A 68634-nucleotide genomic window follows, 5' to 3' on the forward strand; every position below is an offset into this window, starting at 1 on the left:
AGTGCCTTTAGATATTAATGCTAACTTATACAATAAGTTGATAGTAACATAAACTGGTTAGAGAATACTTTATCTCTAGACTGACAATTTTCATATAAAGAATCCAGGACTTATGAACGCTTTAAACTGACGTTTTTTTTTTGTTTTTTTTTTTTTTTTTGTTTTTTTTCGTTTTAAAGGAGACATGTTTTAATATTTGCGGATCTACCTGTCATTAATATCAACATTTTAGAAACAAGTGAATTAATGGTACATGTACCGCTATCAAACTTGCTGTGATTGATACATGACTCCTTACATACACATATCGCCGTTCCATCATTTGTGTCATATGACCACCTTTATTCGATATGTTTACTTGGCTAATTAGACTAATCTTAGAAAAAAATGAAACTATGAAAATTAATTTCTGATATCATGTAATACAACGCTTATTGAACGGTCCTTCGGAAGTTTGGCAGTCGTTTTGACTATTAACCGGCATGCCATTACATAAATATATTATTATATATTTTCATATAAACGTTTCAATCATGTATTTTTACTGTTGGTATGAAGCTGTATATTTGTATATTATTTACAGAATCCCTTGAATGCTATAGTTGTTCAAATGTTGTCAATTTGGATAGTTGTAATACAACAAAAGCATGTGGACCGGGTCAGGTAACTACCACAAGAGATAGTTCTGTATATACATTCGTATGTAGTGGGTTTGTATTGTTTTGCGGTAATTGGTCTAAAAAGAATCAGACTTTCATTTTACTTTTTTTTACGTTCGATTTTCCCCAGCTACTTTTCTGAAACAATTTTACATTTATCACTTTATACATATAAGGAGTATAATTTTGCATTTATCACTTTATACATATATAGAGTATAATGATGTATTTATCACTTTTTATTCTATACCTATTTTATCTATCCAATCGCGAACGTTCATTTGCAACACGTGACCGTACAATATATTAAGGTATATGGATGCACGTGCGTACAAAAGTCCTGTATTTTCTGTATCAGGACGCACGCGCGTACAAAATTTCCTGTATTTTCTGTATTTGGACGCACGCGCGTACAAAAAATCCTGTATTTTCTGTATTTGAACGGTTCAACAGTCCCATGTTAAACATACGATAAAGCCCGAAACTCGTGAAAATGTTCCGAATGTAAATCGGATGAAGTAGGCGCTCTATGCACAGAGTTTGATTATGCGTCTTGAAATTTGGATTTTATTTGAGTTTTTTTGTTTACAACACACAAAAACGATTCAAGGAATAACAACGCTATCTGGTTTAGATATTAAAACGTTCGTTAATAATCAAAAACTAAAAATTACAGTAAAAAGGATCATCAGATGTTGGAATATTTGAAAAGTCGATAAAAGAAGCCGTTCCTGACGAAACCTAGAAATTGCTATCAGCCCTAACTGTCTGAATAGCTACCTCAGCAGTTTTTATTTAACGGTCAAGAAACAAAATGGAGGTGATTATGAATGGCAGCGGACGGGCGGTCAGCATCCAAAACATGTCTGCTCTATAATTCAGTTTTCGTCGGATCTTCACCAAACTTGCTGACAATGTTTTTGGGCATTACATCTCGGCCAGTTTCGATAACCAGCCAAATTGTACCAGGCACTCTTTGATTATAGTCCTTGAATTACTCGAAAAACGGGGAATTTAGCCTTGTCCGCTCTTTTAAGTCGAACAGTTTTCATCCGATCTTCACCAAACTTGCTGACAATGTTTGTGGGCATAATATCTCAGCCAAGTATTATTACCACCCAAATCGCCATATGGCTGTTGTAGGGAGGTTGCACCATATACTTATTTTAATGATGATACGCAGAAAAAACAACATTCAATGAATTACGTATATTACGTATGAAGTGAAATAAATATAGAATAAAGAATAAAAAAGTTATTTAAGGTCTAACATTGTTCTGTATAATATATATTTGCACTCATACCAAGCTGGGAAAAACTAGAAAAGACAGGAATACAATATTAAGTGAAACATTTTTAATTGAAACTATTATTATAGTAAGATAAAATAGATATAGAATAAAAAGGTTATTTAACATTGTACTGTACAATACGAGATATATTTGGACTCGTACCCAGCTGAGAGAACCATATTGAACTCGCCTAGCGGCTCGTCCAATATGGTTTTCTCAGCTGGGTACTCGTCCAAATATATCTCCGTATTGTACAGAACAATGTTAAATAACCTAATAATATATTATATATAGAGTATAATTTTGCATTTACCACTTTATACATATATAGAGTATAATTTTGCATTTATCACTTTATATATATACATAAAGAGTATAATTTTGCATTTATCACTTTATACATATATAGAGTATAATTCTACATTTATCTCTCCTTATATATATATATAATTTTGCATGTATCACTTTATACATATATAGCGTATATGACGGACATTATGATATTTTTGTTTGACACATTTTTCAGTCGTGTTACCACAATGCATCATCAACTGAACACAGTCTTGGATGTGTTGAAAATAAGGTAATGCTAAGTCATAAAGGTATGTTTGAAGTGATTTTCCGAATGGATGCATCCAGGTGCATTGCTACAAATAAGGGATAAGGGATAAGGGATAGAATAAAAAGCAGAATATGTTTAATTGGAGAATAAACATGTCTGATAATTCAGGTCATTTCAAAAGCCCTAATTTAAGGTTTTATCCGTTTGTCATATGTATGTCATTATTACGAGTAATAACGAAATCTGCTGAAACTGTTAAACCCGGTTTGTATTGATCTTGGAATTGTAAATTACAATATGCTAGAAGATGTCAAGGAATTCAGCTTTTGATGCGTTTTTTTTTTTTTTCTTGTTCCTTTTTATTTTCAGAACGTAACTAATTGTTCAACACTAATATTTTCTTGTTTTAATGTAGTTTTAATCCAGATTTATTGAAGGAAGTTTATAACATTCGTCAAAGTTTTTACATTATTACAGTTTTGTAGTTTGGATTCTTGACATGTCTTTTAAATATGGCATACGTTATAAATGATGAATACAGGCATACGGTGAGATTTGTTTATCGTTCTGGAAATATGTCTTCCGTCTTACCCAAAAAGCAAGAAATAAAAAAATGTCTTTGCTTAATATCAAACCCAATATATGTTGACTTTGGATTTTACTTTTTCCATTTTACTTTTGTAGGTCTTTTGATAAGTTTGATGATTTTGTTTAGATTATATTTCGATGTAAATGAGATATGAAACCAAAATTTGTAGTCCTGTTTTGCGCCATATAAGCTATACTGTGTTGGTGCGCCATAAAACCCAAATAAATAAACAAATTCGTTTAGATTATAAAGCTAAGCATTTTTTGGCAATGTGGTTGGTGTATTGTGGTGATAAGGTTATATAACATTCTGTATATCTGTAATAATTTTTCTAGGGTTTAACGTCGCATCGACACAATTATAGGTCATATGGCGAATTTCAAGTTTTAATGGTGGAGGATCACCCCTGTTGCCCCTCCGTACATTATTTCATTACGAATGGGCACCCGGGAGAACCACTGACCTTCTGTAAGCCGGCTGGATGGCTTCCTCACATGGAGAATTCAACGTCCCGAGTGAAGCCTGAACTCACGTCAGTAATGAGCTAGTGATTTGAAGTCAGCGACCTTAACTACTAGGCCTACAAATTTGTTGCTTTTCTTTTCGCTTTCCTCCGTCGGCCCTCCTGAGGCGGTGCCCGACTGTTGCTTTTTTATCGTGCTTCTGAGTGTGCGTATATGTATCTGTGCGTGTTTGTCATAGGCGGTGCCCCACAGTGATGTTACCAGGAGTAAGTTATCGTGCACACCACAATTTTGTCCGCCGGCCGTTTTTATGCGGTGCCCGTCTGTTGATTTTTCCCCGCGTAGGAGTGTGTGTATATGTATCTATGCTTGTTTGTCATGGGAGGTGTCCCACAGTGATGTTTTTTCTTGCTTGTCTGATTGTTTATCTGTATATGTTAGTTGTATGTGTGTGTGTGATTGTCTTTTGCACGTGCCACTGCGAAAAAAGAGTTAATATACGGGAGTGTACGGTATCCCGTATATTACCCGTATACGGGAAGAAATACGGGAAAACTAAAATACGGGCGTGTACGGGGCTTGTATATTTAAAAGTCCGTATACTAATAAAATACGGATTTCCGTATACTATGAAATACGGAATTCTTAGTATACGATACCCCGTATATTATTGAAATACGGGAAATTCTAAAAAGGGTTATTCTGATCGTATACAACACCGTATATTCCCGTATATGTCTGGTGTACGGGAATATATAAATCCGTATATTACGAAAATACGGGACGTATATTTCCCGTATATGTTTCATATACAACCCCGTATATTTCCCGTATATTCTGGATATACGGGATATGTATAGTTTGTATATTTCGAAAATACAGGGATTACATTTCCCGTATATTCTTCGTATACAACTCCGTATATTTCCCGTATATGCCGGAAATACGGGATTTAAATAATTTGTATATTTCGAAAATACGGGACGTATATGTCCCGTATATGCTTGGTATACAACTCCGTATTATTCCCGTATATGCCAGAAATACGGGATTTAAATAATTTGTATATTTTGAAAATACGGGACTTATATTTCCCGTATATTCTTTGTATACAACTCCGTATATTTCCCGTATATTCTGGATATACGGGATATGTATAGTTTGTATATTTCGAAAATACAGGGATTAAATTTCCCGTATATTCTTCGTATACAATTCCGTATATTTTCTGTATATGCCGGAAATACGGGATTTAAATAATTTGTATATTTCGAAAATACGGGACGTATATGTCCCGTATATGCTTGGTATACAACTCCGTATATGTCCCGTATATGCCGGAAATACGGGATTTAAATAATTTATACATTTAAAAAATACGGGATGCAATCAATATGTGTAGTGAAAATTATATTCTCCGGCCATTTCAAAGGTCAAACGTTTTGCATGTTTTCGAACTTGTACTTTGCCGTATGAAAATCAACGACATTGATTAATTCATCCTTCCTTCCATGTTTCGAACTTTCTACAATGTACAATATATATTCCTTCGTGTTTTCATAATTTCTACATTCAGTGTATACAGACAAAGAATCCAGTCCCGATATTCACTAAATTTTTCATTCATAATCTTTATTAGACTGAAAACGTTTGTCACGGGGTACCGAAGGTAAACTGCGTTAATTATAAAGCTTTATTTAAACGGGTCGTACAAATTCCTCCGTGGTGTGCTGGTGAAGATGTTTAGGGGCTTTATATTGCCTAGGCGATCCGGGTTCGATTCCCAACTCATAAATATCTTTTGCTTTGTTTAACATTCTTTTAATAAAAAAGTGTGCAAAGAATAGCTTGTTCTAATGTTCATAATATGACCAATTTTCATTTTAAAAGAAAGATCATATTAGCTAAAATCTGGTGTCAAGGCCCTTTAATATTGATAGAAGAAGATGGATTTCTTGTAGTAAACTCATTCAAATGGAAAATCAAGGCATGGAATAATTCATTTTTGTTCTTGTGCGTCCAAAATTGAAAAATAAACATTCGCGGACCATCGCAAATATAAAATCAAAGACCTCAAATAATTCATCCTTTCTTCTTGTATCTTGCATGTATTTCTTCTTCTTCTTTTTCAATACAAGCAATTAGGATTGATTAAGCTATCAATTTCTTTCCTCGTCGATACTAATGAAAAATCATTATGAATGATAAGCCATGCAATCAATATATGTAGTGATTATATTATCCGGCAATTTCAAAGGTCAAACGTTTTGCATGTTTTTGAATGAATGAATGAATGAATGAATAGATGTATAGCACTAATATCTCACGAACTGATAAAAACATTCGCGGGCTAAAAACAGGTATAAAATCTAAGACATGAATAAATCCATCATTTCTTCTTGCGCGTTTCCGAATTACATTCAATCTAAATATCCGACTGAGAAAAAAATTCATTCATCCTTATTTATTTGTAGTGATAAACACATTCGTGTATCATCGCCGTTGTAAAAATTAAATGCATGCATCAATTACTCTTTCTGCTGCACATTTCCAACGCTCATGTATACAATGCAAATAATTACTAGTATAGAAAAAAATAATCAACTAATCCATCCCTGTTTTATTCAGTAATAATATAAGACCTTACGTAGAATATAACACCAAAGACGTGTGTTGATACTTTACTTATGAAATTGATTCCTCCGTGCAATATTTTATCACGAGCTGGCACCTGGGTAGCCCCACCGGCCTTCCGTAAGCCAGCTTGATGGCTTCCTCACATGGAGAATTCAACACCCCGAATGAGGCTCAGACCCATATCGGTGAGGGGCAAGTTGTTTGAAGTCAGCGATCTAAACCACTCGGCCACCGAGGCCCCATTCAGCTAGGTCGGACCCTTAAACCAACGTGTAGATAACATGGCATTTTGATTATTAAGAAAGCACATAATTAACCGTAGTCATCCAGTTTAGTTCAATTCAGAGAGCTATAACATGTATTTTATACTTCTTTGTTTAATTTTAGCTGTTACTTATGAACTATTAAGTGAAATGTGTGTTCGTATTTTAAAAATAATTCCGCGGAAGCTTCTGTGTATACTACGGTTGCATAGCGGGGACATAGGAAACATTTTATTTATCACGTGCGTACGTGTTAGCTACCACGTGCGAACGTGTTAGCTAACACAAGCGAACGTGATAGCTATCAGGTGCGAACATGTCCCCTCTATGCTACCGTAGTATACACTGTTCCAAGTTATTTCTCGTGGTTGTAGTTTCCGTTGGTAGTGACCTGGCACTCATGAATATTTCGTATATTTCCGTAAATTGATTTTCAGTGTTCGATCACAAATAGCAATATAAATATTACATATATAACTCTTAATTGATATACTGTTGCACGTGCAGGTAACTGAGTGGACAAGCGGTGTTGCTGCCAATATCAGGGTCGTGGGTTCGAATCCTACCTCTGACCATACCTTTTCCCCCAAATTTTATATGCAAACTTACCAATACCACTTATTTGATCAAACGTATCGTGATATTTATGGTCTATTTACTAAAAGTTATCATATTTACTCGTTGTAACAAAGTAGAATAATTTGTTTAAAGTATTTTAGATAAAAAGGCATGTTACCCGTCATAAGCGTACTAGAATATAAATACTACAAGAGAAAACACTATTTTAAAAAAAAAAACATGATACATAAATTTATGTAAAAATAAAACAGGTATCGTTAACATTATATTATATTTTTAAAAAATGATACCCGTGGTAACGTGCCTGGAAATCAAACCCACCGTGACATTGGTTAGCTGTAAAATATGGTTATTTTCAGGATACAAATATTAGGTAAATTAACGAAAACGCCCGAAAATATTTGCAAAGATTAATGAGTGCCAGGTCAATACTTACGGACATATTAAGAAAATAAATACAATCGTCTAAAATAGACTTCATCAAAATGCTATATAAGTTTGCACTCATTCATCGATCTCTTCGTAAATAAATTGTACATATAGGTTCTGCGGCACAGTTTTACTGCAACATTAATTGATACTAATTGTATGCATATTAATTAATTTTATGAGATAATCGGCATGGCCTAATTTAACCCTCTGCCGTTTAATGGAATCGGCCAATCAGCGCGCATTCATCTAGCCCGAGGCGATAACATCTGGTCGAAGTGACCGCACGCACTAATCTGTATATTGCAAAAATGTCTTGTCATTAGCGTTATTCTGCAGAGGAAGACGAAGGCTCGGGTAAGTATTTATTTGATTTAATTTTTGATTAACTGAATTAGACAGGGTTTTTTTCTCAATATGAATTCTTTTTGTAACAAGGCAGATCATGAAATACTTAAATTCATGACGTTGTTTATTTCATAATCATATTTGTTGACTTCCTGATGAAGACTTAATAAATAGTCGAAAGGTTGTATGAAAATGGAGTTAGCCTTGTAATTCTCCCGTTCTCTGTTGTTTTTTTAATCAATCGGGAATACGAGTTGCTGCGATTTAAAGGAAAATATTTAATGTACAATTATGTAGGTGAAATAATACACTTCAAACGAAATACTCTTTTAATTGCTAGCGTCAGTAAAAATTGTCTATTTACTAAATTATTAAATTATATAATTATAATATGAAAGGAAATTCAGAATAGCCGTTAAGTAGTTTCATTCATTCGTGAAATCTTTCGTTCATTCAGTCATTCAAGCACAATTAATTCAACAATTATTTCATTCATTCATTCTTTCATTCATTAGTAGACAAAAATTCCAGTCACCAAAAGCTAATGTTGCAAGTGTTTGAAATAAAAGAAAATATCGTGCAAAAATATTTCATGAATACCATTGTGGTTAAACGAGAAAAAAAGTTGTAAAGAAAAAAATATATTTCGCAGAAGCAAAGTAGCCACGGCTAACTTCTTTACGAATTAGGCGGCACGTACATTCATTCATTCGATCAAAACTGGAATCTCATGAAAGCATTCATGAAGTTAGTATTAACGATCTTTTATCTTTAGAAAATGGGTAATCTAACTGACAAAATAATGCTTTTCTAGACTAAAATGTAAGCGGTTGTGATGCGTATTATTGTTTCATAGTATCATATCAAAAAAGGTTGGTTATAATAAAATTTCAGAATTTTTGAAAGTTTTATTATCTTTCAATATGGAAAAAATATACACCTACTCTAGATCTTTTGTTTGCCTAGGGTTTATATATTTTGAAACAACTGTAAGAACATTAAAAATCTCGCCGGAAGGTCGATTTGTGCATGTAAACGTGTTTTTACTCTAACCAGACCTGTTCACGTGCACAGATAGACCTGCGCGCGTGCATATTCAATCATTCTGAAAACAAAAAAGTCATTTGTTAGAAAAAAATCGAGTATGTCTGTAATTTCGATCTTAAAACATATCATGAAATATTTAGAAATCGTTAGATATTATACATCTAACACTTAAGTTTACTTTCTTGTAAATATATGAAACATGATATTAAACATATGAGCCGCGCCATGAGAAAACCAACATAGCGGCTTTGCGACCTGCATGGATCCGAATGCGCAGGCTGGTCAGGATCCATGTTGTTCGCTAACAGTTTCTCTAATTGCAATAAGGTTTGAAGGCGAACAACAAAGATCCTGGATGCGCGGGCTGGTCTGGATCCAGGCTGGCCGCAAACGCACTATGTTGGTTTTCCCATGGCCCCGCTCATATATTATTATATATATGTACACAATATAAGTAATTGCGTAGCTAAGTCTTTTATTTCAAATGTACACCACCTACCGATTTTCAACGGACTATTACGAAATTTTCATAATTTACATATGTATTTCCGAAAGATTGGTATATTTTCAGTTTTCTGTTATTACCTATTTTGCAGCCATGACCACAAACGTCTTTTTTTTTAGCGGAGCGCAAAATGACGTACTTTAAAAGTTTTCTAAGCAGCGTTTTTATATACAACAAAAATACAGCAAAAATACAGCAAAAAATCTTTTATTTTCTAGCTTGTGTTAAAATTTTCTCTCCAATGATATAAAATTTGTCAAGTGAAATAACTGTAAAAATCATAAAAACTAAATTCCCGAGAAAAAATACGATACAAAGACAGAATAAGGTGATGCATAAATACAACGTAAAAACCATAAAAATACCTATAAGTGTATTAACATATTTTATGACCCACCTTGAAACAACACTGATCCCTAGGCAATGTTGTAATACACAATGAAATTTAAAGTGTGATTAAATATTTGGCACAGTTAGATTATTTTATGTTAATTGTAACTGTGTGCAATCTTGGAGGGAAAAAAAGGTAACGCAATTTTCAAACTAAAAATTAAAAGAATACCAAATACAGGCATTAAAGGCAAAGTTCGACATTTTTTTTAAATCTCTGGAAATTAATGCTATATTTCTTAATTTCTGACAGACTATATGTTACAGAAAATGAGAATTAATTGTTTTAACTACTTTTTATGATGAAAATTGAAAAGCGTTTGTAAATTTAACGCGCATTGAACATCAAACCCTCCTCAGCGTTAATGGTAACGACAGCGGAAAACTTCTTTATTGCCGCGGCAGTCCGGGTTCGATTCCTGACGCTGTCATCCTTTATTTTCTCTTGATATGGTATTTTTAAATAGTTGAGAAACAAAAATTCCTATTCTGTTGTTCGTAATATGACCAAACTTCAATTTGAAAGATAGCCTTTATGATCTGATAGTATCGAATACTAGTATTCGGTAACACTTATACGAAATAATGTAAATTATATTGATTGATATCTTTTAATATTTCATTTAGGTTAATCTATAAGATTGGATACATATGTCTAACAATTATACTTGTTTTCTATTTCATACTTGAATACAGGACTGCTGAATAAAAGCATTTTAACATGAAGAGATAAGACGTTTTTGGTGAATCATTTTACTTGTCTAAAATAAATCTTAGTGAGAATATTATACTGAGCGCAAGACTGGAAATTCTTGAAAACTCTCCAGATCATTTAATAAAAAAAAAAATAGTGGCAAATATATCGTACAGAATTTGCTAATTTACCACGTTTTTAAGAAATGTTTGAAATAAAATGAATCGCGTAATGGCGGACAGGTTATAGAACACTAATATAGCATAATAACGACGAACAGGTTATGTGACTCTATTTTTTGCTACAATAAATGGCTGCGAATGTTTGTGTTTAAGCTAGCTTTCGTTTAAATAGTGGATGTATTTTTTACAATTAGTAGAAATAGAATGGGAAAGTGTTATTTAGATCACATCGCTGCACTTAATATGCTTTTGTAGAATCTCTCTTGAAAATATCTTCCCTACTTTTGTCGTGACTTTGTCAGTTTGAAGACAATTCTTCAAAATGAGGTGGCTGCGTGTGTCGGCACTATGAACACCAAGCATTATATATAAAATATAATGTTGGGGATAGATTTTAACGTAATATAACTATTAAACGCAAATGAAACACTTTAAATAAGTTGACTGTATATCTAGTTTCTTTGCGCGAAATGAGCACTTAAATGATGTCATCCCTGCCCACACGTCATTTCATTTTTCATATTTTTCACATCATTTATAACGTTAAAATATACCATTCTCTGTATCTGAAAACTACAAGAGTCCATTTATATAACCTTTAATGCGTGCAAATTCTATTTCAGGTTGACACAAGAGATTTTTCAATTAACTCCAACTGGACGACGATTTGTTTTCAAGATAGAGAATACGCTTATGTGAGAAGTTTGGTCAGTAGATGCTGACAGACAGCCCGGATGAGCCATCGTACTCAGTGACATTCGCACCTCAACAGACAAAAGCTTACATTTATTGAGATCATGAAACTGAAGATTTCCATGGGGTGCATCATTTGTAACCTGCTTACATATTGAATTCCAACACAGAATGCATCATGCATCTTTTCAAAGCGCTAAATTTGAATACATCTTCAGACATTATAAAGGATGTACTGCTCTTTTAGCAGACGGCAAATCGAAAAGCCTATAGTGGGAATCAACATTCACTGGAATAACGAAACAATTATAAACAGTAATAAAGAAGTGTTACTATACTGATTTGTTGCGTTAACGGTGTTTTTTTTTCAATTAGAAACGAACATCTAAAAATGCATAATGTTATTGATTGCTATAAGATTCCTTCACTGGTTGTAGGTGCAGATGGGAATTTCCGGCTTCGAGGGTAACTGTTCAGCCGAGAGCCGGATATTCCCATCTGCACCTATAACCAGTGACAGAATCTTTTTCTTGCATACCGACATGAAGAAATAATAATAATAACAATAAAATCAATCGAATGGCTTCTTTATAGAACTATTTCTTATAGCAGCGTAATTAAACAAAGCGTGGGAAAGCAACGTCCGTAAACAGGAAAGATGTCATGACGTTTCATAGACAAATAACAATGTTTAGTTCCGATTTTGTTTTATCAGTTGCAGCGTAACGTTATGAAATTTTGATAAAATAACGTCCTTTGAATCGAGAAATATATTATCAGGAACCAAGAGGAACTGTCAAGGTATTAGATTTTTATTTCGTTTTTGAAAGAAAATATAACTACATGAATCATCTCCATATATGTAGTTCGTAATACGTCATTTAAAGCACGAGAGTCATCTTACACCCCGGGTGGATTTTTCCAGCACCGGTAAAAATACCGGAAATCCCCGTCTGGTATGCAAGAATTACATTTTCTGCTTATTTCATTTGGACAAAAGATAAAAATAACGCATAATCGTACGAGAAAAAAAAAAAACTGTTTTTTTTGTTGTTTTTTTTTTAAAAGTATTTATATAATGTTATATATAATGTTAATTTAATCTGACTTGTCTCCATTGATGATAATGTTTTTCTCATACCCTGTCTTTGTCTTGATTTTTCCTGACATACCGTATTCTGCTAAAGGTTTGTTTAACCTTCATTCTATGTCATCTTTCAGTGTGTGCCCCATATACCAGATTAGTTCTAATAAAATAAAAATACGGGATAGTGCATATACGGGAAAAATCTGGCCAACGTATATTTCAACAATATTGTTCCGTGTATTTCCCGTATACGAAAAAAACAAATTCAGTCTGTATGTGACACAAATACGGGATCTGTATCCTACGTATATCTTGCATATACGGGAAAAACCCTGGCCCGTGTATCAACAAAATATAGTTCCGTATATCCCCTTATATCAGATGCAAATAAATTCCGTATATGCCACATGTACGGGATCCGTATATTACGTATACCTTGCATATACGGGACAAGTCCGAAGCCCGTATATCAAAAAATACAGTTCCGTATATGCCCCGTATATGTCAAAAGTACGGGATCCGTATACTTAGTATATCATGCGTATACGGAAAAAATCCGATGCCCGTATATTAGAAAATACAGGTCCGTATATGTCCCGTATATTAGATGCAGTTGCAGTCCGTATATGTCAAAAATACGGGCTCCGTATATTACGTATATCCGGAATATACAGGCTCGTATACGTGTTCCGTATATTCTAAAATACGACAAGTATACGGGATAAATTTCAAAGACCCTTCGAATACATGGAAATAAAATCTATGTTAAAGCAGAACACTAATAAACACCATTTCTAATTGATTTTTTTTGAAAACTCGTATATTTAATATATACGGGAAATATACATGTATGTATATTCGGCGTATACGGGATCCCGTATATGCATGACAAATATACGGACTTCCCGTATACTAGATGTTCCGAATACGGGATTGTATACTAGGTCCGTATATTTATAATATACACCCCGTATACTCCCGTATTTTCGAAATATACGGGACCGTACACTCCCGTATATTGACCCTTTTTTCGCAGTGTGCGTGTCTGCGACGTTGTAGGAATACTACGTTTAAGGAACGTGGCTTTCCCTATTCAATATTCATCCTTGCTCCACCTTCCTCCAATATTCGAACCTTGTATCTACCCCTTAACATCCAACCCCAATTTTCTGTATTTTGCATATTTATAATGTACTCGTTGTTGGATTTTTGAAACAACATGTCTGCCATATTTATATTTTTCCGTTACAGCTTCTTTTGTTGCGGGCCTACTTTGCGACGCATGGCTCTGTGGCTGTGTTTTGGTGGCTCTGTGGTTCGGGGAAATCTACCCTCACCTTTTATCTTTTGTATCCTCGCAGATCCCATACATGGGAGAGTAACTGATGATTAATTGAATTATTTCCTTTAATGCACACTATATATATAAAATCATTGTATCCTCGTGATACAATGGAAAATAATTATACTTCTCTGGTCCAAATCACTTAGAAGACTAAAATGTCATGGATACAAGACAAGAATACAGAGTTGAGTTTTGTATCCACTGTTGAACACTTTCAAATGTGTAGCTCAGTTCAGATCGGGCGTTTGTACAAAGCAACACTGCAAGTGATGGATTGTTTTGAAATATGCACTCTCGTCTTTACTACGAGGTGCTTTGCCAGGCTATTGAAATGTGTTGGTGATTAGTCCATATACAAGTATATATAATGTATGTTTAGAGTGAAATACATGTTTATAACATGGTAAGTTGTAATTAAGTTAATTATTCTTTATTGAACAAATAATGACGATGTATTTTATCTTTTACGATTTAAACAGCGTTGTGATTCCCATGCCTCACTTTCTAGCACTATAGTTGGACGCGATCTTCTTGCTAGACAGACAAAATGCTTCGAATGTTGTTCTACTGATCACTGCAACACAGCTTTGTGCTATCATCTGGAACGTGAGTGCATGATTAACCTGCAGTCAGAAGTTTTTAATTTGTACCTTCGATTTACGTAAATTACTATCTCATCGTAAGTTATGGGTGTTAAAACTGCAGCTTTTTAAGTTTATTTAAATCCTCAATACAAATTCAAGTGCTTAAAATGGGCATAATGCATTGCAGCACTTTCAATGTCTATATTTAGTAACTTATACTACGTAATACAGTAGATAACTGAAAATGCATGCTAACCTACGCATGATTTCTTAATGATCTGCTTCCCTTTCAGCCAAGCTATGTATCGATGATGAATCCATGGATTGTGCAAAGCTTAATTCTTTATTCAGCGTTTGTAGTGACGTAAACCATGCAAGGAACGTATGTCCAAGATTCTGTGGACTTTGTATTGGTATGCAGCATTTTTAAATTATTTAAGAAAGCTAAATAAATTAATTTCGTAACATAAGTAAAAGACGGTTAAACATATATATTAAAATCCTTTAACTATGATGAAATATAACCCATGCTGGGATTTTTGCTGTTGTAAAATGGGTTAAGAATAGGGAAAATAGATATTATAATTGCACACAGGCATAGTTGAACAGTATCTGCTATTGATTCTTTAAGATATAATTCATAGTGTAGTACTGAAATAGCAGCACATTCAACAGATTTCTTGTTTACAATTATCTCAAAGAACGCTACACTTTGGGGAGAAAAAGCAAAACCTATTCTCGGCTTTACGCCCAGTGATTCTATTCAATTTCTTACAAGAAAAAAGGACAGAAGTCCAAAAAGATAGGCCACTATTAAAGAACATAACTACCTATAGAGTACACAATGTGGAGACTGGAGCATTTGTAAGCGGCTGAAACAAACACAATAATAATATTATAGCAAACACTAAAAAAACATCGAGAACGAACAGTTGGAACGTTCAGTGGAAAAGAAAACGACAGGAACTTAGAACTATTTAGGTCCTACCATGTTCATATATTACAAGACGATGTAAATTTATAACAGCCGCCATGTGATTCCCATACACACATAGCTGTAACCATAAGACAATCTGTAAAACACAAATATACTCATGTAAAAATATATAAAATAAAACCCATGGGACTGTAAACGTATATACTAGGGGCTGAGCATTAACAAAAACACCCACCATTAAGGACACGGCGAAGAAAAACAGAGGATAATTATCAAACTAGTACGTACTTAGAGAAGGATTTAAGAGGAAGTTCCCTTGGAGTCCACCAACTCTCATGGTCAAAGAGGAAAGCATTATGACCAACCTAAAATTGCTGAATAAATAATATGCAGTGTACCTGAGAACAGCTATTATAGCCTCTTGCAATAAAACGTTTGGTAACTTCAACCAATAATGGTCGGAAACGTCTGTGCCTACAATTTTATGAAGTCAATCACATATCCATAAAATTCAGGTTATAAAAAAGTATTCAAAAAGAATTTAAAAAAGAATTTTGAGACGAAATTTGGTTGAGTACTGAATGAATGAATTCAAAGCAATCAAATTATCAATAAGACAGAATTAATATATTTCAAAATAACCACATCAGCCATATGTGATATAATAGTTAGAACTATTAACTTAAGAGGAGGCTAGGATTTATTTTAATGCAGCCTGTGTACACATTGTTTTGTACAAATTATTTTGATCCAGTGTATGCATTAGTAGTATAAAACGGGACGGAGAAATCTGCTGGTCCTGAAGATTTGCTCCTTCCATAAGATTTTCTCTTTGGGGGCACTGCGCATGCGTTAAAGGGAGATAAACGTGACAAGAGGTCTACCATGATTGTCGGGAGTGATCTTAACTCGATAGGCACCAAGATTCCTGGAAGTCTGCGAGTGTGTAAAAAAACAGTCGCAGACCTATGCAATGAATTCGGGAGGGTCCCTGGATATCAAAACTAGTCTTAACTCGGTTGGCACCAAGGTTCCTGTAAGTCTGCGAGTGCATCAGAAACGGTCGCAGACCAGTGCAATGGCCTCTGGAGGGTCCCTGGATATCAAAACTAGTCTTAACTCGATCGGCATCAAGATTCCTGGAAGTCTGCGAGTGCATCAGAAACGGTCGCAGACCAGTGCAATGGCCTCCTGAGGGCCCAAAATGCCAAACCTAGTCTTAACTCGATTGGCACCAAGATTCCTGGAAGTCTGCGAGTGCATCAGAAACGGTCGCAGACCAGTGCAATGGCCTCCTGAGCGCCCCAAAATTCCAAACCTAGTCTTAAGTCGATTGGCACCAAGATTCCTGAAAGTCTACGAGTATACTAGAAACAGTCGCAGACCAGTGGAATGGACTCGGGAGGTTCCATAAATGCCAAAACTAGTCTATTTCAAAGGTTTTAGTGTTTAAACTTAATTTTGAGAACAAAAAATCACGAACAACTCTGATTGATAAATATTTTATTTCCAACAATAATTTCCACATTCTTTTTATTCGGTTGTAATCATCTCAATGTGCATTGTATTTAATTTAACTTTATATGTCAGTCAATATTATTGAAAGTGCACTTTTTGTGTAAACAGTTACAGTTACAATATGATATCCTGTACACAGTTGATCGCTCCATGCTTCACTTCTCTAAATCTGTTTTTCTCCTGTCTCAGAATCTTCCTCCGAATCTAAGTCGTCTTCTTCATCCAACTGAGGTATATTGAAAGTGCGAAGAATTTTATCAAACAGAAATCTCCTCTTAAGAATTGCGTACTTCAGTGCCTCATAACTCTCATAACCTTCTGTTTCAATAAGCTGATTTATGGTGCCCTCTATAGCTTTATAAAGGGCATCTTTTTTCATGGCGTTGAACCAAAGTAGCTTCTTGCCAAATGCATTCATTAGGGCTTTTCTGTATTTACTTTTCATGTCCTGGAAAACTGTTTCTTTTGCATCAATTTCGCTGATTTCTAAATGTTCTTTTAAAAGTTCAGCAACTTCAGAATCATACTGCCGCTGGCATTTTGAAAACGCCTCTTCCACAACCTCGTCCCAGGGATCAATATCCATAGATTCCTCCTCTGTTTTCGTAGAGGTATCATCACCCTGATCATAATCGTTTCCAACTTGCCCAAAAATGTCTTCTTTGTTAGAAATACCTGACATGGATCCATCATCAGAGTCCGAGTCAGAATGCGCAGCTTTTCTGTGACGTAACATATTGTCCTTTCGTGCAAACTTTTTCAAACAAATATCGCAATCAAACATCTCGGTCCAACTTTTTAAACTTTTAAACAGAAGTAGTCCTTTCAAACTCTCAAGTACGAATGAAGGGGAAATATAATGAACACTAACTGTAATACGGGTCCGATAACACTGATGAGTTTAGGCTCTGTTGAATTTTATTTTCTTCGGTAGGAGAAACCTTCGTTAGAGAAGATTTCTTATTCTTACGACCAGTGCAGTCTGTCTTTCGTGTTGAAATATGATGCTTGCTCTTTTCCTTGACTTCTTCCATTCGTTGCAATTCAAGGTCGATGAGAGTTCTCTCTTGTTTCAATTGACGCTAAAGCATGCTCTTCGCTATAGCTGTTGTCTGTTCTGCCGGAAGAACCATTCTAATATACATCTCAGAACGAGGATTTTGCTGAGAGAGGTCCCGTTTGAAGCGTTTACATTTAGGCTTGTTGACAAATATATCAGCCTTTTCAGAAGAATATTGTCTCGAAGATCTCCTTTTTAACTTTCTCGATTTCCTATCCATTGTATCGAAGAATTCCATTTTTAGTGAATGCTCGTCCGTATCTCTTGCTAGCTGAGCTGTGAATGTCTTCAAATCAAGTGAGACCGTGTATTTATGTATCAGTCACTTGTTTCAGAAATTTTATGTTTATGATCCAAGAGTCTCCTTTTACAGATGCTTGAGAAATGCATGACGGTTTTCAAACATGCAGTCGCAAAATTCGCAGATATTTGAGTGATACGCGCATGTATGCCATACTCTGAAGTGGTGTAATAGGTTTCTCCAACACAAGAAAAAGTAATCGCATTTCCTGCATTGAAATATAACGTTCTCGTTTTCGTTACTTCCCATAGTGAGGATAACGGTCTCGTTTTATAAACAACTGACCACAGCGTCTACACCAGTCAGACGTACCCTGTCTCACAGATACTTCTTTTATACACCTTCAAGCTGCATTTAATGCCTCATTGCCTCCTCACTGCCTCCTCATACCTCCTCACTACCTCTTCACTGCCTCCTCATACCTCCTCACTACCTCCTCACTGCCTCCTCATTGCCTCCTCACTGCCTCCTCATACCTCCTCATTGCCTCCTCACTGCCTCCTCATACCTCCTCATTGCCTCCTCACTGCCTTCTCATTACCTCCTCACTGCCTCCTCATTGACACAAAGTTAAAATTGGTCAGCAGCACGCATAACATGAAATCATTGAATCGTGAAATTGTAAACATCATGAAATTAAAATGTTGAAAGGGCTGTATTTATACTATAAGTAAGACATAAGGAGGCAATGAGAAAGCTGCGCATTCTGACTCGGACTCTGATGATGGATCCATGTCAGGTATTTCTAACAAAGAAGACATTTTTGGGCAAGTTGGAAACGATTATGATCAGGGTGATGATACCTCTACGAAAACAGAGGAGGAGTCTATGGATATTGATCCCTGGGACGAAGTTGTGGAAGAGGCGTTTTCAAAAGCCAGCGGCAGTATGATTCTGAAGTCGCTGAACTTTTAAAAGAACATTTAGAAATCAGCGAAATTGATGCAAAAGAAACAGTTTTCCAGGACATGAAAAATACATACAGAAAAGCCCTAATGAATGCATTTGGCAAGAAGCTACTTTGGTTCAACGCCATGAAAAAAGATGCCCTTTATAAAGCTATAGAGGGCACCATAAATCAGCTTATTGAAACAGAAGGTTATGAGAGTGATGAGGTACTAAAGTACGCAATTCTTAAGAGGAGATTTCTGTTTGATAAAATTCTTCGCACTTTCAATATACCTCAGTTGGATGAAGAAGACGACTTAGATTCGGAGGAAGATTCTGAGACAGGAGAAAAACAGATTTAGAGAAGTGAAGCATGAAGCGATCAACTGTGTACAGGATATCATATTGTAACTGTAACTGTTTACACAAAAAGTGCACTTTCAATAATATTGACTGACATATAAAGTTAAATTAAATACAATGCACATTGAGATGATTACAACCGAATAAAAAGAATGTGGAAATTATTGTTGGAAATAAAATATTTATCAATCAGAGTTGTTCGTGATTTTTTATTCTCAAAATTAAGTTTAAACATTAAAACCGTTTCTATTATACTCGTAGACTTTCAGGAATCTTGGTGCCAATCGAGTTAACCCTAGGTATGGCATTTTGGGGCCCTCAGGAGGCCATTGCACTGGTCTGCGACCGTTTCTGATGCACTCGCAGACTTCCAGGAATCTTGGTGCCAATCGAGTTAAGATTATGTTTGGCATTTTGGGGCACTCAGGAGGCCATTGCACTGGTCTGCGACTGTTTCTGATGCACTCGCAGACTTACAGGAACCTTGGTGCCAACCGAGTTAAGACTAGTTTTGATATCCAGGGACCCTCCCGAATTCATTGCATAGGTCTGCGACTGTTTTTTACACACTCGCAGACTTCCAGGAATCTTGGTGCCTATCGAGTTAAGATCACTCCCGACAATCATGGTAGACCTCTTGTCACGTTTATCTCCCTTTAACGCATGCGCAGTGCCCCCAAAGGGAAAATCTTATAGAAGGAGCAAATCTTCAGGACCAGAAGATTTCTCCCTCCCGTTTTATACTACTTGCATTTCAGAAACGAAGCAAGCACTGTTCCTGATCACTTCTGTAAAGAAATTATAGCTAAGTGTCAAAAGTACTAAAAAAAATAGACTCAGGGTAATTTCAGTTGACGGAAACTGGACAGCATGGTCTTCGTGGAGTAAATGTGACGTAACCTGTGAAAATGGGCAACAGTCTCGGACAAGATCGTGCACAAACCCGGCACCAAAGAATGGTGGTCTAGACTGTGTTGGTGACAGTACTGACGTAAAAGTTTGCAAAAAGGAACTTTGTCCTGGTACTGATAAGTTTTCTTTAAATACTTTTGTTTGCGGTTTATACCCATCTTACAAAGTAGTACAGAAAGTGAAAATGAACTGATATCTGATATATGTTTACACGCGATTACTAAATATTATACAGATAGTACGTTTCTGTCATAACATCGAAGGAGATTCCTATATTACAGGAAATAACATTGACAACAGATTCATTTCATTTTATTAATAGTTCATGGCGGATGGAGTGGCTGGTCGCAATGGGGTGTGTGCTCGGTAACATGTGACATGGGCTTACAACGTCGTTCTCGAAACTGTTCTAATCCTGTTCCAAGTCTCGCAGGCAACTACTGTTTTGGTGACAGTCTTGATAACAAACTGTGCATGCCTGCTCCATGTGCAAGTGCGTTCTAAACGTTTAAGATTTTTACTTACTTCAGTTTTTTTCACAAATACAGAATACCTGGAACTTGTAAACTTTAGCCCCTTGTTATCTTATTATTTTATTTCATCATTTTAGAGGGTATAGTAAATAAAGGTTACACTCAACAGGTCGTCCAACACGACAAAAATGAAAATGTTGCAGGCTCGGTTTGATTGAGTCTTTTCATGGAAGTAGTTGAAATGCATTCTACCGTCCACCACGAGTTGAGCAGAACTCAATATTTGCACATGTTACAAGTATCAAAGAGCAATTTAAAGCTTATTTGATAAAATAAGTATTGTTTGCATGTATGTCTGCATGTTTGCATGTATGTAACACACATATCTTGTTTCATTCAAACTGTCATGCAAATATAAATTAAGGAAATACTTTGCATTTTTAGATGGTGGCTGGAGTAACTGGAGCTCGTGGGGCATATGCAGTGCGACATGTGGCGGAGGAATTCGTTCTCAGTCGAGGTCTTGTTCGAACCCTCATCCTTCGCCGTATGGAAAATATTGCTTAGGTTCTAATGACAGGGTGGAGTCATGTGGCAATATGAATTGTGGTATATTTGTAACTGACACAATTAAAAGTGCAAAATGTCGAATGATTTATTAACAAGTCCCTTTGAATTGTTTTTTACTCAAATATTTCAGTATGCCTCGCTTCGCACAAAATTTGTGTTTAGTGATCAGAGGCTAAAACACTGGGCGTCCTTGGGCGCTTCGTTCCGGTTGTTCTTCTTTGTCCGACCCGAGATAAAATCGCCCTAATGACACGAACATGGCTCAAGAACATTGTTCTCGGGTCAACATTTTACACCACCTGCTTATCGGGAGGACCGCGAGCAATGCGAGAACAATATGGTGGAATGAGAAGATACAACTTTAATGTCAAAGAAACATCGTAGCGAAATAAACATATGAAAACTTTATGATCACATAAGGTAATATTTGAATGAAGAAATGACACTACCTTTGTAGAAATGTTGTTTTGCCCCCGACGATAATGTTAACAAGAGCCGTAAACAAGGCTGTAAAACTCCACTTCCGGTTCACGATGTTAGAACGTTTTACTCGAACTGCGTTATCTGACTCGACTCGATTCCATCCAGGGAGTAAACGCCCAAGGACGCCCACTGTGATAATTTCTCAATTGTTGACATTTAGTCTAGAAAAAATGATGCCATGGCGGTATAATTTTAATTGTAAGCATTATATACAATCGTAACATGTCCAGAATAATCAAATTATGACGGTATTCTATCTACCAATGTTTATATCTGCATATTGTACAGCCGCATAACTAACCATTGCTTTCGGTGCAGCAGGTGTTTAAATGTATCTGACTTCACGTTAAACTGTACCGCAAGGCATACATATGTACTTCGGCGACACTGATCATGTTGTGTTGCACAACGTCGAATTTATTATTACTTGTGACAGTCAATATCAGTTAATATTACATCAAATATTAATAATATTTTAATGGTATAATTATTTCTTCAAGCCTTTTCTTTTGAAGAAGAAACAGACATAGTTATGTTTTAATTTACAGAAACGAAACACTGCTTGTCCAATCCATGTGTATATGGCCAATGCTATGAAGCTCTTCAAGATTATCTTTGTTCATGCAACCATGGTTACGAAGGTCGTTACTGCAATATTTGTATGTAAAAAGTATTTAATTATATTACTTAAATAATTCATCCGTATAACTGATTAAGTTATATCATAATATAGTGTTGATACATCTATACACTTTTTAAATTTCATGGGGAGCTATATTCATCGGCATTGGAAAAACAAATGCAAAATGTTCAGATAAGTTCTTCTTTTCTTACAATTTATATGGTTGTTACGTGACCTGTCCAGCTATAAATTATGAATTCGAAACCCTAAAATGTGTAAATTGTATTTGCTTTAACGTGCAGCGACCAGCCGTTGCCAGACCGATCCTTGCGTTCACGGCACATGCGTAGACATGTTAAATGATTATTCTTGTATTTGTCATCACGGATACGAGGGGCGTCATTGTAACTTTTGTAAGTATTTGTTTAAACGAAATCTTGTTTTACTCTGTTGTGAAGGACTTGTGAGTCACTTTGAAAAAAATTGTATCTGCACTTTTATTTAAAAAAAATTGTATGTTGCTATGTAAAGGAAAAAGACAGTGTAAGAAAAAAAAACTGTCCGAATATTTTAAGGTCTCAGTATGATTACATTGAAATAGCTTTCGCTGCAAATTTTTTAACCTGCACTTTCATATATCGTATAGGATAGGCGGCTTGAAATAAAAGTTGTATTTAATGTATTTCTGTGGTTAACTGAAATATCATGGTGGTTTATAATTATATTGCATCAACAATAGAATTCAGCAATCAAAATATCAAAATGCACTTATATACAGTTATATTAGACTTTCACTAAAACAAGACAAAAGTCCATCGAAAAAAGCAACATTCAAAAGAGGCAGCCGCACTCCAGCTGAATATATATTATACAATTATTGCCTTTTAGTGAATTCAATATATGGATTTATCGACCTGATAAAGCGATATATTGTCTGTGATTTGCCCAATATGGGTTGGTGCTTATCATTCCTGTGAAGTTTCGTTGAAATCCAGTCAGCAGTTTGACCTGTGAAAGCCGGACAAGTTCTTTCTATCCTTAGCTCTGGTGGCTATTTTGTGCAGCGAAGAGGAACGTGCCGGCGACATGCACAATTAGGGTTGGTACTGATAACTCCTAAGATGTTTCGTCAAAATCCGACCAGCAGTTCTACCTGTTAAAGCCGGACAAGCTTAATGCGGATAGACGGACAGACGGACGTACGGCAAATGTAAAACCAATATGTCTCCCCCATAAAATGAGGGAGTCATAATTCCATTGATAAAAAAAATTCGAAGAAAGTATTTATTTTGTCCCAGATAAACGCGAAACACGTGCTTATCAAGCATGTAGAACAACGGTAAAGCACATAGTAGGTTGACTTTAGCTAAAAAAGAGGCTCATTTTAATGGGTAGTTAATCGCGAAAGTACAACAAAGGCCGTCATATAACAAAATGTTGGCAAATATCTGAATTTATGATTCTAGCAAAATATTGTCTCAAGTTTTTGCGGGCCAAGAAATCCAAGATGGGGTATAAAATATGACCAAAATAAATTAAAATGGATTTTTACCTCTTCAAAACGCATTGAACATTAAATTTGTTATTAAAGTTATAAATTTATATAGTCATTTCAAAGTCCTGTCAAAAAGGAGTGATTTAAGGTTCAAAGTCAATGTCAAATTCTAGGTATTACCCCTAATCTTGTTGAAAATGTGTTTTATTTGACAAATATGTTATTTAAGAAATAATTAGTTCCCAAACGTTGTTTATTGTAGAATAACCCGAGTTTTGAGTTCTTATGCGTAAGAATATATCACGAAGGCCGTAGGCCTGAGTGATATATTGTTTCGCATAAGAACGAAAAACTTGGGTTATTCTACGATAAATCACACTTGGGAACTTAATATTTCGATTCTAACACGACATACTAGTATCAACAGTGTTAGAAAAAATGGTAATTACTTTTTACGACCGTGCTACGCACCTGGATCGGATGACGTCATTGCACGCGAGTGGTTTATTGCAGAATAACCCGAGATAGATTTTGCTCTCCATATATGTAGGTTATTTGCTGGTCGTGTTAGAATAATCAACATACAAGGCAACAATGCTGTATGTCAAGTATTCTATTCATAACAGAACTCTCAAATATTAGTTACTGCGGAGAAATTCAGACGTCCAAGATGGCTGACATTGGCGCAAAAGTATGCTGAGAATAATAAAAAAGTATTAATATGACATTTAATTTTCATATTTTTATTTCACTTTTGCATAAATATTAAGTTTCCTGCATGAGCTCTTTGACAACACGACAGAGAGGTATCTAAGCCGGTATGGCAGACCAGAATAGTTTATTATATATCAAAGATGATATTGATTAAATGCATGCACTTAAGCCATACAAATAATGAACATACTATAGTTTTATATAAAGACATATATAGAAATACAAACCATTAAAGGAAGAACCAAAAATACTGAAACCGAATAGGAAACACAAACAAACAAACAAAAAAAAAACCTGGAAAAAACGCTCATGAAGATTCGAACCCACAAGCCTTTTATCCAATTGTTGTCTGCATTTTACCCAACTGAGCTATGTTGCCATATATTTGGTGGATATCTAAAATGAATAAATACTAATATTTATTTGTTAAGTAATGTGCAAGTATTATGAATTGTTATTTCATCAGTTATCATGAAATGGACTCTTCCCCGCGTTTTAGCGGGAATCACGTTATTATTGGGGATTATTATTATTATTATTATTATTATTATTAGCTCGACTATTCGAAGAATAGTCTAGCTATTCTACTCACCCTGGCGTCGGCGTCGGCGTCACACCTTGGTTAAGTTTTTGCATGCAAGTACATACAGCTATCATTTAAAAGCATATATAGCTTTAAAACTTATTTTTTCTTTTTCTAGGTCAATTACCAACCTCACTGGGTCAAGTTCCATAACTCTGACGTGTATTTTGAGCAAATTATGCCCCCTTTTGGACTGGTTAAAGTTTTACATGCAAGTTACTATCTCCAAAACTAATGCAGATATTGAATTGAAACTTCACATGTGTGATCGGGGTTATATATCTAGTTGATAGCAGCAAGTCCCATAACTCTGACCTTCATTTTGGCCAAATTATGCCCCCTTTTGGACTTAGAAAATTCTGGTTAAAGTTTTGCGTGCAAGTACATACAGCTATTACTAAAAGGTATATAGATCTGAAACTTATTTTTCCTTTTTCTAGGTCAATTACCAACCTCATTGGGTCAAGTCCCATAATTCTGACATGTATTTTCGGTAAATTATGCCCCCTTTCGGACTTAGAAAATTCTGGTTAAGGTTTTATATGCAAGTTACTATCTCCAAAACTAATGCAGATATTGAATTGAAACTTCACATGTGTCTTCGAAGTTATAAAACTAGTTGATAGCAGCAAGTCCCATATCTCTGACTTTCATTTTGGCCAAATTATACCCCCTTTTGGACTTAGAAAATTCTGGTTAAAGTTTTGCGTGCAAGTACATACAGCTATTACTAAAAGGCATATAGATTTGAAACTTATTTTTTCTTTTTCTAGGTCAATTACTAACCTTACTTGGTCAAGTCCCATAACTCTGACATGTACCATGGGAAAATTATGCCCCCTTTTGGACTTAGAAAATTCTGGTTAAGGTTTTACATGCAAGTTACTATCTCCAAAACTATTGCAGATATTGAATTGAAACTTCACATGTGTCTTCGGGGTTATAAAACTACATGATAGCAGCAAGTCCCATAACTCTGATATGCATTTTGGTCAAATTATGTCCCCTTTTGAACTTAAAACTCGTTTGATATTTAACATTTTGGGTAATGTTTTCCTGCTTCTGGGACAATATTTCGAATAGTCGAGCTTGGCTGTCTTATGGACAGCTCTTGTTATTACATGCTATCAATATTTTCATTACCATGGTTACAGTTTGACAAATGCCATACTTTAAAACAGAATAAAGTAAGCTATGTTATGTTAATTTCACAAGTGTATACACGGAGAAATTCATCATGGCATCCACGATGGCGGATATTTTTTCAATACAGAAAAGGAAAATAAAATTATAAAATTGCTATACATATATAATTAAAACTTTCATTAAAAACAAAAATCAAATTTTTAATCTTCAAAAATTTCAAATTTGATAAACCGTGCAACGTCTACTAAGATTAATTTGATAAAAGTCTGTGATTTAATTTTAATTTTCCGTTCATAAAATGTACATTAATTTCAATTTTTGAATTCAATCTTATAATAATTAGAATTTCATTCGATACTTATTCAATATATTTTAGTTAGATCTTTTGACTAACTTGTTTCGCAACCTTTAGTTCATTCAATGAAACATGGTATACATTGTTAATATACATAGTATTGGATTTGCCAATCTTTAATTCCATCTTTAATACAATACAGTACATTTATACATACTTTGATTAGAGGTGATGCCAATTTAAATGGAATCTGCATGGTTTCCGTCATCGCTATTATGTAGACATGCAAATGTTATTGGGAGTTTTCATGTCAAAAGTGTTTTGAGTTTGCTCCTATCAAACCTGAAATAAAAAATGTAATTGTAATCAATTTCAATTAAATTACATTTCCTAAGAAATTGAATGTAATTTATAATTTGGTCATTTGTCAATTACATGTAATTGTAATTCAATTAATTTCAGAGCAGTTCTGGGGTGTTATAGACAATTACATTTCAATTACTTTCCAGTTACATGGCACATGCACTACCGGTAATTCAGTTTGTTGAACAAGTAGTACATTGTATATAAGTCTATTACCAGTGACACTTCCCTTAAACATACTTATTTGCATTTCATAGCTGTGAAAAATAACAAGAGAATATTATGGTAGGTGTAAATCTCTTGGACATAGTTCCTTTGTTCTGATATGACTGTTTTATAAGAACCAACAGGTAATCTTTGATAATGTTTGTCACAATGCTTTTGGAGAAAATAATAACATTATAATTTGAAATTAGAATGTAATCCCTTCTCCATATTTACTTTTTATTTTCATTAATATAATTTGTGCATATCATGTGTTCATTGAAATGTGAGAACAATCCTGATTGTTTATAACCAATATACTGTACCTTGATATATTGAGAGAATAAAAGAGACGTTCTGTTCTGTTCTGTTCTGAAATTGTTATTTGACATGTATTTTTATCGAAGCAAAATTGAAAAGCTTAGCATTCAGTTTAATCATTTTTTATCTATGATAAAATATGTCATATTAAATGATACAAAAAAAAAAAAAACATAGCTTTTGACATCACAGTTCTAACAAGATAAAATATGTAATTATCATTGTGGACCTTATGAGTATTCTACAGTTTTAGTGACATAGTTATTCTAGGATGGCTCATGGATGTTTTACAACCTATTTCCAATGGGGTCCTTTTGATAACATGTAGTGTCAGGATAAAAACTTTGAATATATGTTTAAAAAGTAAATAATTAAATACTGAACTATTCTAGCTAAATTTGAAACATATTGCAAAACCATGATCATATAAACCTTCAGAGAAATTCAGACCTCACAGAAATACCTGGCTTTACATGCATCGGCTCTAACCGAATTCTGCTTGAAAATGTATTAAATATTAATTGAGGGCAATATTAATCACTGAGTGATGTTCTCCCGCAAACACGCATTTTACTTTGAGCGTTAATTTAATTTTGAAATAACTGAAATCAGTTTACAGTTGTATTACCATGTATATGTGGTACAAAGTAAAGAACTTTGCTACCGTGTTCATGTAACAAGCATGTTAGGTTGTTATCACATTGGTATTGTAATTGAATGTAATTACTTACCATTTGCAAAGTAATTGTAATTTAATTAATTACAATGCTAAAAGTTCATATATATGTAATTTAATTGGACATTTCACAATGCATTGTAATTTAATTAATTACGTTTTAAGTAATTGACCCCAGGTCTAGCTCCTATTTTGAATTTATGTTTTATTCTATTCAGTTATAAAAGGTAAGGCTAGATTTCCCGGAAGAACAGAGAATCCCAAAACACAGCCATAGAGCCATGCATCGCAAAACAGGTCCAGAACAAAATAAAACTGTAACGGAAAACTGTAGCACACCAGTTCTTTCAAAAGTACATTTCAATTATGTGCAACATACAAAACTGGATAAGAGATAGATAAATGGTTTGGGATGTGGGGCAAAGTGGGAAAGCCACGCTCCAAAAACGTAGTATCCCTGAATCGCAAACAACATCAGCGAAAAAATGCATGTACACATACACACACATACACAAACACAACAAACAAACAGACAAGCGGGGAAAAAACACAGTGGGGCACTTCCAAAGGACGGCTGGCGGCCAAAATTATGGTGGATATCCAACCTCACTCAGTAAAAGGAGAGGGGTGTAAATGCAAGGGGCGAGGAAGGTGAAAGAAACACCAACAACAAACAAAACAATACATTTGTTTGTAACATGAAATAAGAAACGGCAAAAAGCAAGTTGAAAATAGGCGCACCGCCTTGGAACGGTCAGTAATCTATATAAAAGGAAACTGGACTTTAAACGCGTTTAGGTATGACGACCTCGCGTATAACGACTATTAGCTAATACAGCAACTATCCGGCGAATAAGAGCTTAACACAACCTCTTTTTAAAATTATCTCCGTTTTATTTCAGCCAATTTTTACTGTAGGACACATCCATGTATGCATGGAACATGCATCTCTGAAAACTCAGATTACACATGCTACTGTAGTGCCGGTTATGTTGGAAAGAACTGTGACATCAGTAAGTTGATACCTTGTATGATTCAGTTTAAAATTAAGACTGACATTGAGTGTGTATTTTTATGGGTTTTTTTTGTTTTATTTTTATTTTTTTATCCGGCTTAGCTTCGTTTTTTAACAGAATTGCAGTCCTATAACGGCAGGCAGTTAACCTAGCCGGTGTTCCTGGATTCTGTTCCAGTAAACCAAGTTTGGGAACTTTTTTACACGTTTTGCGCTAGAATCACACTAATGCATGTTACTTTCATGTCATAACATCTGCAGAATTCTCATATGTACTCTGTAGTCCGGCCCTTTCAGTGTTCCGGATTCTGCAGATGTTAAATCACAAACACACCCACACACTCACACAAACACACACACACACACACACAAACAAAAAAAAAACAAACAAAAAAAATATAAAAAAACATACGTTATCCCCACTGGTTGGGAACCATTTTCCGGACAAATTTTATAATGTCGGCTTCATTATTCCCTAAAAATATTTGAGATAAAAGAAGCCCACACTGCATAAACTTCAGCTCCTTCCATATCCGATGGTGTAATCAGCATCGCGTTGTGACGTAAAATATGGGTTCCATGGGGACATAAATTGGGTCACTAAAATGAGTTATTTTTTTCGTCAGGTAAACCAGTTTCCGGACAAATATTTTGACAGTGTTTTGTTGTAAATTTGATATCAAAATAAGTAATTAAACTATTTCTACACATTTCTTTATCATTCATCCCTACAAAATTGCACATGAAACATAACCCGACTTTCAATAGCAGCTACGAAAGCGAACCTAGGTTGACTATAAAAAAACTCGAATTTCGTCTTATAGATATAGAATAAATTAGTGCAAAATCGATGGCCCTGCATCTTACGTAACTTTTAGCGTGAAATTAAAAGTAAAATATGTTATCAACAGACAATCAGTATGTAGTTTGATTATTTTTTCCACACTTGGTACCTCAGCTCGTGTAAACTACTGCGCATGCGCAGTGCTATCTACATGCCCCGTTAAGACAGAAAGTTGTTTTGTAAACACAGGTGAGTTATCATTAAAAACCCAAACATTATACAGCCTTATAAAATAGTGGTTTGTTGTAGACATGAAGAACAAACATCCAAATGATCTAGATGAAACAATTACATAAATAACAACGAAATAAAGCGGCTATTACTTGTGTCCGGAAACTGGTCCTGTCCGGAAAATGGTTCCCAACCAGTACATTTTTGGAAAGTGTGTATTTACGATCTATGCTTAAGCATGACCATATAAGTAGTTTTTTCTTATTTTAAAGCGTTTTGCGGCTGTTAAACCTCTCCACGCACTTATATTTTATATTGTTTTCTTGTCCTAAAGTTGAGATCATGGACTACGTTTAATTGTACTATATTAGAATTCCTCTCAAGACGGTGCTTGGGGGCGTTAGGGTGTTATATATATACATACATATATATTTCATCATCAATTATTCTAGCAAATGCGTCCGACTGTTACGACATATTGCACAGGAACATAAGCAGTAAAAGTGGCGTATATAATATTATCTTGTGGAGAACTAAACAAATGAAAGAAGTCTTTTGCGATATGGAAACCGACTTAGGAGGATGGACGGTATGTTACAAGTTTTGGAACGTTTATTGCGGTATTGAAACTGAAAACAGTCAGATCACAGTGCCTTTTTAGTTAATAATTAACCGTTTAGTATAAAAGACGCACCTATAGACGACGGTTATTAAGTTACTGTGCTGAATCCATTTTTAGTCTTGAGGTCACTGTGATCCACTGAGTGATCTTTTATTGACATTTGACAGTTTGACATAAGAATTCGCTAAAAAAACAGTTATAAGATATATGTAGTATTTGCAGGTATTTCAAAATCGTTTTGATGGATCGGTGAACTTCACCAGGAAATTCTTAGAATATATCAATGGATTCGGAAGTATTACAGGGGAATTTTGGCTTGGTAAGTTCTAGCTGAGCCAAGTTTGCCCATGCTGTAACCATTATATTGTTGCTTTAAAGCAGAATTTACACCATCGTGTTGTTTTAAAGTCAAAAAGACTTTTACTTGTTGGTAATCAAAACTATCTTGATGTATGCATAATTGAATAATTTATTATAACATTATGAAGGACCTTGTTTGTTCACGTAGCAACTGCCTTTCAGGTACAGTTGTAGCACAGATCAGGTAATGATGAACTGCGATTTTTTCAGTGTCTACTCCAATAAGTAATTTCCAATTCCCGCCCAAAGGCATGGATATAAAACAAAATTGTATGTGCAGAAAGGCATACCTTACGACAGGATTAAGTGCGTTGTGCAAGAAAATGTGTTTTTATAAAACATTCGTGAAAACTGGTGTCTCAAAGCAATTATTAGGTGATAACAAGACAAACACTTAAAGTCGGAGGTCGCGCTATTGGTGCATACGTAAATCAGATTTGGGAACTTTTTGACCACTAATATAGAGCCTATCATGTGTGCATATCAAATATCCGCTGCCAAAAAATTTTATAAGGAAGTCAGTTGTTTCATCAAAACTGTCTCGAGCGTTTTAAATATATATATTGAAATAATAAGTACATTCTTTATTTCAATAAATTCTTGTTTTTATGTAAGTACAAGGTCATCCATAATATATAACATAAATAATGACTTTGTCAGTTTTACAAAAATCTATATCTATACGCATGTGAGTTTTTGTACACATGAATAGTATTTTCATATGTCACTTTCATCATTTACAATTGAATTTGAAAACAGCCCTCTCGATTTTGCAAAAAAGGTGTAAACGATGTCAAATGTTGCTTGCTGGTCTACGAGTGTTTTCACTGCGTCTGCATCTAAGAGTTCCTTCAGCATCAAATATTGAGCCTAATCTTATTTGCTGTGCAGACTGAGCAGAAGCTTCTGGGTTCATTATTTCAATTTGCGCACAAGTCCTTGAGATTTATCTAATTTATAATATAAAATATTTTTACAATTTCTGCATTTTCTGCCATCTTGGGAACACTGAAAACATGTAACGTCAATGACGTCACGTTGACGTCGCATGCAATTATTCTACCTGTCTACTAGAAACTTGGACCAATTAGCTTGCTATCAAGTACTCAGCCATTTTTCTGTCGCAAAAACTGATTGAAAGTTATTTAAGTTCTTTATGTTAGCATGTATATGGTCATCCTGGATATCTTCAGTGGCGTTGTATATTCAGATTTAATTCATTAAATTTATTATTTGGTTTACAATACATCTAGATAAACAATAAAATGCAAAGAAAATAATTATCTATATAACGTAAAGTCAGTACATAAATCCAAATAAATTTTGAAAGGAAAGCATAAAATGTAACTATTGACTTAGCTTCGTTGAACTCAAAATTGAACACCTAACACTATGTTCAAACCACAGCATCGGTCAGCATCGGTCCTATAGAAATAAAAAGACATCGGAAGCCTTTGGTCTATTGGACAATATATGAATACATAACGCTATCGTATTGTAGTGGCGTACCGCTTTGTAATCTGTATGTACCTTTTATGAGAAAGAAGAATTATGAGTCATTGAATAATTGAACTTTCAAATGAGTGCTTTGTTTTAGGTTTAAAGTATATAGAGGAAATGTCTGCGCAAGGATCAACTGAACTGAGAATAGATTTGACAGCGGCAGACAATTCACACGTCTACGAAGTGTACCCAAATTTTCATTTAGGTACAAACCCTGGTTACAACCTCCATGTAAATAAGGGCGCTGGGACTGCAGGTATTTGTACCGCCAAATTAACTCTTTTGTTAAGTTACCATTCATGCGTCAATATTCGGAAAACACTAAAGACAGAATAAATTCTAAAACCGAAAGAAAAAGCTTGATCAAATCATCACCATCAAAACAATGAATTGGGCAAATAGAGCATACTAAAATAAATATCATGATTAACTAAATATTTAGTATCAAAGGACCTCGCCTATTGACTCCTGTGGAAAATTTGTAGATCTGTCATTAAGTTGTCATACTTGAAAAAATAAATTTCCATTTTTCAACGTATGTGTTCATATTATTTTGTATACACATACACAATTCAAATAAAAATACACAAAACAAAAAAAAAGACGCTAGCGAGACGATGTAGTTTTAAGAAATACAACGTGTAATTTTGTTTTGTTATTAACAAATGTTTTCTAATAATTAGGAGTCTAGGAAATAAATTTGATGTAACGGTTTTCATTGTATACCAATTACTAGGTGATAGATCAGGACTGAGTTATCATAACGGACGACCCTTTTTAACGTACGACCACGATACTGTTCACATATGCGCCCTGGGTAGTGGAGGCGGATGGTGGTATGGTTACTGTGCAGATGTTAATCTAAATGGAAAATATTTCACACCTGGAACAGATCATGGTATCGAAGGAATGTTCTACAGGAACTTTAAAAATACCGAATCTTTAAAGACATCGAAAATTATGTTCAGACGCGTTTAGTGTAGACTGGGAAGTAGAACAAAACATATACAACTAAAAGCCTTGACTTTATATGACTCTTTGAAACAAATATGACATGCATTTATGGAATTTGCCAAATTCAGAAACGACAATACTTCATACAATTCTTCTAACTTGAGAGGTAAAACCCGTAATATTAATAATACTTTTATTTTCTTATTATGTAATACATGTAATCTTCATATTAAAGGACATAGTTATATCAGATATCGAACATCTCTTTTAATCCGGATATAGAGAGATGAGCCCTATATCATCTGCAACTTAAGGAGAACTGTAGTAGTTAATCTGTAAATATATGTTCCTAAACCTGACTTTTTAAGAGTGACAATCGGCTCGTCAATGGATAAAAGATACAAATTCATTCATTGACAACCGTTCGCCCTTTGTTGCCCCTTTGAAGTAATTACTCAATCATACCAGATATCTGATGCAGATTGTTGCATTTTGGTATCGAGTGTTCCCTCTTTTGAGCAACATTTGACGGAGACAAGCATTATTGATTGTTGTAGGGAGTTGTTGTAGAGAGGGATTCGACCGCAAATGTACGTAGATAAAAATGAAAGACATTATAGTCAAATAACAATGTTCATATACATACGACATCTTATCTCCAACCCCAGGACATCTTAACTCGTGCATATGACATCTTAACTCGAACGCAAGACATCTTATTTCGATCGCATATTATCTTATTTCGTGCGCACGACATCTTATCTATATGTATAAGGGCTCTTTGTGTGTATTTAGGTCAACAGTAAAAGCATACGGACAAGTAGATAATTGTACCGACACATTAAAGGTCATTTGGCGACTTTCAAGCTTTAAGGGTGAGGAAGACACCAGGTCCCCATCTGTACATTATTTCATCACGGGCGGGCACTTAGGGTAGAACCATCGACCTTTCATAAGCCAGCTGGATAGCCAGCTGGATGGCTTCCTCACACGAAGAAAATAACGCCAGGCATAGGATCGAATCCACATCGGTAATGGGAAAGTGATTCGAAGTCAGTGACCTTAGTCACTCGGCCACGGATGCCCCTACAGAGTATTTGTAACCGAGTCTATGGAGATAAATGTAATGATACAACATTGGTTACGTTAACATCAAAGAAGGATTTCTGGGAGAGTTCACAAATTTTCAAAGTATTTTTTCTCACTGTTTGTTAATGCAATGTGAATCATGGATCAAAACACCCCTGAACACCATTTTGGTTCCTGGCTTCGTCTTTACGTTTAAAAATAAAAAGTTTCCAAAACTGGTTCTTACTAATTTAAGCTGTAGGGTTAACGCACGTTTTTTGTGTAACAACATCTGCAGAATCCCAAGGGATTGGTTGGTGCACGAGCCCACAGGCACGGGTCCAGTGTATATTTTTTTGTTTAATATAATTTTTTCACACAAATATACTTTATATATGTTAGTCAAATGAAAAAAAATCGATGACAATAAATCCGGTCATAATGTCATTTACATTGAAAAGGTGAACTATGCGAGCGTAACGCTTTGGGAAGCTACTCGGCAAACTTGTGGAACATTTCAAAATCGGAGTTTATACACTTGCAGCCGCTACCTGCATGATTGCACCTTCGAAACATTTAAAGCCATCCATAAATACTAAACTGACCCCATAAATTGTTTTGATATACACAGAACAAGTCTCTAGGAGCGAAATATTTCAAATATCCCCGGCGATTTCAGCTGCCAAACGAAGTGATAAAAACCAGGAACACGTCCGCTATCCGGAATGAAATCACCGGGGATAACTGAAATATACCGCTCGTAGAGACTTGTACTGTGTTTTTCAAAGCAATTTATGGGGTCAGTTTAGCATTTATGGAAGGCTTTAAATGTTTCAAAGGTGCGATCATGCAGGTAGCGGCTGCAAGTGTATAAACTCCGATTTTGAAATGTTCCACAAGTTTGCCGAGTAGCCCAACACAGCCCGAGGGATTCTGCAGATGTTGTTTCACGAAACAAACGTGTGTTATCGCTATTCTTGCATAATACACAACTAAAGTGCTGGAAATATCGAAAAAACAAGACTATTCAGCTGACATTAGCCGATCGAAGTCGGCCGTTTCAGGTTGTTATGGACACATGTTTTATTTATGCATATCCAGGGCATACAGAAACAGTGCATATTTTATACATGTCGAACGGACATTCTTGTTTTGGTAATTTCTTTAATATTAAATATATGTAAAATAAGCATGACTCCCCCTTTTTCCGATATATCGGTAGGAACTTTAGCTTTTAAAATTAGAGGCTCGGAACTATGAGAAAAGGGCATACACGGCATCCTGTCTTTACACAATTTGCAGGTGAGGTGCCGACAGAACACAATTCTGCTTGGTTTAAATTAATAGTCTGTCCCTTACGCTTTTTAAATGTAAATATTATCGTTTAATAGAAACTGGTATCGATACCTATATTCTTCATGTCGTTAAAAATGAAATCTCTAGGCCTATAACTAGAAAATTTTGCTTTGCACCCCACCCCATCGCGATCAAAGTTTGATAAACACAAAAATTTTAATTTTTCCAACATCGATATAATCAACTTAGATTGGATTTATAACCTCAAACATGGTTGGTGAGATCTACAAATAAATTGAAACCATCACTACATCAGTAGACTGCATAGATGTGTAAAGTAGACACAAACATTTTTTAAAAGTTTTAGTGTAAGATTTAAAGTTAGCATGTCAACTTTCTCGACTCAAATTAATTTGGAAAACGAAATTGTATTTTTGTAAATGTTGTTTACCTATCATTTTCGGGGATTAAATCGCGGCGTGTAAACTTACTTTGAGTCAAATACTCGTAATAATACAATAATAAGGAACGTCAATTCAGTCGCGTATCAAGAGAGGTAGCGCTTATTACAAGCTAAAGTAAAGTTAGGTTGAAAAATGATATTTTTAATAAAAATGCAGATGAAAAGATTTCATAAATCTCGGACCTTTCGACTTCGGCCAAAATTGATTCGGGATCCATAATTTGCTTACGTTGGACCCGCAACAGCATATTCAAAACGTTCACCAACAGCGCGTGCTCATGAGAATCTCCTTGTTTGTACATGATTTTTCCCTGTTTGTGCATGCCCGAAATCGGCAAAAAACAAAAGTTTTATGCAAGAATGTCTATTCATTGCAAAATCAATATCACCCATTCAATTATATAAGCGCTTCTGAAGTATTATTTTGCGTGCACTGGATATGTACCAGATCGTAGGGGTCTTTCGGTCTGGCAGACCTACACTATGTCTGTATTGTCTCGAATATATATTTATGAGTAGCATCATTCATAAAGTATTTTATAAAAAAAAAAATATATGGAAACACCCGTTTCCGTCACTTCAGTAATAATATTTTAAAGCAGTTTTATAGGTCACCATGATAGTGTGGTCTCTGCAGTTCTGCGGTTACATTTACAACACATAAATGCATGTGGTTTCATTCAAAAATATAAGATTAATTCACTGGTTGAAGGTGCAGATGGGAATTTCCGGCCTCGTAAGTAACAGGAGCCTCGTTACCGCATAAACATTTACCCAGGAGCCGGATATTCTCATCTTCACCTACTACCACAGATAGACTCTTTTTTTCATAACATATTTAAGAAATAATAATAATAAAATCAATCGAACGGCTTTGTTTTTAGAACTATTTCTCACAGCAGCGTAGTTAAACAAAGCATTGGAAACCAACATCCTTAAACAAGAAATTCTTCATGACGTTTCAAAGACAAATAACAATGTTTAGTTCCGGTTTTGTTTAATCAGATACAAACCTGATAACGGTATTCACATGTAACTTTGAAAGCACAGTTACTGTACTGTATTTTGAAACAACTTCTACAACTTCTATCAATTACTCTCGACAGACACGTCATTCCTGATAATTTCCCTTTTAGCGTTAAGTGGCAAGCAAAGTGGCTGTTTGTACCATGTTTACGTCTCTGGTACGACGCCAAGGAGCAAACCCTAAACCTTCCGCACTCGATACGGGCCCTCTAGCACTAAGCCATCGTGGTGGTTACATTTTCATTTAATTCTGCACTATTTACAGAATGCTTCATCATTTACTTCCGTAATCGTCGCCGCTCAAGCATAGGCCAGTCAACAGTGGCACAAACGGCTAATGAAGTATTATTTTGCTCCACTGTCGGCTGATTAGATACCTGATATACTACCAACTTTGAGTAGTAGTAAATGTGAAAAACACATGCAAGCTGGATGCAGGATGTTAAGATTTCAGCTCCATTCAAGTGATATCAAGTGCATTCAACTTTTTCATTATAGTAAGAATTTGAGGAATGACAAAGAACATTTGCTACTTCACAACGAAATCGATATCGTTACAAATTGTGTCCAATACTCTTGGACGCGACGGAATTTATTTTGCATTTAAATCTTCTTTTGCTCGTGACAAAAACTTGGCAAATAGTGTATCTCCAAAGTTTTTATAACTTGAACTTAAAAACAACACTTATTTGAGTGTCATGTCTATGTTCATTTTATAGAAATTAGTCTACAAACTTTCTTTTACCTATGACCGACAGAAAAATGCATGTATCATTTACATACTAGACATTTAATGTCACAGGCCTAGGCTGTTTTACCCAGTCGATATATCAAGACCATGTGCGTATGAAATGTGACCAAGATAGAATACAGGGAAAAGTCCCTTCACGTATTGAATTAGTTCGACATGATTGTGCTCTGATCTTCTTACAGATTTTATATCAGAATAGCAGTCTTTAATTGACGTATGGCGGCCATAACAATATCCTCGTATATGTGCAATAACAAACATATTAACAAAAGGTTACTCTCTGGTAGATCTATGCACAAAGTCCGTTTGTAATTTAAACGATAATAATAGATTTTGCGAGGACAGCGGCCAACACACATCTGTTTCTCAATTTTTACTACATCTTCAAGAAGACATAAGACATTATCATTGCTGGGCCATCTTGTTGTTTTTCTTGTTACTTCTTCTTTGTTTCTTTTATGGTAGTACGTGCAAACATTCTTTTTTTACAAGTTCGTCGTCACAGCTACAGTTTTTTTTTTAACAAACCAGTGTCTCCATTCTTTTGCTCGTGCAATATTGTTTTCATTACCTGCAGTGGAAGAAATACATGTGTGTTAAATATATTTGAAATATTTAGCAAATTCGCAGTGTTTACATTTCCTTGAATTTCGTATGATTTTGATGATGCTTTTTTCAACGTTTTTTGTAGATTTATTAAATCAGTTTTGTTCTTAATTTTGTACATTTGCAAATTGTAATGTATTGTCCATTTTAAAGCAGCTTAAAATACACAATGAAAATATGAAATGTCAAAAGATGAAGACTACAATGTTTTAAAACACAAACTGCAAAATATCAAATGAAGACGACTTCAAAACTTCAAAATGCATGGTGTAAACATTAAATGTCATAAAAATGATGTGAACAAAGTTCTATAATAACAATGAAAACATGAAATGTGAAAGATGACTTCAATGCTAAAAGGGCAGACTTTTTTTTAAATAACCATTAAATCTTGTCTGATGTGTTGTTAACACACAAAAAAATCGTTCAAATTTTCAAGATAACCGTAATCACTTCTTCTTTCACCGAAAACATGGTTTAAAAATCAAACAATATTCTGCTAGCCAGTTGGGCTACGAAACGTTTGATCTGAAAGGTAAATAATATGGAGGACAATAAATATATTCTAAGAACGACTTTGCGTCATATTTGGTAGACGCAAACATCTGAGGTTACAATCCTGCGCATGAAGTCAACAGCAATAAGCAATTAGAGCCTAGTTTAATGTCATTTCACAAAAAATCCTATATAAATATAAGTGCAACTAGGTTCTATTTAAATAAATGAGAATAGCAATACTGCCCATGGCTAGCAGATGTCCGTGCGAAGCCAAAGGAACAGACCTTGCAACTTATACGTTTACAATTTCTGATCGGCCAAACGTTCATAAAATGTAAAAATAATGGAGACAATCAACCGAATATGAATCGATTTTGCATGAAACAATCTTTTGTTACAAAATGCCAAGTCAAATATTATATGGTACGTTTTGACTTTTGATATCAACGATAGTTTTCATGAAATTCACGCCAGTGTTTGCGCATCGAGACCGTATTGTTTTCGCAATGTTCGTTTTGTATTTTGACTTCGAAAAGTTGCTCCACATTACGTTTCTATCAACTACTGCAAAGAATTTCGTTTCACAATCTTTAAGTGAATATTTCCACTAATGACAAGCGATAAAATGTTTACAGCTGTCGGTTACTGTATACAGAATGTAATGTATATCATCGAAAGAAAGTTAATCTCTGATGTCAGTTATATGCTGAGCTAAAATGGTGGATTCCTTATTCGTGGAGAAAATATGAAGTATATATTCAAACTATTGATATTTACCTCTTAACTCACCAAAAACAATTAGACAAAGGATGTATAAATGATGGGCATTTACCCAAAAATATGAAGACGGAATTAAAACCATTTGACAACAATGACAAAACAACAAACACAATGAGACACCGCCTTTGAAACGGTCAATAACATAAACAGCACTGGGGGGAAATATAAACTCGTTTATTGTTCGCAGCAAACCTCACTCTTGATCATTCCCACCCACATATCTTAAAGTCACAGGACAGTAAACATAAAAGGTACGGAATTTAAGATTCACTTTTTTTCCTATGTGACAAGATATCTGAACTTCCGCACTTCTATAACAGTATTCATCATATCTATAGATAATCAAGCATTTAGATCGCCCTGCTATAGCATATGAAGGAAAACAATATCTTCATATTACTTGCAGAAATGAAATGAAACAAAAGCGACTTAATTAATTAATAAATTTTTGGCCGAAAATTCCTAACTCCTAACATCACAAGTAAGATTCAAATGCATGTCACATTTTACAAGCCTGTAAAAATTAACCACTTAAGTTTTGTCCTTCGTATGTTATACATATTACATTCATATATCTAGGGTAACACCTAAGTGTAAAATTATTTCATATGAATACTTTCAACCAAAATTTTCACATGCAATAGTGATCATAGTACGGGTATTAGTGCAGTAGTAGTTTCAATAAAATACGCTACCTGTCATCTTTCCAGACAAAATTGTCGTTATTGCCGAAATCACAATACATGGTCCCTACCCCGTGAACATGTCGCTGTATATTTCCGTTCATAGACAGCATATCAAATCAATTTTGTTGCGACATATTGGGATAATCTTTCACAAAGAAATTAAATGTTTTGTTTCTGTCCTGATGTTACCGATTTTATTTATTGATTGCATTTTGAGTGTTTATTGGAAAATCTCTGTACTTAGGTTTTTCCGGCTTGTGTAGTTTCACTTTCCTCTTAGCCAAATCGCTGTCATAGTCTTCCGCTTAAAACCGTGCTGTGGGAGTGTGGTAGGGGATCTAGTGTGGTGTGTGTTGCACTGTTTATTTCCTGTAAGAATATTCCCAGTCAAACAAAGGATGTTGAAAAACTCAAATAACTGGTCGTTACTCGAAAAGCCTGTTATTTACCATGGCATATGCCAACTGTTGAAAGTTCTTTAAGAAAAGACTGTAGTTCGGTTATTGGTGCAGCTATGAAAACTCCCTTGAAAACTTCCTTAAGGGTCTGTAGTAATAATTGAAGATCCGGGAAAATCTATTTACAAAATTTATGGTGTCAAATTGTGTTTCCATAGCAACGTAAAACAGTTAAACAGAAGGCATTAGTATGTGTTAAATGTGCATAATCTTTACTTTTCTCTCATAATAAAAAATATTCAGAACCATTTTCAGCCGAAGGGAATACTTAAGAGACTGTTACATGTAATTATGGTAATTGATTAATGAACCTTTCGTAAATGTGTAACTTGCGTCATCAACTTCCTTTTGACTGCCCCACGATCTGCAGTTTCCTAAACATTTCAGAAAGTCATAACTGTATGTTTAATGGTACGATTTTTACATTTCTTTCACTATTATCAATGTAACAAATATGTTTTATTTAATGAATTCTTTTCAATGAGGCATTGATTTTCTTTGCCTTTCTAATTGGCGTAAATTCTGTTCTGACACATCCTCCCCGCCCACCCCCACCCCCACCTTAAGGCAGGCAATTAGCTTGTTGATGAATAAAAAATACAAATTCGATGACAAACTTCCACACTTACATTGTACCTAGAAGGGCGCTTATCCGACCTGGAAAGATATCTGACGCATCTTTTCGCATTTCGGTTTACATTCACAACAGGCATAAAGTAGTTTGTGTCAATGTCACACTCAAATAAGCATCACACTTAGCATACTTTTGTTCCATAAACAACTAAAAGCTTATCTGGCATCTAGAGAACATATAAAACTTACTGGAATGATTTTCAGTGTTTAAGTTGGACTTTTTAATGACAAAGGATGTCATCAAGCAATCTAATAGATCTTGATACCCTTCTTGCTGTAAGGTAACATTTAAAAACAGTTACTGTTTTTTGACTGATTTAGCAGAATAATTTCAAGCACTTAGAATAACTAATGTGAGTGACTGCTATTTTCTCTGTTTGCCTTGTTTCGGTGCTTCTGAGGGATCTACTTTACAGATTTCTTTTCGTATTTTTACATTTCAAAAATAAGACGTCTTCAAGATATAGTTATTATTTGTCTGTAAATATTTACTGAAAACAAACCGTGGATATCCGATGCTGTATCTGCGTCTGAAGACTGTGACTCAAAGAAGACCTGGATCGCCTGTGTAAATTACAGAGTACGGTATATAGCGGATTCAAGCAATATGAATGAAATGTATCATTAAATTAATGCATAGATTTTGTAATCATCATGATCATGGTTATACTTACCCTAACCTTAAGTCAGTATATAATACATAGCTCTGCAATGATTTTTATCGGTGTCTGAAAAAACATCCATTAATATTCGTGACCCCGTAAGTAAAAAGTTCTTCGATTTCTTACCTTATTATCTTATTTGCTAAAAGGTATATTTAGGGTAATTACGACGCTAGATGATTTGAAAAGCATTTGGATTTTGCTAGGTCCTGCGCGCCTCGTATGATCAAGACCTGTTAAATACACTCGGGTAGAATACAATATGTCACATCAAGCTGTTGTTACATAACCATGCTTTATAACGAGATCAATATATTCACAATAGCACATGATGTTAAATGTTTCTTTTATATTACTCATTCCACGTAATCTGCCAGATGAAAGAAAGGAAAAAAGGGAATAGTTACTTTAATTAAATGGACCTATACCGACAGTCGGCAATTTCCGTGTCATTACTTATTCAGCATTCTTCGCACGTAAGTAGAGTGCGTGCGCACATGGCTATCCGTAAAAAATGGAGAAAGCCGGAATTGCATACGGGAGGTTTGCAGTTATCCAATTTTCATTTCGGTCCACTACCTTAAACATTAGCCACAGAAGAATTTTTCGATTGATATTTTTATAAATTGATCCACATATTTTACGTCTTAGAATCGTTGTGCCTGTGTATGCCTATTAATGTCTAGTTATTGTATGCTTTATACCTGCATTTTGTAATGTGATGTGTCTCGCTTCGCATAATTTATAATAAACACTCTATAGAAAATATATACTCTATAGAAATTCATATATTTAGAAGTGCTACTTGGTAAGCCATAGTTTTAATATCAATTTTTTTTTTATTCATTTGTTATAATCATTAATCAGTCATCTAACTGCCCATTCATTTCAAACGCAATTCATACATTTGTTCATCTTCTAATTTTTGGGTGGCGGGCCTAAGTTTTATTTCCGCCAGCGCATGCTCAGTATTCACTATAGAGAGAAATTACGGCAATACATGACACAGAACGTACACGCCCCACACCTTTGTTTTTGGAATTACCATAATGGGACACGACATCCTGTGGCCAGTGTATAGGGAGTGGGGGAGGGGGGAAATATCGCTCACGTTTAGGGAGATTTTTTTTCAGACACCCGTTTAGCATAGTCGATCTGTTTAATCATATAATTATTCCATTTATGGACCACGAAGTATAAATATACTGATGCAAAAGTAGCACGTTTACAATGAAAGTAAGAATTAATAGTAAAACGTCATTACAATTACGACGTTTGAACGCTGCAAAATGTTACCAAACACGCTGCGCGGCGTCATTTCTATTAATGGAAACCTGCTATATTTAGCAGGAGGTTTAAGCCACGTGGTGTTACACGTTTGTAAAATAAAATATAAGAGCAAGAAAAATATCTAATTATACATGCTTTAAAATTTGCAAAATAATCGAAGTTCAATCACTTATTGTTAACACATGATGTTACCGGACTATTTTCACTGTAAAAAAGGTTTCAATTTTATGCAAAATCGACTGAAATTAAATCCCTAATCTTTTACGTATTATGTTACCGGACTATACTGTAAGAAGGTTATCATTTTACTACACAAAATCGATGGCACGTCTTATACATCAAATTTTTCATGCCCAATGACCCGAAAATCTTAATGTCAATGTAAAAAGAGCTTTCTGATGTTGCTGTCTTAGATAAGATTATTTGATAATTAATATCATTGATATTGTCCAAGATTTCAATTCTATAAGAAATGTATAGCTTATTACTGAACATTGCTAATCTGTGTGCAAAGTGTAAATATTAGATGTGCATAAAGAACAAGTTTAACTTAGTAAATTATCTTACCATATACATCCACGTTAGAAATCAATATACATCTATACCTATTTGTTATTAAATTTGAAAAAATGCTTTAGTCAGTGCTTGTAAATATGACTTTATTAATGTGAAAATGTCTTGCCTGAAATGCGGAATAACAAGACTGAAATATTTTTGAAATCGAAAATGAAAGAATATGTTTTTCTAGAGCTGAACAAGGGAATTCATTAAGACACTTTTTCAATAATATATTGTAAGATTTATTTCCCTTGAACTAATCTTTTTAAGCCATTTGTTTACTAAAAGTACGTAAGAAAACAAATATATAATAATTCTTTATATTATGCATACATTTTCTGTCTCTTAAGATACTCGATATTTGTTTGTTAAGGAAAAAGATGCTCACGGAATTCTTGAATTGTCTTGCTTAATTATTAGTTTATGTATCATACTTCTCTTTACAGCTTTAAAACATGTGTTGTTAAGGGACTAGTCCCACTGGTAAACAAACTATAAGCTTTTTCCCGAATATGAACAGTTACCATGGAAACAGTGAAATAATATTTAGTTCAAAAAAGTTTTGTTTTTTATCACGAAAACATTGTGTTAATTTCAAGTAGTTCGTCCTGCCAAACAAGTTTGTACCTTTGAAAAAAGTCTAGGGGTTAGGGAGCTGGTATGGTGGACGTTGTTGGCCCCCACCTAATACTCCTTATGCTTAATATAGAACTATGGCGGAATCCTGGTGCCGGCAGGGAGATTTAAATTTGTATCGGACTTTGTATCTCCTACGTAGGACATATTAAGTACCACATAGGACATTGCTAATTGTATCTCCCACGTAGGACATAGAATCTTCTACGTAGTACTTAGTGTTTCCTACGTAGTATTTAATATCTCCTACGTAAGACTTAGTATCTCCTACGTATGAAATGATACCTCCTACGTAGGACTTGATATATCCTACCTAGGACATAGTTTCTCCTAAGTTGGGGTTAGTATCTCTTACATGGGACATGGTATCTCTCTCGTCGGAGATATTAAGTGATACGTATCTCCTACGCAGGACTTGGTATCTTCCACGTAATTTTATATGTTTCTTCGAATACATAAATTCCTCATCAACTCAATATATAGATTAAGTTTGCACATAGAGCTACATTCTTACGTCATGTAAACGTTAAATGATATGTAATTAAATTGACCTTAGACCTAAAAAAAACCTTGTTTCCGGTAACATGCTAAGTAAAATTAGGGTAGGTAGGTCGGATTTATTTTATTTTATTAAGTGAGACTTTTAGGAAATTATTTTTATATCAAAAATGAATAAAATAGAGTGTTATGCCTTTAGAGCATCAGTAAGTTGATTTCTAACATCACTGATTTTTAAAGCATAAAAAGTGCAGTTTTGTAACTTTTAGTGAAAAAGTTTAAAACAAATATTCTTCAAGGCCATAAAAACAATTAGTGCCGGGCAAAACATTTATGGTAGGTCGGGAAACAAACATTTGTTTACGCCTTATAATTATCAATATTACCAAAATAACCGCTTAATCTATCACTTGATTATTTTGGATCAGCAGTTTACTGCTGAAAAAGTACAGACTGTCAGTATAAATTCTCAACTCAGGCTGTGTGGGTATTTTTGTATTAATAAATACAATTTTGGATTGCTTTTTATACGTAACATAAATGTAATATAAACACTATTAATAGGCAGTGTCGTCATTAGTTGACGTCATACCCCTCAGAAGTCTTTAAACGATCCTCACCACATTGATAATGACGGTGCAAATTAGGTTTTCCACTCGTCTTATCGCTAATACAAGCTCTTGTACAATTAAAAATATGTTATTAACTTCGTGCCTTACTTTTGTAAAAGCCAACGTGAAAAGATATTATGACAAAGTATATGAAACCCCTTGTAAAAGCTTACTTTATTCTGTAAAACATTCATGCTAAATTCTGGATACTTTTTGTCAGTACATACGTTTTTTTCTACTTTGCATACCACTTTACCACAGAATGAATGAAAAATGAAGAACCCTATGTCAAAAGACTTTTGTTGGGGGAAAAGCTTGTTTTCTCGCTTGTAATCTCGACAAGCAATTTTACTAAGTGCATTGTAAAATTATACAGTGCATTCGCGGTGCTACGAATCGCAATTTAAGGAAATACCGGTGTACTACGAAAAGGTGTTGTGGTCCCGGCTGCTTTCCTTCTTATTTCTATGTTACAAAGTCGCGATTTTACGAAAATGCAATTTTACGAAAAATGCGCTCCTACGAATGTATTTTTATGCCCTTAAAGCCTGTTTTGAACTTGTTTTAGTTGCGATTTTACGAATACCTGTATTGTCTAAGTTTTCACACCTTCCATAACGGCGTGAAAATGCTTTAGAGTGTAAAGTGTCACGATCAGTTAGCTGGGCGTAAACAGTTATTAAAGTGTGAAAACTTTATAATTAAATTCGAAACACATACGCTGTGTTAGTGGTTATTTTTTCTTCTCTAACTATCGGATCGGATGGCATATCAGTCACACTTGTTTCGATATCTATACGTCTAAAACAATCACTTCAATAAAACAGATAAAAAATATTTAAGTCCTGATCATCTGTAAATAGTCGTTTTATTATTCCGAACAATTCAGTTAAGGGTAGCTGAATCGGAATAGGCAATTGCTATTTTTGTTCTCGTGCAACAATGTACCCAGTACATATTTTATATACAGTGAATAAAAAGTGAAGGAAAACAAAAACCCGTTTTACATTTCGGGTTCGAATAAGATTTGTAGTAGACCCAGATCTACATATAAAATTGGAATACATGTATATGTACTCCGATACGAAAATAACATGTTTAAATATCATGGGTCACAACGTGTAGATATCAAGGTGCTGTGTAGCGAAATTTCCTATGCTGCGCTCGAACGAAAATGCGATATTACGAAAAACACGGCCGGTCCCTTGGCTTTTCGTAGGATCGCGATTATACTTAATTATATTATGTGGACCTTGACGAAGATTTAGTAAAGCCCTTTCCATTTTTTTATTGAGCAATGTTCACGTATTATTTCTCTTTTTTTACTATATTATTACAGGATCTAAATTGCTTCTTTTAGCTTTTGTTTGGCTATTGAAATGAAGATATCTTGATCTGCTTAAATTCCCTTCAGAATGTTTGAAGGAATTAACAGATAGCTAAAAAAAGTCATTTGCCAGCAAGCAGTTATCTTTGAAAATACAACTACTTCATTCCTTCAGTAATTTTAATCAGATCAAATCTATTAATACTTTTACCCAGCCCCCAGTTTGATATTTTTTTTTTTTTTTTTTTTCTTGTCTCAAATTGTGATATAGCTGAACTACATCGCTGTTATAATGTCTGACACAAGATATAAGGTCAACCATTAGGTCGAAACTGTGATTCCGTGGTGTATTCGAAGAAGTTCGAAATAGATAGATACTAATTTTCCAAATATATAACACGTTTTTCACAAGAGCAAGAGCAAACATGCGCCAGTTTTAGGGCAGCAAAAAGAACACGGACTGGCATTTAAGAAATAAGTCAACCCCCTATTTTAGATACGGCCTGAACTTGTCGTTGTTATATGACCTATGTTATATTGATTATAATATGGTATGAGGAAAGTCAAGAACACTTTAGTATTTATTTATTTCGTTGTTTAGTGCACCCGAAATTTAGAAAAGAAATATAGCTTATTTGTTGAACCTATAATAAAAATCTGTTCGATAAGATCTTAAGTAATTTTTTATGTTTATTCGATAAAATATTAAGTGTTGCGATAAATAAACGCTTCGCGATGTAGCCACTTGTCACGAAACTACGTCAATAAACATAATAAATGCATACTAAATCTGCCCAAACGTTTCAAGTGTATACTTTTTAAAATAAAAGCAATTTATCTCTTTTAAAATATTTTCTCAACGCGGACCAAAGCAGTGTTATATATCAAAGTCTTTTTTATAATATGAAAGGAGGTAATTTCATCTTAAAAATTTTAAACCCATTACATTAAAAATCTGTACGGTATTTCAATAAAAATGATTTGTAAATATTTTATATATCTTGTACGTTTGTTCTTAATATTCGAGAAAGGTGGAACTTAATATGGGAGATTGCACATCCAATAAATATTCCGTACAGAATATTTTACCGACACATTCAGGCTTAAAATTAGCATATCATTATTTATTTCTGTCTTACCTATGTATACATACAACAAAAAGGTTGTATAAGCTATTTACAAGCGTTAATCGAAGACGACGACGATGTGATGCGATGTTGTATCATTTTCCCAACTTTAAAAATCAATGTAGATCTAATATTTACAGGAAATATTATTGTACCCATCATAAGCCTGTTCCTTAAATGTATCTGACCGAGACCGCTTTTACTTTATCGAATAAGAATTATCTATGAAATGCACAGTATTATCATAATACTGGTTTACTTTTGCTAACTGAAATGAATATGATTTTCTACGTCTGGAACTGTAATTACAACTTCAATCACGATTTTAGCTAGCTACCTACCTACTTTGCTTACATATTTTTTTTTTTATTTTTTATTTATTTATTTTTGGCCTTGGAAATGAATACGACTTGGTGCTTATCTCTATATTGCAAGTAGTGCCATCTGCATGATTCAATAATTTTGCGGCCAATTCTTATCCTGACATAGAATCTATTCTGCATGTGTGCATTAATAAATTATCAGATCTGTATTGAGAAATATGCACGAGTTCTGATGGTGAAATTTGGCACTACATTAGCGGTGCAATATTTATCGCAACAATACGAGTGCATATTTTTCGATGCAAAATTTATCATTGCGTATTCATTTTCGCTTATGAAACCATACACATTTTGCTTGTTTGGCTAAGAAAATTTGAAATTATTGTGGTTAATTTATTTCTTAATCCCACGTCATTCATTAATGTGGTGTCATTTGTGACGTCACAAACCTGATATGAAATAAACATGTGGATATGGCGAATATTGACAGATATTCCATTTCATCTAAACAGAGTTAAACATTCAGTATATAAAACTTTGAATTTCATCAAATTCATAGGTTCAAAGTGTACTGGTTTGATTTAGAATTTACTAATTATGAGACTTTTGATTAAAGATTTACATTATCGTTACCCTTACGGTTAAATGAAGTTATTTCCGATTATTATCGTTTTTATGTTTTATTATAATAAAATAGTCATGTTGATATAATTTTAACCTTGAGACCACATGCCCTTTCTGAGTAAATCATAAACTTAACAGGATAGCAGTTCGTTTTACGGTTTTACTGAATCCTTGATAAAATCAATTGAAAGATATAAAAATAAAAATGAAAAAAATTACTAAAACAGATATTTACATTTTCTCGTACAGATATGAAATCACATTATATTTTAGTATCACGTCAATACAGTCAAGGGCTGGCTCAGTCCCAAACTAATCAGCGAGAGAACCGCGATGAAGATTAATAAGGTGTGGTGTTTAATGGCCTTTATATTAAACACGTGCTATGGTAAATACAGATACTGCCTCATCCGCAAAGGATGTAATGCTATGTACACGTATAACTATTGACCAGTGTGGTGGTAATTGCCGCAACGGTTGATTATTGTTTGAACAGGCGTTATTTGATAGTATGGATGTACTTTTTGCGGGTAAAATTCAATTTGGTTGCAATCAAATTTAAACATCTCTTTACAAATTATTTATGTAATTAACACAGTGTTCATCTTTGTTTACAAATTACATAAAGTTGTATGTTGTGTCTATTGAGGATATAAACTGTGTAAAATACTTGTTTCCTATTTATATTTCCCATATAGATATAACAAGAATTATTTCAAAATTAATACACTATACAATCCATATTTATGTTCATTATGATCTAAATTTACAGTATGATGATGGTTCGCTATGACTTTATATTTATATTGTTTGTGGCAAATCAACCATTTTGATTGCACAATAACCCACTATATATGTCAATGAATAAAGTATGAAACCAATACATATCATACTGTGTAAGTGTGTTGCACTCTTATGTTTGTTTAGTAATATTTGGGGTGATTATGTACAGATTAACGTAAGCAACTGGATTTAGAGTTTCGCGGATATTTTCAAGTTTGGCAGACAAGTCGTCATCTTGTATAATACAAGAACTTCCTTCCGTAATTTTATTGAGATTAAATCCATTAACATTTTATCACGTTTGCTTTTCTCACAAAGTGCATCATTCTATGATATAGCTGTACTACGTCGCTATTTCAATGTCTGGCGCAAGAAATAAGGTCAGTTATTTGGTCGAAACAGAGCTTCCCTGGTGTAGTCTAAAAAGTAAAAAGTAAATAGATTTTTGCGCAAATGCGTGCTCAGAAAGTACTTTAATCATACTATCTTTTCACCGCTAGATTTCATTCAGCACTGGGGGAGACATATTGTTTCTGCCCTGTCCGCCAGTACCTCCGTCCGTCAGCCAGTCCGTCACACTTCAGTTCCGATCAATATTTTGAGTATCATTTGGCCTATAGCTTTTAAACTTCATAGTTTGGCATGGCTTATATAGAACACTGTCCAATTTATTTTGTGAATACGTCATCAAAGGTCAAGGCCACAGGGGCCTGAACATGGAAATCATTTTCGTTCAATTACTAGAGAACCATTTGACTCAGAAAGCTGAAACTTCATAGAATGATTGGACATCCAGAGTAGACGTTCCCTATTGATGTTATGTCTCCATATTAAAGGTTAAGGTGATAGAGGCAGGGGCAAGGAAATCCATTTCCGAGCAGTAACTTCACAAACATTTGACATGGAACTTTCAAACTTCATATCGTGATAGGACTTACATAGTAAATGACCCCTTTTACTTTTGAGGTCAATCCATCAAAGGTCAAGGCCACAGGGACCATCAGTCTGTCAGACTTCATTTTTGATCAATAACTGGATAACGATTTGACCTAGAACCTTCAAACTTCATAGAGTAATAGAGCTTACAGAGTAAATGGCCCCTATTGACATCTTGCCTATTACTACAGTTACTATGCATTGAGGGAGACATGCGCGTTTCTACAAAATCAACCCTAGTGTTTAAACTCCGACGATGGCGAGTTTTGCAGATCGAAACAAAATGCAGTGGTTTATTGTATGAACAAGAGCAAATATGCCCTGTTTTATAGTGCTAGGCCCCAACGGACTTAATTACACTTCACAAGAAACTATTGAACTTCCTATTTTCTTTTCATTTTTAATTAATGATAGAATGTTCATAAATATAGGTGTATGAAAAAGAGATGTCCTCTAAAGATACGTAAATACGACCTGAATTTGTTTTATATGAAACCAAAGTGGACATGAATTACTGATTTCATAGTTAGAATATCTTTGGAGTTCGTCACATTTTTCCGTGTTACAGGGTCGCGTTTATTTCGCGGCACCGTTCATATTCATTAATAAATAAACAAACAAGAAGGCATTTTTTTTTACGTGTTAAGAAAATCGCCAGTGAATCGTACTACACGATTAAAGACAACTCGTTTAATACGGTTATAGAGCTTTAATTATTGAAATGACTGATTCTGGAAAAGATTTCAAAGTTTAAGTCGATTTTCCTTCCAAATAGATAATAAAGGAAACAGCTGAATCCACATCAATGAAACAATTGTTTCTTTTTAATTTTGTGTCTTATATTTATCGAAGTTTACACTGAATATGGTATCAACCATCGTGAGGATATGAGAGATAAGGTTGCTGTTTTTGGAATATCAAGATTTATGTTATGTTGATTACATGGTATAAGAACATAAAAGAACACTTCAATATTTATTTCGTTGTTTACTGCACTCGAAACTTGGAAAATATATAGATTATTTACTTTATCTGTCATATAAATTTGTTCGATAAGATCTTAAGTATTTTGATATGTTTACTGAACCTCCATTTGATAAAATAGGTTCGATAAACAAGGGTTTATTCATGTTTCGCGATATAGCAGCTTTTCACGAAAGTAGGTCAGTAACCACGATGATCACATAATAAATCTACCAAAACGATTCCTTTATAATAGACATGTTTAAATAAAAGCAATATATTTCAACTTCTTTTGGTGTGGACCAAAATATTGTTATATACAAGGTCTGATTTATAATACGAATGGGATAATTTCATCTTAAAAGTTTTAAAACCAATACATTAAAAACCAACACGGCGTTTCAATAAAAATGATTTGTAAATATTTCATATGTCAGGTAAGTTTGCTCTTAATATTCGTGGAAGGCGCAACTTGTTATGGCAGGTTGCAGATCCTATGAACGAAACATTCAGCATAGTGTATTGTTAATTAATTCTGTATTATCTATGAAAACATATAAAAATGGTTACACACACTTTTTTCAAGCGTTAATCGAAAACGTCAACGGTTTAATACGATGTTGTATCATTTCCCAATGCATAATTTACAGGATAATTATTGTACCCAGATTAAGTCTGTTACTTAAATGTACCTGACCGATTCTGTTTTTATTTTATCAAATAAAAATTATTTATGAAATGCACAGTATTATACTGGTATACTTCGCTAACTAAAATGCATATGACATGACTTTGTCCGTTCGTACAGTAATTACAACCCAAATCACGACTTTAGCTACCTACCTACCCAGCCTCCATACTTTCAGAAGCCAACAATGCCACTAAAATGCGTATTAATATAGTTTTCAAACCAAATGAACCGATTTAAACGATATCTTATAAACAAGCAATACGTATCTTTGCAAAAAAAAAACAGTTTGCTTTGGAAGAAAGAAATACAAACATATCAGTTTCTGATAAACACATTGATAAACAAAATTATGTGATTAGTTGGCCTTTGAACAATGTCTCAACAATTCAGCAACCCTGTTACAATATTGTACGGTTTATGAATATATTTGGAACAGGATTTGTTTACAAAGCACGGACAATCTCATCTAAATACGGTAGCACTGAAAACCGAAACCGGCAACTTCAGGTGTCATATTTATTGCCCAACATCCATTATATAATGAAACTCTTGCTATCCCAAAAAGGAATGATAGTCGGGAAATGTAAATCAAATCTGGATCGCTTGCGCTCTTTTTAAACCTGCTAACCACTCTGTAATATGTTTCATCGTAAGATTTAGTATCAAAGGAGTGGTCAGTGTATTTCCGTAGATTAAATTAAATGCTAGTGCAAATTACATATAATCGTGTTTATGTTTTTTCCTGTGCTTTAAAGCATGCTATAAGTGAAAATACAATACATATTATCAATTGGGTAAAATATCTCATGAGCCACCATTGGTATAATATTGGCTTTTATTTCCTCTTTTCAAATATTGATTAAATTAATTTCATAAAGTCATGTAAAAGTGCAAATCATGATTACAGATCTAGAATATATATATATTAGGAAGTTAACAACATAAGATCTGGATAGTTATATAACTATTCTTTGTTCGTGGTATTCAAAGATATGCATATGAACTGAATCACATTAAAATGTATTTCGTTCAAATATATGAATTTAGTGTTTAACTGGCGGGTTCGTTTGTCCAGTTCGGGAGAACTTTCTTCCGAGCTTCGATAGTCGGAGATGTTAATCACGTGATCAAAACAAAGCGGCAATTCGACATTATAATCCTTATAAACTGAGTAATAAACTAGAACAAATAAAATGTTTAGAATTTCTTTTTCAAATAGCACATTAACATTAATAATCTCCAAAAAGCACATTTTAAAAAAAAATGATATATCCTTTCCGCAGCCTTATAATAAAATATAATAAAACGTATTAGCGTCTGATGGCCCTTTCACGCTTCCGTAGAAACAACATTTATTACACGAAACTTATTTTGAAAATATTTCTGAAATGTCTAGGTCTGCAGCTCTCAAATACAGTTATATCTTACATCTGAGGCATCAACTGACACTCTCAGACAACATCAAAAATGACATTTTGAGCGATTTGATGAAGTTCCAAAATTATCAATGTACATTTGGTCCGTTACGGACCCCTGTGGGATTTCTGTTTCTCCAGAGCTCAAATATTTTTTCAAAGATTAAAAGCTGACATGCTGTACTAAAGCCCAGGTAATTTCAATTCGTAATAAAGTGCTGAAAATTGGCTTCCCAATAGGAAAAAAAAAAAAAAAAAAAGGAAAGAAGTCCACGTGCATACATTTAGACGGGGTAAGCCCTGCGCGTGATCCCTAACTATCTACGAATCAAAATGCGGCTTTCATTTTCAAGTTTAGCATTTCTACTTTCATTTTATTTACTTCTGGAAATAGCTGACGGTCGAGTGACGTCATTTTCTGTGTTGTCAAAAACATGCATATGCCTGGCGAGATTGCATAAATATGTGCTGGCCGTCCTAAGGTTATGATTTCACTTCCGTCAGACGTCCGTTCGATTGGGATTTTCTTCTAAGCTTTTCTATAGCTTCTCGGAAGCTATTCTCTGGGGCTCAAAGGAATGGGGCAGATGACAAACATGCCTGTTAGGTGAGATTCTCGCAAAATGGTAAGCTGCTAATTCGACAGCTTTCACCAGGGTCAAGTCCAGTGTACAATTATTGCAGTGGTAGCTTTTGAACATTTTTAAATGAAATTCAGTTACTAGGAAATGCTTGGGCCTGCAGTACTCGGATTGGCGGGGGTTAATCAGGACCTGAAGATGACTTATTAATTTTGAGGTCATTAGTTAATGGTCACAGTGACTATTACCCCTATTATGTCACAGTAACCTACAACAGGTAAACTTATTTTCGTCTATAACATAACCTATCCTATAACCAGATACATAGATAACAAGTTAAGTTGGGCGAGCTACTTAATATAAAGATTTACAGTACATCAAAGTAAGATTTATTTTATGCTTAGCCATATAGCCACTTGTCACGAAAGAACATCAGTAAACACAATCCGAAAAGAAGACATATCAAACGTAGACATATTTTCAATAAAAGCAATACTTTTTATACCTTCTAAAATATTGCCTCAACATTTTCTGACATGGACCAACGTATTGTTGTATAGCTAAATCCATTTTGTGATATGTGATAAGGGAGTGACATTTGAGATATTTTCTCTTTTTTTTTTCTTTTTTTTTTTTTTGATTTCGTCTTAAAAGTATTAAAGTCATTACATTAAAAACCTAGTACTAGTACGGCGTTTCAATGATTTGTATATATTTAATGTATTGATTATAATATCCATGAAAGTTGCATGAAAGTTGATTTTTTTTTCTTTTTACAAGTGTTACTCGAACATGACGACGATGCGATACGATGCTGTATCATTTTCCAAACCGAACTTTAAATGTCAATGATAAAGTTACAGGAAATATAGTGTCCATCACAAGCCTGTTACGTATATAAATGTTCAAATCCTTGGCGAATCTTTTAACTTGATCATTCTTTTATTCTGCAGTATCAAGATTGAATAATATGTAAAAATCGCTTACATCTGCAGATTAATGTCGCATGAATATAAACCATATTTGGTTCAAAAGCGAAACACATGCTTTATATGATGACGTAAACGAAATCCTTTTTATTTAAATATAAGAACCTTTATTTTAGGTAGAAATACATAATTGATATACCGGAAGGCATGGTTTAACGTTACTTATTCTAATAACATAATTTAAACTTGATTTGTGAAACGGGCACTTAAATTATATCACAAATAAAATGCAGTACATGTTTGCGGTGTAACTATCCGAGTCCGAAACATGGCAGAACACAAGTAAGTAGCTCAGAGAGAGAGAGAGTGGGGGGGAGAGAGAGAGAGAGAGAGAGAGAGAGAGAGACTTTGAACAGGAAGTGTTTTCTGCCATTATTCGCAGCAGTAATGTAATATGAACAAAAATTGTCACATGAAGTAATTGTAATTGCATCTTACGTTTCAGCAAACAAATTTTCAATTGATCATATCATATAAATTATAAATTTACAACTGTAAAATGTGTTATTTATTTGTTTTATTTTCATATGCTACAACGGCTACAATAATGGAAGAATACCTGGTATTCATTTGTTTTTCAAGTCAGACCAGCAGAGAACAATAATAAAGCACAATACCCCGTATTTTTATTGGCGTAGTTTTCCAAGTATATCATAAAGTTTGAAAATAGTTAGGAGTAATCAAATTTTACACTTGATCCAAACATGAAGATCTACCTTAAGTCATTGAAAAGTATGCATGTTTTTAACACGATGTAGGCAGATTTACAACGTTATTGGTTGCCATGATGTCTTACCGGATGTGTTTTTAATGCGCATGCGCTCTTTACCTGTGGCATAGAAATGCTTAACAATAAGTAAACCTACAAAAAATCATTATTTTATTACGGATTGTTTTGCCACAATAAAGAAGATTTTGAACATATTATTTATTGTACAGAAATGCCTTGATTAGAGATAAATATGTCATTTATCATACCTTACCCGAGAAGCCGGTTTTATTTTTACTTTTTTAAAGAACAAGCGTTTTCAAAAGTCTAGATCGACTCACAAAACAAATATAAAACTTAGCATTTGAAAATGAAAAATGAAAATTATTTTCTCTATCTTAGTAGATTTCAACATTCAAATAGTTGTTGTTTGTATTTTTCTTCGATTTGAATGACATCTATCAATATAAATTCATAGTGGACGAAATTACTACGTAACCATTATGGAACTGACATGATAAAACATAGGTCACATTGGCGGTCAAGACCATGAGATTGGACTTGTTTTTTACTTTCAAGGATGCCACCTGATTAGACCGAATCATAAATGTTACTGAAGCTTATAAGATGTCTTTGACTGACTTAAGTGCCTTTTTGTCAACTATGCCATAATTAATACGCCCTCTGATTAATATATCACGTGGCAGAGCCGTTATATAAATAAAAAAAAACAATAAAAAAAAACAACATATCACACGATATCTAAAATTTAAATAAACTCTAATAGAATATCTAGTGGATTTTTGATGGGGCTTCCTTTTAAAATGATGTGCATACAAACATAAGCTTTTTAAATTGACGGAGAGTATCAGTTTCTAAATGTTCTTAAATCTTAATTTGTCAAGATGAAAGAACAATACTGCTGAAGATTAGTTTATTGGCTGTTCATTGTTAATCACTTATCATCAGTTCAAATGCCCCTTAGTCGAAGTCTCCCATTTTGAGCAATGCAGTTGTGAATGTGCAAAGATTTACATTATAACTTCCTTGTCCTGCAGTGGTTATTTATCATAATAAAGACTCACATTGATCGGAAAGATTGAAATTCGATATAACTTAAACGTAGTTTATATCTTTTTGTCATATGTAGAGTGCGCATGCACGAACTTTTACCTCCTTTGCTAAGGGTCACCCTCTATAAAAAGAACGACACTGATATGTCCATATCAGTTGGGAACATTTGGTGGTGCACAAAAATGGCTAATTCTAAAAAGAAGTTGGAAAAGTAAGTAGAGCGCTATTTTCTGTTTAATGTACATACACTTAAGGTAGTTCGATACATTTTGTGCGCATGTGCGAATGATCTCGGTTTACGTAAAGTCGAAAAATTTAAGTGTCTTGAATTTTACTTATTTCTTGCTTGCTTTCCAAGAGAATCTTCAATAATCGGCGTCTTAATGGAAAAGGTAGAAGGAAACTATTCGTTGAGGCTTTAAATCTAAGTTTATCGCGGGAATTTTAACGACATTCACCGGTTTCGTAAAGCGATCGTTTGTTTTGGCGCAATGCGGAAGTGTCGTCTTGATGCAGTTTTTTGGCTGAAAAGTTGACGAATTCTTCGTCTCACTACGTCTGTCATTTGTTTTACGTTTGCCATCAGTTTAAGGCAGTAACTGTTAGCTGTCGAGGGTACCGGAACAGACTGTGAAGTATTTCTATAGATCTAAATATGGTTCGTAGAAAAGGACAGTTTGTCTGGCATTCGGAATTCCTACACTAGTGATCCATGAGGACTTTATCCAGTTTCCAGAATGGCAGGAAGGAAGGACTTATTGAATTGGACCACTTATCAAGGCAGCTTACAAAAGTCAGAAATTTAAAAGCAGCGACCCGGCGACAGTAAGCTTGTCTACATTTTCCATAAAATTTCCAAAATAAATACTGGAAAAAAATCAACACAAAATAGCACAGCACCAGAATGAATGCGGAAGTTGTCACGAGTGGTGTGGCATTGTTCATTTATGGTTTACAAAAGTCTGGTGAGTCATGTAAAATATATATTGTATTGTCATTTGATAGTAGATCACACTGTACTGTAATTGTTTATTAATTATTTTAGTTCATTCTAAAGCCCTCAACAGACGGTAGGTTTTTGTTGTACAACACCAATTAAATTTAAGATGTACAGCCAAATGTTATAGTGTGTTTTTAAAAAAAAATCAAACACGGGAGGGGAAACCCCTCCCGCACCCACCCCTTATCCCGCCACGCAAACTTTACCCTAGCGGGCCAGCGCCTTAAAAAAATTCTGGGGAAGGGCCTGTATTTTGTAAGATTTGAGCCGCGTCATGCGAAAACCAACATATTGCCTTTCCGACCAGCATCTGCGCAGTCTTGTCCATGCTGTTCGCTATGAAACGGTTTCTCTAATTGCAATAGACTTTGAAAGCAAACATCATTGATCCTGATCAGACTGCGTGGATGCACAGGCTGGTCTTGATTCATGCTGGTCGCAAAGTCACTATGTGAAAAGTTAAATGATTTGAGCCGCGTCATGAGAAAACCAACATATTGCCTTTCCGACCAGCATCTGCGCAGTCTTGTCCATGCTGTTCGCTATGAAACGGTTTCTCTAATTGCAACAGACTTTGAAAGCAAACATCATTGATCCTGATCAGACTGCGTGGATGCACAGGCTGGTCTTGATCCATGCTGGTCGCAAAGCCACTATGTTGGTTTTCTCAAGGCGTGGCTCATTTGAGTCAGGCATAATCAAATTCATGGGATATTATTTTTTATTAAGAATGGTTACATTCTTTTCAGTACCTAATGCACTATGTTTACTAGGTAAAGCTCTGTTATTTAAATGGGAGTGGAATACTGTCTGAATGTGAAAGATGTACAATTTTAAAATTGTACATCTTTGAAATAATTAGTGTTGTACAACTAGAACTTAACGTCTGTTGAGGCCTTAAGGTTCTTTTTTCTTTTCTGGAGTAATGGACAATTGTGCTTAAATATGTTTTATCATGATGATTTATGAATGAATTAATAAAGACCAAGTATACATAATTTTAAAATATTTAATTATAAGTAATCAAGTTAGTATTCTGTAACAATGCGAATTGTATTGATTGTCAATTTTCAGAACCTGATATGATTATGTCTATTTTCAGAACCAGATATGAGTAGAGTTTGAGAAATGTCTTGGTAGAAGAGATACTAAGGAAATAATAAAGAGCAGAACAGACCACATTTCTCCTTCTTATAACTGGTAAAGTTCCAAGTAAGGGCGAGTACAATAATGCAGCCCCAGTGAGAGTTCGTGATGAGGTGTCAACTGTAAATGTGTGGTCGTTAAATGATGTGCAGATTGACAAGTATTTGAAGTAACATTAATTTATAAATTATCAGTTCTGAGAGAAATTTTTGCTGAGCTTTGGACTGGATATACCTGAACCAGAATTTTATATTATAAGTACAATGTCAGATGTACTCCAGACTTCACACATATGTTGATGTTTATACATATGTGGTGATTAATTTGTCAAGTGAAGAAATTTTATGAATAATGTTAGTGGGTGACAGAACAGAAGTACAAAGTCAATTACAGAGGTCGACAACACTGAGTTTAGGATACAGAAAAAATCCGGTGATTCTGACGAAACAACATACATAGAAAGATTATACTAGTAAAATGAAAACGTTTAGTGTTTGGAAAAGTTTGGAAACAGGTTTACCATTGACAGAAGAGACAGTATTTACAGAATTAAACTATAATTGGTGAAGGATTCTGCATGTTGTATCAAATAGCTATAATGTATTTTATAGTTCTTTGGATGTATCTTCTATTGATCAATCTCTTTTCAAACTAAATTTTATCTCTTAAATGTATTGAAATTGCCATCAAAATAAAAATTTCTTTTAAAAACAATATATTTAACAATTAAAAGGTATGTTCAACAAGCCAGTACTTTGTTACTAATCTTAGTCAGTGGAATTTATTTTTAGACTTGTCCTATTTTTTTGATTCAGTTTCTAGATCCCCATTTATTAGTTACAGTACACATTTTGGGATTCCAGCAATTTTCCACATCCTCATTACAAGGTAGTATTGATTTTTCATTGGTCCAGACTCCAGTGGTTAACTAATTTTAGCATAAAGTAAAACTGTTCTATTAATAGATTTTCAGAAAATCTGTTTGAGTATATTTATAGGTTACATTCTACCAATTCAATTCCTTATTTATTTCATATTAATAACAAAACATTCAGACCTCATTTTCAGCACTTTAGAGCATTTCAATGATATGAAAACCATATATGATCATTTAGTATAACATGTCTTCTTATCAAAAAAAGAAAAATATTGACATGTTATGTTGAATATAAGAAAAATAATCTGTTCTGAGAAACATCACTCTCTAAAAATGCCCCCATGAAAACAGCCGTTTAGCAGTTACGCGTACATTGTAGGTAGACATTTTTCGCAAAGAATAAAACTTATTCCAAGAAATTTACAATGAAAATGGTCTAGATCTATTCTCAATACTATTAGCAATAAACATAAGCCAAAAATTTAACTGTCACCTCCTCATGTCACTCATTATACCAGATTTCATCCATAGCATGGAACTACATTTTGGACTACTTCACATGTAATACTGAGTAGTCACTTTCGGTTTGGTGTAATCCGTCCTTAAAGAAACATTTTTCATACTCAAAATGTGTTATTTTCACTTAAATTGTACCAGTAACCTAAATGCATGAAAAAAATACCAGTTTCAGTTTGATACAATCAATTTTCAAGGTTTTATGACTTTTTCAGTAACGTATGCTAGCGCGCCAAATTTCCTGGAAAAAAGCTGTCGCGACATCATTTTTGACCACTTTTCCTTGCTTCAGCTTATTTTTGCCATATTTTATCAAGTTTCACCATAAAGTGCACTCAAATCACACACTGTTACTGTAAAATATACCCAAACTCACCCCTGACACCTAAAACATACCAATATTTAGTCAATAAATATGCATTTTTTGAAAAAAATACACCCAAAACAGTGATCTTGAAATATTTTTAGTTTTTCTTCTTTTTCTCTGCTAAATTGCACTGAAATTGTCATCTTCTATCATAATCTGGCCAAACTAGCCTGTTTACAGCCACATCTAAACAAGTTTAATTTTTTACCCCTTCACAATTTATAGGTTACATTCTACCAATTCAATTCCTTATTTATTTCATATTAATAACAAAACATTCAGACCTCATTTTCAGCACTTTAGAGCATTTCAATGATATGAAAACCATATATGGTCATTTAGTATAACATGTCTTCTTATCAAAAATAGAAAAATATTGACATGTTATGTTGAATATAAGAAAAATAATCTGTTCTGAGAAACATCACCCTCTAAAAATGCCCCCATGAAAACAGCCGTTTAGCAGTTACGCGTAGGTAGACATTTTTCGCAAAGAATAAAACTTATTCCAAGAAATTTACAATGAAAATGGTCTAGATCTATTCTCAATACTATAAGAAATAAACATAAGCCAAAAATTTAACTGTCACCTCCTCATGTCACTCATTATACCAGATTTCATCCATAGCATGGAACTACATTTTGGACTACTTCACATGTAACACTGAGTAGTCACTTCCGGTTTGGTGTAATCCGTCCTATACCCAGTATACAAATTCATTTACTTTTATTTGATTTGAACATTACTGTTTAATATTATCATGAACAAATTACAGGTTTTCTTTGCTTTATATTAGAGAATTTTGGTAAATTTCATTGATGAAAGGTCCAAGGTACTTTTCTCAAATAGTCAATTAATAGAAATTTTCAAATATAATATCTTGTGCAGTGAATTAAAAAGAAATTTATTTATTTCAGTACTAGTCAGTTCTGAACTTGAAAGATACTTTGATAGGTTTTTGGTCTACTACACACTTTATATATTTCTATGGCCTGATTAGAAGTAGCCTGTTGGTTTAATTCAGTAACTTACTATAGGAAGAATTATTTAAGGTAGCTCAACACAACTTCTGGACATTAAGGTGATTTATTATCATATATGATATAAGATAATTTTCATTGAGAGTCCTACATACCAGAACATTTTTGAGTGACAATTAGAAATATTTTAGATTACTTGGGGTGGTTCACTACCTGTTAGAAATATTTAAGGTGGTTAACCATCTGTTAGCAAATGATAATACGGTACGGTACTGGGACTTGTTTTTGTAGGCAATTATCACAACATGAAATTTTATAGGTGCTGAATTGAAGGTCATTTCCTCCATGGTTATTGTCATGGTGTTTATAACTCCCCCGCCACAAGTGGTGGGGGTTATAGGAATGGTCTCTATCCATCCTTCCCTACTTCCGTCCTTCCATCTTCCCTCCGTCTGTAACATTTTGTGTCCACTCTGTATCTCCTAAACCCCTTGAACATGTTGAAGGATTTTCATGAAACTTGATTCAAATGATCACCTCATCAAGACAATGTGCAAAACACATGAGTCACCCATGTCGGTTCAAGGTCAAGGTCACAACTCAAAGCCTTCAATTTTGTGTCTGCTCTGTATCTCCTAAACCCCTTCAAGTGTGCTGTAAACATACAGCTTTTGTGATATATCAGGAGCACATAATTCCGGACAAGCTTGTCTGATCATACCCAAAATCGAGTTATTTCAAGAGCTTGTGCTCGTATACATTGCCAGTAAATCTGATCAAAATTGTTATGAAAATGTTCAAACTAGAGCGTTAAAATTGTCAAATATTGCAACTTTTTATATAACAGGGACAGATAACTCTGGACTTGCTAGTCTGTAAATGCCTAAAATCTAGGTCTTGCAAGACCCAATGGCCGTACACATTGTCTTTTTTAGACAATTTTCTAAGTTTATTCAAGATTTCTTTTAAAAAAAAATGATACAGTTGTAAAAAATGGGTAAATATTGCTATTTTTTACTATATCAGGGGCACATTACTCTTGATATACTGGTCGGATCATCCCCATAATGCAACACATTCCAGATTATGTAGCCATGCATATTGTTTTTTTTTACTTTGGTGAAGATTGTTATAGTAATATTCATGCTGGAGTGTTAACAATGCTATATAATTCATACTTAACTTTAAAAAAGTGGGTGGGGTAATATTACATCTGTTTTTTATGATGAAATGGCGATGTAAATGGTTTGGAACTATTTTGTTATTTAAAATTATGTTTTGCACACATGTTCATATTGTTTAGGCGTTTTTTTTTTCATGAAAATATTTGTTGTTATAGCTTATTTGCCAGCAAACCCCAATATTCTCAAATTTTGGTACTTTCATCATAAAATACAGAATATCTCTCTTATATGTTCGGTGACCCCCCATTTTTTTACCCTTATTTTGAAGCAATTTTGAGACACAATATATACAAAAAGTATTTCAAAAATCTTAATTGTAGAAATAATGTGATGCTATCTTTGGACTGATACAAGTACTGGTCCCATTGGAAAAAAGTGGGTGGGGTAATTATATTGCCTCGTGAAAATGAGTAACAGTATTATGTGAAAATCATTAAAATTTCATACTGACTTCATAGCATATTCAAACTGAATTGTTAGAAATACAATTATTTTACAACTGTTAAAGATAGTTTGTGTTTTGAAATGTACCCCCAATTTTTCCAGGTTTTTCAAATTTCACTTTCGTCTTGACAGTGTGTGTAGAAAATGGCCGATATAATGAAAAGGAGTTCGGTGACCTACCGTTTTTTATGCCTTTATATGAAATAGATACTAAAGATCTTCAAACATGCAAAGTATGAAAAAATTCTTAATTGTAGAACAAATTGGCCTGAAACGTATCCAACATCCTTAAAACAAAACATTTAATAAAAGAATACCGATCAGTTTTAATTTACTAAATGCATCAGTTTCAATTATCATTAAATTATTGTTTTTGTTCATATATATACTGTGGTAATAACCGAAATGTATCTCAACTGGTTATGTATTTAAGCAACGTCGGGTCTTTAGTCTGGTTTAATTATCAGTTTACATTTGCCGAGTAAAAAATGTGGTTTTACCTAGGCATGTTATTTGCAGTTGTATTTTATTTTCATTCCGTTATTGTTTAAGTCCACGTTGCACCCATTTCAGAGCAGGGACTTTTTACTTTTAAAATGAAATAACTATATTTGCACAGCAAAGAGAATGTGATTGTAAATAATAATTAAACGATACATGTTTTGGCGCATAACGAAATTGCCACGACAGCGTCTAGCTATCCTTTAAATTATCCCAATGATTTTAAATTGATTGAAAAGTTAATGTACTTTTTGTATTGTTATTCTACTCAAATAACATTAATTATAGATAAAATTTTAGTAACTGTAAACGTAACAAGAGCTGTCCGTAAGTATAACACCTTGGTGACCCTTACTTTGAATATAATGGGCCAAGCCCCTGCACATACTTTATTTGTATGCTGGGCAATGTTTATGTGAACTGACAGTAAGATACAAATGTACATGTACTACTATAAGCAATAGTAATAAAGATATGACAGAAAAACAAAGGTTGCCGAAAACCTTTATCCTTTAAGTATAACACCTTGGTTATGTATAATGTACAATGGGACCATCCCCTGCACATACTTTGTTTGTATGCTGGACAATGTTTATATGAAGTTGCAGTGAGATATAAACAATAGGAACAAAGATATGACAGAAAAACAAAGATTGCCGAAAAACTTTAACCAAGAAAGTTCGCACTGACGCCGACACGGGGCGAGTAGAATAGCACCCCTATTCTCCGAATTGAGGAGCTAAGAATTGTACGGAAAAAGCTTGTCCGAATTGCAGAACAATGTTTAGGATATTATAGGCCTGTCACACTAAGGGATGGGTCAGTTCGAGGGGTGAATCGGAAAGAAGTGTACATGTATATCAGTAAACATTTTTCGAGAGAGAAAAACTGCTCTACTTAGTTCAGACGAAAATAGTGATCATGAGCTTTTGATCTCTCATAGTCTACACTCAAGAATAAATATGGGAAAAATTAAAACAATGGTAAGTTGTTAGTGAAAATACATTCATACATTTTAGCACTTGATATTTGTAAAAGTAACCAATATTTTACACAACATTTTTTTTTCTTTTGTTATTTTGCAGTTTACTTTCAGCATTATGGTTATTAAATTTGAAAAATATTCACTTAGACTTTTTCGCATTCAAACATAAATAATTCATAACATAAATAATTTGTTCACAAACCGATTTAGAGGCAGAACAAAACAGACCAAAGACAACGGCTTAATAACATATAGCTTTTACCTGACTACTTACCTTCAGGTATTGCTACCAAATAACATGTTTTAACTACTTTACCCAATAACAACATAAATTTCAATTGTCCACCTGCATGTTTCCTTTACCTATCGCCCAAAAGAAATTTCCTTTCAAAACCTGCTTAGACATAAAACAAAGCAAAAGACTGTAATGATGCGTACTGAACAAAGTGTGACACAATCTAACACTTAATGCATGATTAATTTTAAGTCATTTCCAGATTCGGAGGGTCAACATAGTACTGCTGTAATTATTACCCAATGTACAGTAAAATGCATAGACTAATAATCATCATCATAACCACCACCACCACCATCATCATAATCATCATCATCCCCATATTTTACTTTTGCGTTAAAGGTATGATTAATAGCACAACATCGCCATCAACATCATCATCATGAGGATACCATCAAAAATATATAAATAAAACAATTAGTAAATAACCCCAATACAAATGTATTATATGCTTGTATTATATGATTTGGCAAGTTATCGAACTTGGCAGAGGTCTTATGGTCAAACACATTTCATTTAAGTTTGGTGAAGATCAGATGAGAAATGTTCATCATAGAGTGCGGACAAGTTTTGTGACAGACAGACACCTACACTCACAGACAGGAGATAAAATATATGTCTCCCACACCACTGTGTGGTGGGAGACATAATTACAACATCAGTAATAAAATTAATAATCGTTGTTATCATCATCAAAATCGTCCATTCCAATATCATTATAAGAATCGTCTTGACCACTAGTCGTGTTCATCAACAACGACCTTTTCTGTACATAAATCTACTAACATAAACATATTATAAACAACAGCTAAACATGTTTTAGATGTCAACTCTTACCAAGTTTTATATATGCAAATGTATTTTGTTATTGATTTGAAAAGAACTTCACGGTTCACGAGGCTTCAATTTGAATCACAAGCTGCAGACCAGTTTGTATTTCGCGTTTTAAACTGCAGACTAGTCTGCAAACTTTATTTCTAATCATGAAAACTAGACCCATTTGAAGTTGGAAGTTAAATCTGAATTATAAACATTATCACTTTTCCCAAATAACCATAACATAATAAACTTCCGAATTGTGCCTTTTCGCATTTACTTTTTTTAACAATCACTTATACTTTTATAGCATTTCTGCAATCGGTTAAAAAATCAGTAACATATTTGCAAGATCTATTAGCAGGAAAACTGTAAACATATTTTAAATGGTTGTATACAAAACAGTGACTAAAATGTATCTGAACACAACAGCTGTCTATGCGTGCTCGACTATGTCGATGTTTGATGGTGAAACTGTACACAGCTGAGGAAGCTAGAGCTGCCACTGTAGTGTTTAATTACTCCACTATCGATGAAGATATTGGACAATATATTATGTCTGTGTAAATGTATTTAGTAATAACAGAGGCAGTGAAGTGTAAACATAATTCATGAAAGTTTCTGTAAATTAAGGCTCAATGAAATCGTGTCATATTATTTGGCTAATAATGTGGAGCAAAAAGTAAAAGTTTGATAAAAAGATATTGCATTAAAACTTTAACCAAGGTGTGGTATGGACGTGGAATGACGCCGACGTCAGGGCAATTCGAATAGTTCTCCATATACTTCGTTCTGTTGAGCTAAAAATGTCACTTAGACTGCTTTCTCTTTCACCCTTCGAGTTACGGGTTACAGAGAGTTCATTCATCATTTTAGTTGTTTTATGAAAGGTTTAGGATTGCAGGGTTTAATATCAAACAATTCTGTTTTCGCAAAATACTGTTCATAAACTCAAATACAACCCAGTTCGTGTCTCTGACTATTACTTAACTGACTATTTTCTTTTGTTAATATTAAAATCATTTATCAAGCAAATAGGTTTCTTTAGATACACATATGAATCAATAATGTTTGATTTTCTAACAATGTTTTAAAAGCACTTTTCAGTTGTGCCAGAAACGACTTATATTCATACGATTTATATCGGTTGATCTTAAGAAAAAGAATGTATGCAAATGTATGCAAGGCGTTTCTATATCTATTAAACAAAATGTTTGTGTCTCTATCTTTTCAAGGTTAAGCATATTTCAAAAGCCAATGTGTTTGATAAGCACTTCAGACGACGACAATAAAACATTACAACTTGAAGAGAAGCCTTTGAAGGAAATTGAACAAATAGATTTGCCTATGGTAATAGTTGCAGTTGTGGGCCTGTACCGGACTGGAAAATCTTATCTTATGAACTGCTTAGCCGGACAAACATCGGGTATCTATATTTCAAGTGTTTTGCTAACTATCACATTAGCTATCTGTATGAACCGTGTGGCGGTTGAAAAAGTTCCCCCCGTACTTGGATTCAGTGTTGTTATATTTTCTGGTCCTTTGGGATCCGGGAGTCCATTCAATGTCTTTGTAATAGAGTTCCGCTTAAGCCGGTGCTAGGGTCTGAGGAGTGTTGCACTTTCCGTTGCCTCTTATGAAGAGACTCAATCAAACCAGTCCGCTATTATTTTGTTTGGTTGCTTTCTGTGCGTCCAAAGGATCTTCTATTGTAGATT

General features: G+C 34.2%; 1 protein-coding gene across 1 annotated transcript; it reads left to right on the forward strand.

The window, feature by feature from the left end:
* The first annotated feature begins 14248 nt into the window (after positions 1-14248).
* Positions 14249-33974, forward strand: LOC128553751 (thrombospondin-2-like). The gene is made up of 12 exons (XM_053534926.1): positions 14249-14371; positions 14643-14762; positions 20268-20438; positions 20651-20821; positions 21246-21410; positions 22403-22513; positions 22779-22889; positions 29176-29286; positions 30756-30892; positions 31148-31244; positions 32883-33044; positions 33525-33974. The coding sequence occupies exons 2-12, from the start codon at positions 14669-14671 to the stop codon at positions 33764-33766; spliced, it is 1572 nt and encodes a 523-aa protein (XP_053390901.1). The 5' UTR covers positions 14249-14371; positions 14643-14668; the 3' UTR covers positions 33767-33974.
* Positions 33975-68634: the final 34660 nt, after the last annotated feature.

This window comes from Mercenaria mercenaria, unplaced genomic scaffold (genome assembly GCF_021730395.1).
Source record: "Mercenaria mercenaria strain notata unplaced genomic scaffold, MADL_Memer_1 contig_4270, whole genome shotgun sequence".
NCBI classification, from domain to species: domain Eukaryota; kingdom Metazoa; phylum Mollusca; class Bivalvia; order Venerida; family Veneridae; genus Mercenaria; species Mercenaria mercenaria.

Excerpts from the sequence above, each read along its gene's own strand:
- LOC128553751 (XM_053534926.1), top strand. The coding sequence starts at position 14,669 with ATGGATTGTGCAAAGCTTAATTCTTTATTCAGCGTTTGTAGTGACGTA. Across the intron at positions 14,763-20,267 it reads ATTCTGTGGACTTTGTATTG|TTGACGGAAACTGGACAGCA; the intron begins GTATGCAGCATT and ends GGGTAATTTCAG. Across the intron at positions 29,287-30,755 it reads TGGAAAGAACTGTGACATCA|CAAATGCGTCCGACTGTTAC; the intron begins GTAAGTTGATAC and ends CAATTATTCTAG.